The 72,089-nt window shown below is 39.5% G+C and overlaps 1 protein-coding gene, 1 long non-coding RNA gene and 1 pseudogene across 2 annotated transcripts; all 3 read right to left on the bottom strand.

Annotated features, from left to right (window-relative positions):
* Nucleotides 1–45,334: 45,334 nt before the first annotated feature.
* LOC148160001 (uncharacterized) lies at nt 45,335–48,845 on the bottom strand. Its single transcript, XM_088005303.1, has 11 exons — nt 48,608–48,845; nt 48,084–48,195; nt 47,794–47,891; nt 47,541–47,594; nt 47,310–47,390; nt 47,082–47,171; nt 46,936–46,989; nt 46,533–46,577; nt 46,211–46,443; nt 45,646–45,820; nt 45,335–45,491 (listed from the first exon to the last, which is right to left on the bottom strand). Exons 1-11 carry the CDS (start codon nt 48,843–48,845, stop codon nt 45,361–45,363), a joined length of 1,311 nt encoding a protein of 436 aa, XP_087861429.1. The 3' UTR covers nt 45,335–45,360.
* Nucleotides 48,846–49,024: 179 nt separating this feature from the next.
* LOC148160000 (uncharacterized) lies at nt 49,025–51,049 on the bottom strand (annotated as a pseudogene).
* A 3,028-nt stretch (nt 51,050–54,077) lies between these two features.
* Nucleotides 54,078–57,378, bottom strand: LOC148159999 (uncharacterized). The gene is made up of 2 exons (XR_015762711.1): nt 56,646–57,378; nt 54,078–56,124 (listed from the first exon to the last, which is right to left on the bottom strand). It is a non-coding gene; the product is annotated as an uncharacterized LOC148159999 (long non-coding RNA).
* Nucleotides 57,379–72,089: the final 14,711 nt, after the last annotated feature.

Below are 72,089 nucleotides of genomic sequence, written 5' to 3'. Positions count from 1 at the left end.
ACACCACAGCAGAGCGCACCTTCCTATTCACATAGATTCTTCATTTGTCCAAGTTCCCAGCTTTAATGAGCCACAGAGAGAGACCACATACAGGGGGCCGAAGCCCACTATCCCCAGATTTACATCACCCGATCCCAGAGAGTTTGCACGCATGAAGATTGCCTTAGAGAATCTATTACCAGGCGATGCTACGGAAAGATACAAGTACCAGATCCTCACTGATCATCTCCAGTGTGAAGAAGCTTCACTTGTAGCAGACTCCTACTGCAACTCAAGGCAACCTTACACTGATACAATGTTGGCTCTCACGAAGCTGTATGGACAGCCCCACAAGCTAGCAGTGCAACGGATTGCAGAGTTAATGGATGGTCCAAATATACGCTGTGGTGATGTGAAGAGCTTTCGTCTGTTCGCCCTCAACGTGCGGTCACTAGTAGGCATGTTGGAACAACTGGGGCAAAGAGGTCAAATCGAGTTAGTCTGTGGCTCTCATGTTTCAAGACTCTTACGTAAACTTCCCTATGACCTCAATGCCAGCTTCAAGAGATTTATCCATCCCCTGAGAGTAGCCATTCCTACCCTCATTGACTTTGCTGATTGGCTAGAATATGAGCTGGAAGTTCAGGAAGACAGCATGAATCCTCCGAGGAGAGAGGAGTCGTTTAACAAGAAGCCTGATACCAAGCGCACTTCCAAACTCTCAAGTAAGACTGCTACTATCCTCCTGGGCACTGAGAAGGTATCTGGATCAAATAGTGTAGCAGCACCACCTACACCTGGACATGTTGTCAACAAGTCAAAGGGAATAGAGAAGGTTACGGCCTACTGTCCCTATTGTGACAACGACAAGCACTTCCTGAACAACTGTTCTAACTTTAAGATTTTGAGCAAAGAACAGAAGGTGGCATGGATCAAAACGAATAATAAGTGTTGGCATTGTGGACGTAATCACCAAGCGGCGAAGTGTACACTCAAAGCTCCCTGCAAAACCTGTGGTAGGAGACATCTGCTAGTGCTGCATGAGGTGAATGAGAGAGCAGAGGAGGAACCAGCATCAGTTTCATCTTCAGCAGAAAATTGCCTTGTTAACACTGCCAATAAAGTCATGTACGGTGACCGACCAGTTTACAACTGCAAAGTGCTACTGAAGATCAGTAAGGTAGTCCTGAGAAATGGTGATAAGTCCCTTGAGACGTATGCCATCTTAGACGATGGCTCTGAGCGGACAATCCTGCTTCAGCCTGCTGCCAAACAGTTGGGCCTTAAAGGAAGCAAAGAGGTGTTAGCTCTTCGTACAGTCAGACAAGAAGTGGAGAAGCTCCACGGGGCGGCTGTGTCTTTCACAATTTCCCCGGCAGCCAACCCTGACAAAGTGTACAGCATTCAGAATGCCTTTACAGCCGAGCAACTGAGTTTAGCAGAGCATTCCCATCCAGTTGTCTCACTCCAAGAGAAGTATAAACATTTGTCAGGTTTGCCTCTCTCTCCTTTAAACAGAGTCCGCCCCATGTTGCTGATTGGCGCTGATTACACACACCTCATAACACCTGTGGAGCCAGTCAGACTAGGACCACCTGGTGGGCCAGCAGCAGTGAAGACTCTCCTCGGTTGGACACTACAGGGACCAGCACAAGCCATGGACTCCATCACGAATGTGAGTCACTGTCTCTTCGCATCCACATCATCACCCACAGAGCTGTTCTCCTGTGTAGAGAAGTTATGGCAGATGGATGTGCTCCCTTACCGCAGTGAGAAGTTAGCAGTTAGGTCACGACAAGATCACGAAGCAGTCGGGCTCCTGCAAGAACAGACGGTGAGAGTTAATGTCAGTGGTGTTGAACGTTACGCCACACCCCTTCTTCGAATCAAGAACATGCCTCTACTGAACTCCACACCAGAAGCAGTGTTGCCTCTCCTGAGAAGCACAGAGAAGCGCCTAGCTAAGTCCCCAGAACAAGCTGCTGCTTACCAGATGGAGATTGAGAAGCTTGTAGAATCTGGCTATGTAGTGAAGTTGGTGGACCATCAATCTGAGACCATTGGTGAAGCTTGGTATATACCCCATCACATGGTTCAACATAATGGGAAGAACCGGGTGGTGTTCAACTGTTCATTCCAACACCAAGGCTACAACCTAAATCAACTCCTCTTACCAGGTCCCACTCTCGGCCCTGCCTTGCTAGCGGTGCTCCTACGTTTCAGGGAACATGCTGTGGCCTTCAGCAGTGATATTCGTGGCATGTTCCACCAAGTAAGGCTCCTACCGGCGGATCGACCCCTGCTTTGGTTTCTGTGGAGGGACATGAACCGAGACAAGCCCCCTGATGTCTACGAGTGGCAAGTACTTCCATTTGGAACTACTTGCAGCCCTTGTTGCGCAACGTTCGCGTTGCAGAAACACGTCACCGACCACAGCCAACCAGAAGAAGATGTTCGTGTTGCCATAAACAAGTCCTTCTATGTGGACAACTGTTTACAGAGTCTCCCATGTCCAATAGCTGCCAAGACTCTCGTTAACAGACTGCGCCACCTTCTGGCCGATGGGGGATTCGAGTTGAGGCAGTGGGCCAGTAACAATCCAGATGTCATCTGCCATCTTCCTCCAGACATCAGGTCATCCAGTTGTGAGCTGTGGCTCAGTCAAGGTCAGTCCGACATTCAAGAGCCAGCCCTTGGACTACACTGGAACTGTAAGTCTGACACCCTCACTTACAAACACAGACGAATTGATTGCTCAGTGGCTACTATGAGGAACATCTATAGAGTTTTAGCTAGCCAGTATGATCCTCTTGGCTACATAGTGCCTTATACCACCTGAGCCAAAGTTATTGTACGCCACCTGTGGGAGAAAAAGAGAGGTTGGGATGACCCACAACTCCCTGAGGAGCTGCTACAGAAGTGGCATGCATGGGAAGCAGAGCTGGAACAGTTACACAAGATCACACTGCCTCGGTGCTACACCAGCCACAAACTAGACCAGCCCAACTGTATGAGAGATATCCATGTTTTCTGTGATGCCTCCGAACAGGCATATGGATCAGTGGCTTATCTCAGAACAGAGAGTCCAGAAGGAGAAGTTGAGGTTGCCTTCCTTGCAGCCCGATCTCGTGTTGCTCCAAAGAAGCAACAATCTGTTCCTCGGTTAGAGTTGTGTGCCGCTCTAACAGGTGCTCAGCTCTGCAAAGTCATCAGCTCTGAGTTAACTCTTCCCATACTCAGCTGCACCTTGTGGTCTGACTCAGCCACAGTCCTAACCTGGTTGGGTTCAAACTCCTGCTGATACAAGGTTTTTGTGGGCACTCGTGTGGCAGAAATACAAGATATGACCGAAGCTTCCACATGGAGATATGTGCCCTCAAGAGACAACCCTGCAGATGATATTACTCGTGGCCTCACTATCCAAGACATCTGCAAAGGCAGTAGATGGAAAGATGGACCTGAATTCCTGAAACTAGCTCCAGATTACTGGCCTGACCTCTCACCTCCACCCCAGAGTAATCCTGAAGGTGAGCTGAAACGACAAGCTGTTTGTCTAACTGTGTCCAGCTCTAGTGTTCCAGATCCACGCCAGCACCAAACTTGGGACAGCTACTTGGAGGCCATCGTACATCACCTTCACGGGGCGGCTGACCCCAACCACCCTATCACTGCTGATTCCTATACTGCTGCTGAAATGGCAGCTCTACAACAAGCCCAAAGGGAATCATTCTTGGAGGATATCACCCTGTTAACGGCTGGTAAACCTATTGCCAAATGTAGTCGTCTTCTTTTACTGGCACCTGAGTTTGATGAAAAAACAGGGCTCATCAGAGTAGGAGGCCGTCTACGCCGGAATCCTGACCTGGCTGTGGATGAAGTTCACCCCATTGTTCTGGACCCCCGACACGCTCTGACCCAACTTATCATACAAGATTATGATAGGAAGCTACAACATCCTGGGCCAGAAAGGGTGTTCGCTGAGATCAGAAGGAGATATTGGGTGCTACGTGGACGTGAAGCAGTACGCCGCCATCAGAGATCTTGCGCTGAGTGCAAGAGGTGGAAAGGTCAACCTAACCTACCCCGGATGGCGGATCTCCCTCCAGCCAGACTGCGTCTATTCAAACCGGCATTTTATTCCACGGGAGTGGATTGTTTTGGGCCATACACCATCAAGATCCGACGCAGTCATGAGAAAAGGTGGGGAATCCTGTTTAAATGTCTGACTACAAGAGCAGTGCATCTTGATTTGATCCCCAGTATGGACACAGATGCCTTTTTAATGGTTCTGAGACGCTTTGTGGCCAGGCGTGGGGAAACCCAAGGAGATCCTCTGTGACCAGGGGACAAACTTTAGAGGAGGAGAACGGGAGCTGCAGGAAGCATTTCAAGCTCTTCACCCTGACCTCAAAGAGCAACTAGCCTGCCAGCAAATGAAGTTCATTTTCAATCCTCCTGGTTCCCCACACTTTGGAGGTTGCTGGGAGCGTGAAATTCACTCGCTAAAGACTGCTCTTCAGGTCATCATTGGAGCCCAAATCGTCACTGAAGAGGTGCTGCACACCATTCTGATTGAAATTGAGGGGATGCTTAATTCAAAACCCCTAGGTTACATCTCATCTGAAGTAGCAGATCCTGACCCGGTGACCCCTAACTATCTCCACATGGGACGGCGAGATGCTTCGCTGCCGCAAGTCATTTACGACAGCCCGGAGATTCTTGGGCGGAGAAGATGGAGGCACAGCCAGATTCTAGCTGACCATTTCTGGCAGAACTTTCGGAAGTACTACCTGCCAGGACTCCAAGCCCGCCAGAAGTGGCGGACTGAATCAGCAAATCTACAAATAGGAGATGTGGTCATGATTGTGGACAATCAGCTTCCGCGAGCCCTCTGGCCTGTGGGTAAAGTCTCTCAAGTTTTTCCTGGACCAGACACCCGGATCAGATCTGCTGAAGTGACTGTAAAGGGACGAACCTATATTCGACCCGTGGCAAGGCTTGTCAGCCTACCTGCCCTGCCTAATGATGATTAATCACCTCTTTTTATTCAGTCTTTTCTTGATATTCGTATTCACAGGTGAATACGGGGGCGGCTGTGGAAAAGACTGTATAACAAACTGCCATGCTGAGCCTTTAAGGGGTGGGGCTTAGAGCAGCTGCAGCATGCAGACGAAGAAAGAGAGAAAAAAAGGGTAGAGTGTAAAGGAGTATAGTTTATGTTCGCATTTGTTAATTTAACTTGCCGTTTGCCGTTTATTGTTACCTTCCTTGATGTGTGTGCGTGGAAATACAAGTAGGTGATGGTAAATATTAATAATATTGTTTATTTAGCAGAGTATTTTAGTTTTACCCTTAATTAAGAGCATGCTCTGTTCACGTGCACACTTAAGAGTCATACACGGTGGATATTGCGTCGTGTATATGTAGAAATTTGATGTTTATAATCATTGATTGTGCAGTTATGCAATATGTCTGATGTTACTTCAGTCAGTTTATTCAGACACTGACTCTGTACTGTTGTTTATTTTCTAGAACCACACACGATTACCTAAATAAACGGCAAGTACGAGTTGAATCACCTAGCGTACGACTCTGCGTTCTTTGGAGTTCTGACCGACTCACCACAGTGTTCTGAATATTCACACCAGTAAATGCAACCTCTAAGTTTCAGCCACCAAAATGGTCCCCTCAACACCTCGGCTGTGCCTTGAAATTCTGTCCATGAAAGTAATGAACAGAATCGGTGACAAAGGGCAGCCTTGGCAGAGTCCAACTCTCACCGGAAACGAGCCCAACTTACTGCCGGTGTTACATCAATCCATGTTTCTCCATCAGATACGGTTCCCCCTTCGTCTTCTTGCCGCTCCGCCCCGCCCACGCGGCAAAATAGGCGCATGCTCGTGATGAGCACTGAGAAAGCATGCGCGTAGCAAGCACGAGCTTGTTCGGCGCGCTTGTCTGAGGAACTACGGACGCCGTGAAAGCTCAAACAACATGTTTCGGCAAAGTTGTCACACTTTCTTCACGTTTTTGCAGGAAACTAATAGTAATAATACTAATAATTATAATAAATATATATGTTATACATATTATAATTATAATAAATATATATTTTATATATATTATAATTATAATACATAATATTATGTTATATATATATTATAATTATAATACATAATATATGTTATATATATGTTATAATTATGATATATATATGTTGTATATATTATTATTATAATTATAATATGTTGTATATATTATAATTATAATATATATCTTGTATATATTATAATTATAATAGATAGATAGATAGATAGATAGATAGATAGATAGATAGATAGATAGATAGATAGATAGATAGATAGATAGATAGAATAGTGCTATATGAATTAAAAACAGGGCAATGCAATTTAATGCTCAATATTACCCCATTACCCACCGTTTTCCCCACTTTAAAATAGGGGAAATGGTATCTGATGGGTGAAAGATGGCCATCAGATAGCGTTCCCCCACTTTAAAACAGGGGAAACGGTATCTGATGGGAGATTTATGGCCATCAGATAGCGTTCCCCCACTTTAAACCAGAGGAAACAGTATCTGATGGGTGAACTGTGGCCATCAGATACCGTTTCCCCACTGTAAAACAAGGGGAATGCTATCTGATGGGTGATTTTAACATAGGGGGAACGCTATCTGATGGGTGAAATGTGGCCATCAGATACCGTTCCCCCACTGTAAAACAGGGGGAACGCTATCTGATGGGTGAAATGTCTCCATCAGATACCTTTTCCCCACTGTAAAACAAGGGGAACACTATCTGATGGGTGAAATATGTCCATCAGATACCGTTCCCCCACTGTAAAACAGGGGGAACGCTATCTGATGGGTGAAATGTCTCCATCAGATACCGTTTCCCCACTGTAAAACACGGGGGAACACTATCTGATGGGTGAAATATGTCCATCAGATACCGTTTCCCCACTGTAAAACAAGGGGAACACTATCTGATGGGTGAAATATGTCCATCAGATACCGTTTCCCCACTGTAAAACAAGGGGAACACTATCTGATGGGTGAAATATGTCCATCAGATACCGTTTCCCCACTGTAAAACAAGGGGAACACTATCTGATGGGTGAAATATGGCCATCAGATAGTCTTCCCCACTGTAAAACAAGGGGAACATTATCTGATGGGTAATATTGAGCATCAAAATGCATTGCCCTGTTTTTATTAATATATATATATATATATATATATATATATATATATATATATATATATATATATATATATATATATATATACACACACATGCTCAACATATATTTAAATTTAAAATAATTATAATATATACGTTTTGTATTATTATTACTCTTCTTCTTCTTATATTATTATTATTATTATTATTATTATTATTAGTTTCCCGCAAAACGTGAAGAAAGTGTGACAACTTTGCTGAAACATGTTGTTTGAGCTTTCACGGTGTCCGTAGTTCCTCAGACAAGCGCGCCGAACAAGCGCGTGCTTGCCACACGCATGCTTTCTCAGTGCTCGTATTTTGCCGCCTTGGCGGTGCGGAGCGGCAAGAAAACTCAGGGGGAACCGTATGTGATGGGGAAACGCGGATTGACGTAACACCGGCAATGCGGACCAGACTCCGGCACCGGTCGTACAGGGACCTGACAGCCCGTATCAAAGGGCCCGGTACTCCATACTCCACCTTGGCGACCTCATCCCCAGAGATCGGACAGCCCACCCACAGTCCCGAGGCTCAGCTTCCTCAAAGGAAGGCATGTCGGTGCGATTGAGGAGGTCTTCGAAGTATTCTGCCCACCGGGCCACAACGTTCCAAGTCGAGGTCAGCAGCACACCATCCCCACTATAAACAGTGTTGGTGCTGCACTGCTTCCTTCTCCTGAGATTCTGGTCCAGATGGTGGACCAGAATCGCCTCGAAGCCGTGCTTAAGTCTTTCTCCATTCCATAGCCTCTCCAAACTCCTCCCACTCCCCACAGCAACAATTCGAGCTGCATGCCGCTTCACCTGCCAGTACCCAACAGCTGCTTTTGGAGTCCCACAGGCCAAAAAGACCTGATAGGACTCCTTCTTCAGTTTGACAGCATCCCTCAACGAATGTGTCCACCAAACGGTTCAAGTGTTGTCGGTGCGACAGGCACCGACAACCTTACGGCCACAGCTCCGATAAACCACCTCAACAATGGAGGCACGGAACATGGTCCACTCAGACTCAATGCCTCCTAATTCCCCCGGAATGTGTTCAAAATTCTGCCAAAGATGGGAGTTAAAGCTCCGTCTCACAGGGACGTTCCCAGCAGACCCTCACAACACGTTGAACATGAAAATTATATCAAGAAAAACCCAACAAAACATCAATTGCTCAGAAAAATAGTGATTTTGATTTTTGTCATGAAGAAACCACTCCATGCTTTAAAGGGCAGATTAAGAGGTTTTGAAATGGTAAACTTTGTGTTTGAATTCAGATTGTTTAAAAAGTTAATCTGAGCCAGCAGGCATTTGAGTTTTCAGGGGTGGGGGGTGCAGCCGAATTACATACTGGCTTTGTTTGACTTTTCAAATGCTTTTATTATTAGTTTTGGCCAAAAAGCTACATGTTTGAAAGGAACGCATGACTAATTAAAGCTACCACAACATTTGAAGACAGATGGTGAAATGGGGAAGATCTGTAACTTTGACAATATATGCTATTAGAGAAAAATATTCTCTAATAGCATTTATTGTCTATTAGAGAAAACATTCTCTAACAGCGGCTAAAAAACTTTCTCCAGAGCATGTGTTGATGGAGTCTTTAAGAGAGTAGCAGATACATGAGTAGTTAGACATTTTGATGCTAACACTCTACATCCTTACTTGACAACATTCACTAGAAAGATATTAGTGAAAAGAAAACACACCAGGACACCCACATAATTGAATCCACTGAAGTCTGCGAAAATTCTTTTCAGTTCCTCATCTTTTTTAGAACACTATTACGATACATAGCATTAAATATTTTCTTTTTGTGAGATGTTTTGAAGACTTGCATCACTTGATGATATGCAGTAATATGAGCAATATGATGGATGGAGTAAAATTATTTATATCAAACTTTCTTTGGGTGAAAGAAAACATGGTCTAACATATTGTGTTTTGACATGGTTTTATTCTACTAAAGTTCAGGGTTCACAGACAACTCCATAAAAAGGCTAAGACAATAATAATAATAATAATAATAATAATAATAATAATAATAATAATAATAATAGTACATTAATATATTAATTAATAAAACCATAAGAGATCAAGTTATAAAATATGTACGTATGTACCTAATAGTGATGTCATTCAGTATGACTGAATGAAAATAAATAAATTATTAATATAACGAGCATAATATAACCATCCCCTGGATGGTAATAGAGGTCACCTATAACCTTGAGGTGATCACCAGTTTCTTGGTCTTTGTCACATTGAGCTGCAGGTGGTTCAGCCTACAACATGTAATAGTTTTATTGTCAATAACACATTAAATAATCTAAAAAGTATAACAAATTTTAAAAATTATAACAGCCAACAAAAGACAAATACATAATCTTTATCTCAGCGAAAGAAGTGAAAAAATGACTATCTGTGATTTTGCACTAGCATGAAGTTACCATGTAACTTCTTATCTTTACATGCTTTTGATGTGGTGACTTTGATGTGGTGAGTTCAATAGTACCTGGGATTTTTTTTTCTAAAGCAATTGGATGCTATAAGAGGAGCAAGTCATGTTTGAAAGATTTCTCTTCAGAGTCTTACTGTGTTTTTCAGGGTGGAAAGAAGAGATCATGGGGATAAAACACCAAATGGAGAAATGTTATATTGACTAGAGGATTAGGAGATGGATCTGCCTGGAAATTCCCATACAACATTTATCAGCTCACCAGCTGGAGCAAAGAGAAGAATGAAAGTAGGCTAGAGGAGAAGAGGCACTTTCTCTTCTTTAAAAACCCATGGTCAATATTTTCAAACTCCCGTTGTGTTGCAGTCTTTTTTTTTTCTTTTGATAAAAAAATCTGAAAAAGAAAGTGAAAAACTGAGCATCTGGCGGGAGAAACAATAGCCCTGAATTATGAATCGGGGCTGTTATTTGAATAGATTGAATTGGTGGGCAGTGGGGTATGCCTGACCTTTGTTCTGGTTCTGAGCCTTCAAATAATTTTAATAGGAGAAGTTTCACATAACTTATAAGTTGATGTAAAAATAGTTTGTTTTAGCCACATAAATAAATGATCATGGTTAGCAGCAAACAACATGTTGCCAAGTACAGCTTAGAGTAGCTCATTGATAAATCAACCATTCCTGTAGCCTGATGTAAAAACATTTTGCTAGACAATATCAAACATTGAGAAGTTTTAATTATTAAATGTTATCAAACATGCCATTTTACAAACCTCAGAAATATAAAGAGCCAAACACGAGAATAAATTCATTTAAAGTTAAAGCTCAGTTTTACACAAATACAAACATTCTAGCATGAATGTTTGGTTGTTGAACTGAGCCGTTCAAGATCGCTGTTAAGCTGAGTTTGTATTAGCAGCTCCACAAATCTTTCTGATAAACATTACGTTACCAAGACATATTGAAACATACCTTTATTTTGGCTTTTTTCTATTGTTCCTCTTTCTTTTTTCTCTCCCTGAAGGATAGATCCTTCTTTGAAACATGGTTTTGCTGATTTACCTGCCACAGGTGCTTTTTCTCTCATTCAGATGTCCACTGGTTATCATTGTGTAAAAGAGCTAATCTGACATACACTGTATGTTGACTACTTACACACAAATATACTCATCAGACTTTCCTATTTTACAGTACCTCCCACATGCTGTTAGTGCATTTAATTTCAGAGTGCAGATAATTTTAAGTCCAACATCCCCCTAGGACACATACTCCCACACACACATTACAGTCATGTCAAAGGAAATTAGATTGACTTATGTTAATTTGTTTTAAGATTTTTACTGCAACCCTAATTTGATGTTTGCAACCCGCAGAGCAACTGATGGCCACAAGCAACAAGCATTATATGAAAATCTTTGAGATAAACCTGTGGGATACAAAAGGCACTGAATTCAGAGAATCACCCTAGATGTAAATTAGCTGGAAGATCAAATTAACAAAGATGTAGAAAGAAAAGCTGACACTAACAGCTAAAACTTAAACCCATACTATGACTGTTTGCAGCAATTTTAACATCAGTAAAAACCAAAATGTATCTACATGTATCGCCACATTACTAAATAAAAACAATGGCTTTTCAATAAAGATTTTTAACCGATTAGTCTTATTTCATCCTTAGAGCCACACTTATCTTTAGGGTACTCAGTTCTCAGTGGGTTTTGGTAAAAGTCTACATCGCTCCAGGCCGACTGGAGCCTGTAGCCACTTTCAGATCTTTGAAGCTTCTCAGCAGTTTCATTACTCTTTATATACAGTTAGATTGTAGAAGAAAGTTCAAGATGAGTGCTGTGAAGCTTTTGGAATTAAAAAATGAAATAATTGAATAATGATTTTTTTAAAGTAATTTTTCCTATGAAGTTCCAATGCATGTGTAATTTCCTTAAAGTAATGTAGTTTATTCAGTTTAATATTAAAATAATTATCAGGTGCAATTATCATTGTGATGTCACTTGTTGTCTATAATGCTGTATTCCTGTTTCTTGGCCTCTCTTTAACCGCTGTGTTGATATTTATTGTCATTTTGGGTTGTGATTTGGTTTCCGATCTTTTCTGGTCTCTTGTTTCCCTAGATTCTGGTGTGTGCACTTCTGTCTTTACTTCTGACTTTCTCTCAGTCTCGTAGTCTGGCTTCACTCACAGCTGACATTCACTCATGAAGCATTTCAGTAATCAAAGCTCTTCAGTATTTAGGCATTTAACTTCCTCTCATTCCTCGCTGGTTCCTTTTTCTGTTCATGTCAGGTCCCCTAAGTTTTTTCTCTGTTCCAATTATTTTGTCTGGATGATCACTTTCTCGTAATTCCTGATTCTTTCATGTTTTTCCTTCCATTGTTCAGTTTTATTTTAAGTTTGTACGCTTTATTTGTAAAATACATTTTAGTTCAATCAACTTAATTTGTATAGCACATTTCAACAACAAGGCAGTTCAAAGGGCTTTACATCATAAATCACACAAATACAAAGTAATAAAAACTGTCAATAATTGAGAATTTCCCCCATGAATTGTGTTCTACTTGTAAAAAAAGGTGTTTATGGATTGAGAAGTAAACTATGTGGTGCTCTGAAATTACAAGTCCTTCTACTTTCTGACCCAACCTATAAGTAGAATAGAAACAGCTGTTTCTGTCCTGCAAAGGGGAAATTCAGGTGAAATTCAGAGAAGTTTACAGAAAAATGTCTTGGTGTTAATATATAAAAAACAAGATTAAAAATAACTATAACAGCTTTACTGTACAAGACTATAAAGGAACATACTGTGCAGTTATTTAAAATATATGAATGTTGGACTTGCAATCCAAGGGATGTACAACTGATGCGGTATATTTTTCCAAAACTGTACATGTGCATGTGTATTAAACATAGAAAAGATAGAATATTTACCATATACTATAGCAGTACAGAAAAACAGATGTCTGTTAAGAGTGGAAATATCATGTAAAAATAAGTACGAATAGAGAAGATTGTGCAAATGCCAGCATGGATCTAAACACATTGATTTTTGTTGGGAGAAATTGTCCACCAGTCACTAGCTGCAGCGTCTGATAGGCCATGTCAAAACCAGTAATGTATATCATGGAGAAATCCTACAACCTCTAAAATCTGATGCCACTTCATTTTTGTTTACATTTTATGAAGCAGGGAATTGCGCTCAGTGTCTTTTTCGGAGGTTTTGTGTAGATTCCTTCAGTAGTTCTTGGTGCAGCGCCACCACAGGCGAAGGGGGGAACAGGTTTTTCAGTCATTTTGGGTCCTTATGAAACTGAACAGCACTATCTGAAAATGCGACAAATGAGTTTGATTTGGTCCCCAATCAAACTGAGTCTACCAGACTATCAGATGTGAAAACACCTTTAGGTAACACTTTATTTGACGGGTATTGAATAAGACCGTCATGACACCCACATAAACATGACATAACACCTGTCATGAACATCAATAAGACTTCATGACTATTTATGACTGTTGTCATAAAGCGTTGTTCGGTAAATTATGACACTTTTAATACAAAGTTGACATTATTCACAATGTCTTCATTATGACAACTTGTCATTAACCTTGCCAAAAATGTCTTCGTTATGACAACTTGTCATTAACCTCGTCAAAAATGTCTTCGTTATGACAACTTGTCATTAACTTCGCCAAAAATGTCTTCGTTGTGACATGATCTGACATAATTTTTTTAAATAAAAGTATTACTTTAAAAATTAGCTTTATGTAGTAATATTATATAGCTCTGCCATGATAATTTTCTTGATTGAATTGATCCTAAAGTTTTACAGCAAGATGTCTACAAAGCACTTACGAACATAGCATTTGAAACATTATTTAAGGCTGTTTAACCCTTGTGCGTGCGAGGACTGAGGCAAACGTAGAGAACTGTGGCAAATGATAAAGTTTTACGTGTGTGGGGTTGGTTGGACCCCTTTTCTAAACACAATTAAGTAGTGCAATACACCATCTCCACCAGTGAGAGGCAGCAGTCCACGAACAGGCGTGCAGTTTTTTGGTGAAGAAGAAATCTTCCATATTGTGGGGCAAACCTAACACAAGTTATAACGGCCAGACATCCTGTTTAAAAAGAAGCTGAAGTTTGATACCTAATACATATGAGGTATGTGTCTTATTAACTTTACTTTTTGTTTTTTTTAGAAAATAACATCTATTTCTCTTTAATGTTAGCTATGAGCAATTCAAGCAAATCCTACCTTAGTTAATGTCAGCTAAAGTTATTAAACTCCATTACCGTAACGTTAGCCCTTAATATTAAACATATTTTAAAGACAGGCAAATTGTTTTTCCCTCCAATTTTAATCTAGCAAATGAAAAGCTAATATATTAGTCAAAGTTATCCTTTATGTGCGTTATTTAGCAACTTGGCTGATGTGACACAGTGCTTGTGTTCTTTGCTTTGGCAACTTTAGCCACGTGAAGACCCAGGCTAGCCTAAGGACACATGGTGGGGAGGACAAAGTTAGCTATTGAAGACATGCTACGAGTGTGGAGGATGTAATAAGGACCAGCCTCCAGAGAAAGAAGTTCCTGTTTGACCAAAGAGAAAGAAGCAGATGAAATATTCCCCAAGAAAATTAGGTAAGTTGTTTTTGTGTTAATATTTTCACTATGTGAAGTGGGGTGGGACAGCCGGTGGGGAATGGGGAGCAGGAATCAACATTCACCAGCTGAGTTAATAAGTTATGTTTTAGACAACTAAAAACTGGTGTTAAATCTATTTATTTATTTATCTATAAGCTTCTTGCAAAAAACCCTAAGTTAGAGTATCTGGTTAGAATTAATTTAGAATGCTCATTAAGTAAAAAGATACAGTCATTTGCCTAAAACTATACATTAAATGATGCTTTCTAAATAACAGTGGCAGTCTGTCTGAACTTCTGCCAGACAAATCAGAATAATTTTGTTCAGCTCCAGTTATTATGCTACTTGTATTAAGAAATAGTTGTATTGCACTTTATAACAACCAGTCATGTTAACTAGGCATTTGTCTGCCAGTCTACCATTCTGACAATGTGCAGCAAGGGACATTTTGGAATGGTATTTAAATAAATGCTGGAATACGATGACATTGTTTTTTGTTTTTGTTCTTTTTTTAAGTGACCACAATGAATTGAGTCATCACTGAAGAGATTCACCAAGTTTGAATTCATGAAAAGGCTTTCGCCATGATTAACTATTGCAAGAACAGCTGTAATTTCTGAGCATTTCTGGACACCTTCAAAGAGCTGCTTCCTGGAAATGAAGACAAGAAGAAGATCTCCTATTTTCAGAGCATTACAGGAAGGATATAACGGAGATGGCTGAAGCAAAAAATGTTACTGTTGAAAGAACCTATTTTCTTAAGTTTAAGAATAAGTAATTCTGTTTTAATTTGTCAATCAGTATTTCAGAGTAACAATATACTGACCAGACGTTAAACCCTCTGTTATCTTAGAACAAGTTATCTTTTGTTTTATTCCAATGTACAATGGGTTTGTTCTACAGTTATGATGGTAGTTATAAGTAGTCCAGTATGTTTCACTTCATTTGAGTTAAAACTTAATATCAATGACTCTGTTAGCATAACATTTAACACTGTAATACTAAATTACAGCTTTATAATTGTTGCTACTAGTTTCCATTTACTTGAGGTAAAAGTTAATATTAATGACACTTAATGACTTTGTCATAATTGTTAATTGTTTCACTTGCAGAAACATTTAATATTAATGACACTGTAATGACACTTAATGACTTTGTCATAACTGTTGTTACTTATGTCACTTTACTTGGGGGTAAAGTTAATATTAATGACACTGTAATGACACTTAATGTCATTTTCATAACTGTTGTTACTTATGTCACTTTACTTGGGGGTAAAGTTAATATTAATGACACTGTAATGACACTTAATGTCTTTGTCATAACTGTTGTTACTTATATCACTTTACTTGGGCTAAAAGTTAATATTAATGACACTTAATGTCTTTGTCATAACTGTTGTTACTTATGTCACTTTACTTGGGGGTAAAGTTAATATTAATGACACTGTAATGACACTTAATGTCATTTTCATAACTGTCGTTATTTGTTCCACTTTACTTGAGATAAGAGAAATTGTTAATGAGTCTGTTATTAAATCATTTGACAGTGTAATAAAGCTTATTGAAATCTTTACTGGTTCTCCTACTTGTTTTGCTTTATTCCAGGGAGTGGAAATATTAATCATTGTTTTGTTAAAGCTTTTGCTAGTGTCATAATTAAATCATTATGCCTACTATTATGACAAAATTATGTTAGATCATGATTTCTTGGTTAATGACAAGTTGTCATAACGACGACATTTTTGACGAGCTTAATGACAAGTTGTCATAACGACGACATTTTTGACGAGGTTAATGACAAGTTGTCATAACGACGACATTTTTGACGAGCTTAATGACAAGTTGTCATAACGACGACATTTTTGACGAGGTTAATGACAAGTTGTCATAACGACGACATTTTTGACGAGGTTAATGACAAGTTGTCATAACGACGACATTTTTGACGAGGTTAATGACAAGTTGTCATAACGAAGACATTTTTGGCGAGGTTAATGACAAGTTGTCATAACGAAGACAATTTTGGCGAGCTTAATGACAAGTTGTCATAACGACGACATTTTTGACGAGCTTAATGACAAGTTGTCATAACGACGACATTTTTGACGAGGTTAATGACAAGTTGTCATAACGAAGACATTTTTGGCGAGGTTAATGACAAGTTGTCATAATGAAGACATTTTGACTAATGTCAACTTTGTATTAAAAGTGTCATAATTTACCGAACGACGCATTATGACAACAGTCATAAATATTCATGAAGACTTATTGATGTTCATGACAGGTGTTATGTCATGTTTATGTGGGTGTCATGGCGGTCTTATTCAATACCCGTCAAATAAAGTGTTACCCACCTTTAAATAAATGTAACCCATTATGTTATTAATTGTAATTGTCTTTTTTCCCTTTTTGAGGAGCAGATCAGCAGCTTAATCTGTTGAGGGAATCAGCAGTCGGACTCAATAAGCTGTTTTCCAAACCTCATTGGGGTTCAGGACAGGAGGATTGAATGCACATTTGCTAAACATTTCCTCATTGCATAGAAGCTAAATTGTCTCTAAACAGGCCATGTTTGCTGTGTATTATCATATGGAAAATGCTAAGTCATCATAGGGTACCAAAGACATAGTAAATCACTTAGAGTGGAAGGTGATGTTCACTGAGATTATCTTAGAGGATCTCTTTCATCTCAGCATATTTGCGTGACAGAAATTTGTTAAACAACTCCTATTGCTTTCATTCCAGCATTTCAACTAAAGCTCATTACCAATTTTATTAGGCCTGTAATGAATTTTTAAATAAATATGTTGCAGTTGAGCATGCTGAAAAGAAGTTCTTGAGCTTTTCTTTGCTCTCAGAATGTGTCTGGAGGGCGGCTAGTCTCTGATTACATAATGAGTCGCTGGGTTATGAATCAGACATTAATTACACACAGACTGCAAGTGCACACTTATTAACATTTGTTGTGCAAATTCCTGGTACACTATACTGTAGTGTACCAGCTCAATAGTGTACCAGCTCAGGTTAATTTCTTGGTGTAGAATCAAAACTTTTATAGAGTCCTTGAGTATATAAAGGAATATTTAGCAGATTGATTGAACAACACCAGCTGAAAACTGCTTGCAAGTGTTAAGAGTCACACACTCACAGCCCCAACTCATTACCATGCAACCTTTCTTTTTGGTAATGTGCAGGACAGAAACACAAAATCTCAAGTAATCAAGCCTCTCTTTTGGAGCACAGACAACATTCTCCAAGCAGTTTTGTGCCAATTCTTGCTTGATCTATTTTTGGAATAGCCAATCATTTCTTTGTTGAAAAACGAAGAGAAATAAATACAAGGGAATAACGTAAAACTAGAACATTTCTGAAGAAATTTCTCGGTTGGAATCCAGCGTTCTGATGCTAAAAGAATACTAAAGTAAGCTGCTATGAACTTACTCCATTGAGCATGTTAAAATTAGTGTATAAGCTCAAATTTGCCAAAATGCTAATGTTAGCCTAAATGCTACCGGAGTAGCATATTAACAACTTAATCCTCATTACAGTCCATCGTGGTTGTTGTTTTACATCCCGCTTGCGCATATCAGGATGCAGAATAGTGAAATTTGTCCAGTATCAGTGACATTGAGTTCAGATGAATGCAACCTGAACATTAGGTCGCATTTGAATCGGATACGTATCGGATATGCAAGTGCCCTGGGTCGCATTAGAAAAGAATCTGACCTGTCCTGTCCAGACTGTCATGAAAAGATCAGATACAGGTCACATTACAAAAAAAAATCAGAATTGGGTCACTTCAGCCTGCAGTGTGAACGCAGCCTAACACCAAAGTTTTGCTAGCATAGCACATCATCAGCAATCTGCGCTGCTCATATTAACATGTGTGAATTTATTTTTATTTAACATGCAATGGCTGACAGAGGTAGGGAAATTGATTTGATCTCAGAAACAATTAAAAATACATTTTCACGATGGGCTTTTTCTAAAGGACTGGAAATCGTGAAGACCAGGGGTCTCAGCTGTGAGTGGTAACACTTAAGGCTTCTGGGGAGCATTGCAGACTAGATGGCTGGGATTAGCCAAGAATAAAACAAAGAACAGGCCATACAGAGAACTTGTTGCTGTAACTGAAACAAAAAGATTCGCTCCATGACTTCATTGAAGTTTTCCTGTGTAAATAATAATATAAACAATAATATTCAGTAATTGAATATTCAATAAGTTTCAGTTACTAAATATTCAGTAATGTTGAATATTCAGTAATATTGAATATTTCTTTTGTACATAAAGAAATATTCAGTAACTGAATGAATATTATACATTCTCTTTTTTTTTCTTTTTGCCACAGTTGGCTGTAGTATAGAAGCTTGGAGTTGTCCTAGCTGGATTTCTTTCTTATTTCATAACAACAGTATTCACTCTCAATACACCAAAACAACTTAATTATTAGTAGGCTAACTGATTAATAAAGAGCACTGCGTAAAGTACACTCATTCCCCACCTTCCTCTGTTTATTTGTGCTCCTCTTAAACATCCTTTTGAAGTATAATGGTGATCATATTAAAAACTATGTATTAGAAGGAAATCTCCATAATAAAGTCTTATCTGTCTTCTGTGTTTATTTGGATACAGAACAGTTAGTTAGGACCCATGTGATCACTGAGAACACATTTCAATACCTGGTCTGAATGGTGCATTTAGAGCAGGTTGCTTGAAATCCCATAGCTGATACTGATATCAGGGCTGACATTAATGTGCATTTTGTCTGTTAGTATGTTCATCCAGCATAATGGAAACAGTGTAAAATGACATGTGATTTACACTCATGTGTTTCAGTCCTTTGGTGGCAATGATATATGAATTTAAATGCTACAATAAATGAAATGTGCTTTTGAAGGAATTTAATCTCATCAAAGTGTTAGTAAATCTTCATCCTTGTTTGGAGCAGCATGCTGTATAAAGACAGGTTAAACCAAAATGATTCACTATGCAAAACATTAATATTTGCTAAGTTAAGGTAAAATATGATGCTACAAATGATAATAAATAAATTATCTGCCAAGCAATCCAGAGCTTGCTTGATGAAGCTGAAGGAACTGGCTCTTCTTTAGGAGCCGGCTCTTTGAAAAGAGCTGAAATTCCCATCACTAATTAGAAACATATGCTTGATTATAAGTGTCTATGGTACATAAAAACATTTTTGAATTTTTGTTAAATTATACCAGTTCTCACTAATTCTAGCTTCATCTCCCCTGCATGAAATGTGATCTATTGCTTCAGATCTGTAGCGCTCATGTATTACACATATCTTTCCCAAGAGAAGATGTCATGAATGAATTTTGTGTGTTTAGAGCCTTTGATGAACACATTGTGTCCCTCTGCTGATAAAAAAATAAATAAAAAAAAAAAAACATGCAGGCAGACTTTTCTCAGAAGGGTGATCTCTGTCAACGTGTTTCCTTTTCATCTACCAGGAAAGCCAAGCCAAGAGTAAAAAAACAACCTCTACAGCCACTTGTGCCAAATGTCTGAGAGGATATGCATTGATATATGCCTGAGAACAATTTTCATCAGCTAATCTGATCAACACTATACAAGAGGGATTAAAATCCAATTATGGCTTTTTCTCAGGCCTTGAATGTGCGATTTGCACAGACAAATTGAGAAGATGACATCCTGTGGAAAAAAATTCAAAGGTGTTAAAAGCCCATATTTAGGGCAAGATCAGAGAAATCTGACACTGACAGAGGAGCAGATAACAGGCATTTCCAGACAAAGATCAAAGATGAAGGCCATTTTGGAGAGGATAAATGAGAGCAGGTTATACTTTTACTGGAAAAAATCTTAAATATTTGGATTTGATGATCTTGATTTCAAAATTACACAGTGTCTCTATCAGACTTTTTCTTTTTAAGATGCATCTGTAGGCAAGGTGCTGTAAACTAAGTACAAAGCTTGAGAAGTTGGGTACTTAAATTTGTTTTTATGATTAGCTTTGATATAATATCAACAGTTTTCACCTGCATGTTTGGTGCAAATAGGCAGATCATAAATATGGTGTGGAGAGGAGGTTTGTTCTGATAACCTGTTCCCAGTTTCTTAAAGTCTCTCTCTGACTTTAAGAAAGTCAGAGAGGTGTTTGTTTTCTCCAGTCTGTGTTAGATAAGCTCTTGTGTGTGCTGTAAAGCAGGTTATTTTCTTGAATTCTAAAGCTCAAAGCACTTCAGGGTTATAATAATATATTTACTCTTCTTATCCTTGATGGGCTAGTAAAAGTAGTTCCTTTATCAAAGTGAAAATTAATATGGCAGAAACATGTTAAACTACACTGCATGATTCTTATGGTCTAAGTTTGGGCACATTAGTTATTTTTTACCAAAGAACCATGGTGAAGGGATAACATCCTTCCTGCTTCCTGCTTAAGGACACTTTTGAATACTGTTTCTGATGTCATCATGTTATTTTGCTTTATTATTTTAAACCAGAGGCATGCTTGATATGGTGAAAGCCTGTTCACTGTATCTAGCAAGACAGGGTGCTTTTGTACCAGACTGTAGCTGACCACAGAATACTGTTCCAACACGTTCTGTGTTTAACTGGTAGAGTACTTCTCAAGAGTCATATCCAAAATGTACAATTTCTTTTGTCTTTAATTTTGCTAATCTCAGCAATGCACCTAGTCTCTGAGTATAACAAAATACGAAAAGTAAGATAATCTCTTAAATTTAGTTAAGCACCGTTTGTGATCTACCACTGTGATCTACTTATCATCTCCATAATGGATAAATGTCCGATCTTCTAATTTGCTTTGCTGCATAATGTACATCGCATTTATTCTGCCGTTAAGTAAATGTATCTTGAAGGAGAGTAGCACTTAAATAAAAGTCCAACAAGGATATTCATTTAGAATTAAAAATAACTCACCCTGAATTACCATGATAGATATAATGTATGTCATTAATGAAGGGGAAAAAACTCAACCCAGACTTTAAGTTTAGGGTCTGGTTCGCAGAGTTTGTAGTTAAATTTTTTCCCCCATTATTCAATGGGAAAAAATAAACTAACCTCAGTTAAGTAAAATAAAATTGTAATCAAAACTTTTGGAATTGTAATGATTTCTTTTTTTAAAACAAATTCTTTTGTTTAAAAAACTTTTTTTAAATTAAATAACTAATTTTTGTCTTGTGAACTTAAAAGGTTATTTGCCAAACATAAACTTTTATTTGCACACATCAGAAATCTTTTGTTGTGATTTTGGCTCCTGTCCATGATGTCATGTGAGAATCACAAGCAAAACTTTGAGTCAAACAAAAACTTAGAATATCAAGAAAAGATTTCTGACATGCACAAATAAGTTTGTTTTGCAAAAAAATTCACTTCATGAGACAAATGTGTGATTTAAGTGTTTAAAAAAGTTGTAAGCAAAACTCAGCAGGCTTTTCCCATAGTGACATGCATTAACAATTCAATTTTTGCTTTTGTTTTTTTCTTTTTTTCTGCAGTTCCACCTTAAAGTTTGATGCAGCTCTGCTTTCCTGAATGGACCATCTTCATCTCCACTGCAGCAAACGGGCAGCTCTTTTTTTTATAGATTACAGTCACTAAAAGGTTGCATTGTGCCCTTGTTTATATTTTTAATAGTGTAATTCTGTAAAGATAAAATATGTAAATCAGAGCTAAACCACCAGCTCTGATTTACATATCTTGCTGAATTGTGGGTTTGAATATTGCAATACTTTCCTATAACAAAATAGACCTGCAGAAAGAAATTACTAATAAAATATCTTACATATGCATAGTTGTATGCTCTGTATAGAGATTTCCTTAGCTTTGATTGTATATTTCACAATTTTGTAATTTATCATTGTTTATTAAACTCTGAAAGCTGAGAGGCTTTGTTAATATTCTGTCCTAGAATGCGGTAAGATATGCCCTTTTTTTTTTTGAGCACCTGCCCTTTTAGTGGTCTCTGCACGGCCCTGCTTCATTTGTTTGGGAGTGGAGATTAAATCAGGGTTGGGATTACAGACAGTAACCTCCGCCCTCACTGTAACTCCATCCAGATAACACTTTTAGATTGTGTATGAGATACTAATAGACACAAAGATTGTACATTAGAAAGAATGTTTGATTTTGAAAAAAACAAAGTAAAAATGAACTGGATGCATGGAAACTTTTTTACGTTATGTTCCGTGGTCGTTTGCTTTTTGTTTTAGATGCATAATCCCAAAGCTGGAAGCAGGATGTATGTTGGCTCCTACTATCATTTTATTGGTTATCTGTGTCTTTTCAGCATTTCATATTTATAGTTTGTTGTTCTCATTATTCCTTTAATTTCATTTCACTTTTTAGTTTGTAGTTTAGTGATTAGGTGGACTAAAGTATTTTTAACTGGAGCTTGAGGTATTTTATTAGTAAGTTCTTACATTTGGAGTGAAGTTGCTTGTTTATTCTGTGCAGTTCACACCTTCATCTATACCAAACCTCTAAAGCTTTGTATTCCTAAAGAAATAATTGAGACTATATACCATTTGGCTATTGTTTCATGCTAATCAAGTGGTGCCCCGACTTGGCATTTTTGATCTGAATTACTAATTTTAATAATTTCTTATGTACTTAATATTTATTCATAGACACACTAAACCTATTGTTGCACAATTGTTTCTGTGCATCTTGTGATGAGACCCATTTTGCCACCTTATCTATTGAAACCTTAAATAGTTGTTGAATGTGGCCCATATGTGCAACTTTACATGCACCTATATGTGAGTTTATATACACTGCCTATTTCCTTAATGAAACTGTTTTTTTTGTATGTGTTCCATATTGTGGTTCACTGCACTGCCTTTCCATGTTAAATAATTAAAGAAAAACTTTTTTAATCTTTCACTCTTTGGTAGTTAAGAAAAAAAAATATTTTTTTGGTTGCAGTTTGTATTACTTGCACTGACATTTCAGCAAGATAAGCAAATAAGAAAATAAAGAAAAACAATGTGTATTCAGCAATGTAGCTCTAGCAATTAATTGAAACTCTTATTTTTTTATATATTACTGAATTTTGGGTGAAGAATGTCAGCATTTATACAAGTTTGATGTAGCTCTGCTTTCCTGAATGGACCATCTTCATCTCCACTGCAAGTGTAGCAAACAGGCAGCTCTTTTTTATAGATTACAGTCCACTAAAAGGTTGCATTGTGCCCTTGTTTATATTTTTAATTGTGTAATTCTGTAAAGACAAAATATGTCTGGTGGTCTAGCTCTGATTTACATATCTTGCTAAATTGTGGGTTTGAATATTGCAATACTTTCCTATAACAAAATAGACCTGCAGAATTAAATTACTAATAAATAGCATAGTTGTATGCTCTATATAGAGATTTTCCTTAGCTTTGATTGTATATCACACAATTTTGTAATTTATCACTGTTTATTAAACTCTGAAAGCTGTGTGGCTTTAATATTCTGTCTGAGAATGCGGTTAGATGTGCCCCTTTTTTTTATGAGAACCTTTAGTGGTCTCTGCACGGCCCTGACACCATTCATGTGGGGGATGGAGGGTGACTCAATCCGCACAGAGACATGCCATCAGTTTGGCAGTGCATCCTAATCCCAGATCTTTCTGAGGACATTGTGGTTTTAAGTAATGAATAGATTAACTTTGATTTGCACCAAACATGAATTTGTAAACTTGTCAGTGGATCTGCCAGAGCCCAGCCTTCTGAGAAAGTGAGCAAGTAAGTGTGTGGAGGTAATGCTCTCTAGAATTACTGATGAGTATGAGAAAGATTCTTACTGGATGAAGTGGAGGTTGAACACCAGGGGGAGGCCATCAGGACCAGAGTCAGTGCTCCATGTAGCAGTTAGGAGACAGACAGAGACACAGTGTTGGAGGGGGACAGGTTGCTCAGAGGAGATTGCCAGTCATGGAAATTTAATTCAGGAATTATTAAAAACTTGGAGTCTGCTCGAGGGTATCCTTTAGGAAAAAGAAAACACAAAATTATTTTTGAATGAGAGCACAGAGAAAAATCACAAATGAACACAGACGTTTCAAGTTATCACTATGCTGAACACTCAAGAGTCAAAGGACTGACAACCAGCTCCCCATGTCTCCAGCTGATGGCGGAACACACCTTCTGCACTTTACCCTCAAGCTCAGACTACAAGCTCCAACTACGTCCTCTAGTGGACACCTAAGATAAGAAAGCAACAAACACCCCCAGGACACTGACAATAATTTTATACTAGGGGAAGGATAATTGGTGACTTAACCAAGTTGTTAGTGAAATACTTACTTCAGAGAGCAGCAAATAAAATAGGTTTCCTTTTTAGAATAGCATTTTTTGGTGGCAAATGGTATTGAGATGAGAGACATATATATCACATTCTGGACCCCTTTTTTACTTTCCAGAGAATTGCTCAAGCATCAACCACTTGATCATAAAAGAGAATAGTAACTTATGTTGTTTTAAAACACAAGATAACAAAAAATAGAGAGTTGTGTTCATAGTAAAGTTATAGTGAACAAGTCCTCTGAAGTCAACTTTTAAGCAACAAGTCACAAAGGCAGCTAATGCATTGCATATGTTAGTTTTAATATTGTTTAGATTTTGATTACGTAAGAGCACTGTATCACTGTTTCAAATGTGCTGTGGCTACCATGCCAGGCCACTATATGGTGCTGTGATAATCGCATGTTGTCACTATTCTTCTTCAGGCGAAGAAGAATAGTGACAACTTCAATCAATATCTGCAATAAATTCAAAGTGTTGTCTCCAATGAAGCGACTGCTCATGTAACGCATATTTTTTCCATATCAAAAGTTGTACTAAACTGACCAGACTTATCACTCACAGCACAATGGTCATTTTTAGCTGTTATATCAGTGAATGCATTAAACAAATCTGAAAGCTTTGCGTTCTTTCACACCTGCAGAGACCTGCACACCTCAGCGGGGAGTGTTCCAGAAAAGTTCCATTCTGAGACCTGGTTTCAAAAGAACCAGTGTCAGATAATGTTCATTGTTCAAGTGAACAATGAACAGATTTAATATGATGTGTTAAGTTAGCAGTTAGAAGTAACAGGATATCTGGATCACACAGAAAGACATAAAGTTTTAAGCAACTGGCCATTTCCTCTAAGCATAACTAAAAATATAAGTGTTTTTTTGAAAGCACAGCTGTGAAATGTGACAAATTGAGTGCCTCATCAACCTATAGAGTTTTGTTTTCCCAACTGGAGCTCTGAAATCCTGTACAGTACATAATTCTCTCTGCCAGCAGTGGTATATTATCTATAACTTCTTCAGACTCAGGTTCAGTTTCAGTACAAGTGCTTCTAGACTTTATCAGAGCTTTCAATAAGATTGATGACCACATTCTCTTAGGCCATCTAGGAATGTAAGCTGGTCCCACTGCACATTTAGTGGTTTAGATAGCATGAGTCTGATAGGTCTTTCTTGGTTTTTCACAGCAATCAATCAGACCAAGCAAGGTGAATTATAGTTCGCTACCAGAATCCCATTAGTATCCCTCTAACATCCACTAGTCAATAGAAAATTCAATCCCTTTGCTGATGGATAAATTTTAAAAATACATATTCCCTTCAAATTTTCTGAATTTCTTCTAAGATTTACACAACATACTTATTTTGTAGCATTCAACACCAACAGGGCTGATGGCCCATGACACTTTGACAAAACATAGCAGATGCGGAAGTTCTCCCATCTGTCAAAGAGTCAGAGGATAATTTGTTCTGCTTTACAAATGTGAAGTCAAAAGTCAAACAGTATTGGATGATGTAGTCCAGGTCTCTGGTTTATGGCATCCTTGTCTCTTTTTTGCTTTTTCTATAAATATGAAAATTAGTGTTTGTACTTTTTGTGTTTCTAAGCATTTTTGAAATATTACACAAAGTTTTGACAATTGAGCTATTTTCCACTTAATGCTTCTATAATGACCAAAGAGTAGAGAGTGAGGGTGGAAGATCAAACCATCTCTTCCACTGATCATAAAGACAAGAATCATCCTGACTCCAACATCTCTCTGTCCCACAATATATATCCCACAATATATATATTGTGGGAGGAGTCCCACAACAGCAATGCACAGTGGCTAACCTCTCTACGAGAGTACCACAGCAACCTCCCTGAGCAAGCCCTGGTAACAATCACTGTGGCAGATATCCAAGAAAGAGTCTCAGGTATGAAAAACTGGACAGCACCAGGACCTGACATGATCCATGCCTACTGGCTGAAGAACTCACTGCCCTCCATGAGCAACTGGCAGCTCAATTGAACCAGCTGCTACAAAATGGGACTCACCCTGAATAGTTAACTGAAGGGCACACAATAATAATCCAGAAGGATCCATCAAAGGGTTCAGTCCCATCCAACTATCGGCCAATAACCTGTCTCTCTACAACATGGAAGCTCATGTCAGGCATCATAGTGGCTAAGATAAGCGGACACATGGATAAATACATGAGCACGGCACAGAAGGGCATAGGCATAAATGGCAGAAGAGCCAAACACCAACTCCTTGTAGACCACACAGTCGCCCGACACTGCCAAACCCGACACACCAATCTGTGCATGGCTTGGATTGATTACAAGAAAGCCTATGACTCAGTGCCACACCCTTGGATCATTGAATGCTTAGAGATGTACAACATCAATTGGACTCTAAGAGCCTTCATTGCAAACTCGATGGGGCTGTGGAAAACCACCCTTGAAGCCAATTGCAAACCACTTGCACAAGTGTCCATCAAATGTGGCATATACCAAGGAGATGCTCTGTCCCCACTGCTGTTCTGCATAGGCCTGAACCCCCTCAGCCAAATCATCAACAAGACTGGCTACGGATACTGACTCAAGAATGGGCCACAATCACTCACCTCCTCTACATGGATGACATCAAGCTGTACGCCAAGAGCGAGCAAGACATCGACTCACTGATCCACACCACCAGGATCTACAGCACTGACATTGGGATGTCATTCGGACTAGAGAAATGTGGTCGGATGGTTACAAAGAGAGGGAAGGTCATCCACACAGAAGGGGTCTCACTCCCAGAAGGAACAATAGCAGACATTGAGGACAGTTACAAGTACCTGGGAATACCACAAGCAAATGGCAACCTCGATGAGGTCACAAGGAAAGGAGCCACAGCCAAATACCTCCAACGAATAAGGCAAGTCCTGAGAAGCCAGCTCAATGGCTAGAACAAGATCAGATACCCTGCCGGAATAATTAGCTGGTCAATGGAAGAGATAAAGGCCACGGATGTTAAGACTCGGAAGCTACTAACCATTCATGGAGGGTTCCACCCCAAATCCAGCACCCTGAGACTGTACATAAGTTGCAAGGAAGAAGGCAGAGGACTAGCGAGTGTGAGAGCCACTGTCCAGGATGAAACATCTAAGATCCATAAATACATCAAGGACAAAGCCTCAACAGACGATGTGCTCAGCGAATGTCTCAGACAATGGGGAACAGAGGATGAGGTGCTAGAGGAACCATCATGGGAGGACAAGCCCCTACATGGGATGTACCATCGACAAATAACTGAAGTGGCTGATATCAGGAAATCCTACCAATGGCTAGAAAAAGCTGGACTCAATGACAGCACAGAGGCACTTATCCTGGGTGCACAGGAACAGGCCCTAAACACCAGAGCAATAGAGGCTCAGATCTACCACACCAGACAAGACCCAAGGTGTAGGTTGTGCAAGGAGGCCCCTGAGAGAGTCCATCACATAAGAGCAGGGTGCAAGATGCTAGCAGGGGAAGCGTACATGGAACGACATAACCAAATGGCGGGCATAGTGTACAGAAACATCTGTGCAGAATATGGACTGGAAGCCCCGAGATCAAAGTGGGGGAACATCCCCAAAGGTGGTGGAGAATGACCAAGCTAAGATCCGACAGAGAAAATGGTAAACCAACCGGACATTGTGGTGGTGGATAAACAACAGAGGGAAACAGTTGTGGTGGATATAGCAATACCAAGTGATTACAACATCAGGAAAAAGGAGCAGGAGAAACTGGAGAAATACCAGGGCCTCAGAGAGGAACTGGAAAAGACCTGGAAGGTGAAGACCACAGTGGTGCCTGTGGTCATCGGGGCCCTCGGGGCAGTCACCCCCAAACTGGAGCAGTGGCTAAAACAGATCCCAGGAACATCAGACATCTCAGTCCAAAAATGTGCAGTTGTAGGCACAGCCAAGATACTGCACAGAACTCTCTAGCTCCCAGGCCTCTGGTAGAGGACCCGAGCTCAGAGGATGAACGAGACCACCCGCGCAGGGTGAGTTTATGTGATGACACTTGCTTAACAATGACTATTAATCTGTGATTAATAGCCATAGTCCATGATTACTAGTCGTTATTAATAGTTGACTACTAGATTTCAGGCGTTTCAAAATAAATAAACTAATAAAATGAGAGAGCACACCATAGCCCTTTCTATGCTGTGCCCTTTCTATGTGATCCTCTCTGTGGATCACAACATTTATACGCCATCAAACATAGTGACATGCTGACACATACCAACATTGCTTTCACAGAGACAGGACCTCTCTGACTTAATGCAGCACCTTCCCACATCCGTAAACAGAATTTATTACAGTATTAAACTTCTGTGATGTTTGGCAAATCTCAGCAGGCTGAGAGCAGGGATGACTCACATAGTCACTGACTGTTCTGTCACTATAGAAATGCAGATTTCTTGATTGTGTAATGAAGAAAAAATCCAGGTTGTTGATCTAGAACAGGTGTGGGCAACTCCAGGCCTCGAGGACCGGTCTCCTACAACTTTTAGATTTGTCTCTACTTCAACACACCTGAGTCAAATAATGAGCTCATTAGGAAGACTCTGGAGAACCTGACTGCACTTAGGAGGTGATTCAGCTGTTGGATTCAAGTGTGTTGGACCAGGGAGACATCTAAGAGTTGCAGGACACTGGCCCTCGAGGAGCAAGATTGCCCACCCCTGATCTAAAACATCTTCCATAAGTTCCACTTGTGAAATAGAAAAGAAATTATGAAAATCTTAGTGTGCAGGTGTCCATTGCTGATTGGCTCCTGAAGACCAGAGACAACAAATTGGTGGCTTGCCAGAGGCAACGACTATAAAAGATGCTGACGCAGAATTCTGGTCATCCATCCTCTGCTCATTCAACCAGCCATACTATTTGTTGTCTCTGTTAAGTGAGACAACAAATATTAAGGAGTTTGTAGGAGTGAGCTGCACTTTATTTTTATATAAAAGCTAGTGCACCTTTATATGCAACCCCGCAACCCCCTCAGGTTGATGGTAGTTGTAAATCTTTGTACAAAAGAACATGCTTGGACAATATAAATCCATCCATCTTTAAGCCAGGTCTCCTTCTCCACAGATAACTCTTCTACACTAGGTAGCAGATTATGAAACAGATAAAGTGATAAAAAAACAGACAGGGTCTGATAAAGAGATACATCTTCCCACCACTGCCATGCCACCTTTTCTTTCCTGCTCCATTGTGTTTGAAGTGCAGTTTCTCTGAATCTGTGTTGTCTCTTTTCTCTTTACCACCTCCACACTTTCTCACACTCTCCATCATTCTTTTCACTTGGCTCTTGTCTGGCATGAGGGGTTCTTGTAATTTATGCTGCTAAATACAGCTTTTACACAGTAACTCACATGTGAACAAATGTATGCCTGTCCTCTTTCCAAACTTCTTCACAAATTGGCTCCATTGGGTGTAGTCTAGGAATTATTGTTTCAATAATTCCATCTTTAAAAAAAATAAAAAATTACTTGCCATCTGATATAAATTCAGACTCAAAAACCAGATCGGTTCACATACAGTACTGTGTCAAAGATTCTGGACGTCTTGAATGCATGACCCTGGACTGCTTTCTGACTAATCGGCTTTGGACTGAGGGCATAGTAATCCTCTCTCCACAGAATCAATCAGGTCCTTATCATTAGATACTGCAGACCTTGTGTCACATTGTGTGATGCTTCCCAATTCTGTGCAACCTGTCCCTCTGGCTTTCCCTTGTCATGTGGGCTAAAACTGCCTTACAATCCTCTGACTACAGAGGAGAGAGACGAGTCCCTACTTTTCCAGATCATCCCTTCTACCTACTTTCTTTATTATCAGTTCAAACTCTGATGTCACCCACCTGTTGTATCTGTTGCAGAGAGACTTAGAACCTCAGACAACAGATTATGTGTGCAGTATTCTTTTTGTTTTTGTAAATACATTTTTCAACCTTCCCTTCGGTTGTTGGATGTGTTTTGGGTTCAGATTGTACAGAAATCTGACTATATTGTGAAAAAGTTTTTTAACCCATATGTTTTAGAGGTGTTAAGAGTCTTGTTAATGGAAAAATAATAATCTAACATGAATTTGAATCTTGCTGTTGGCATTTTCAGTGCCCTTGTATGTTTATGGCCATTGAAAGTTTTGACTCCTGCAGTACAATCCAGAAACAATACCTTGAACAGCTAAAGAAAACTACCTTCTGAAAACTCACCAACATCGGAATACTTGATCCAAACACAGTCAGAACATGAGTTAATTAACCTGAACTGTTTCTGTCTAAGGCTGAAGGTATTTAAATAAGCAAGACAAATCCCTTCTCCCAGCCAAGTCCCCTTGCTATCGGAGATACTGGAACTCAAATTCTAACATCTTGAAGCAACCTCTTACAAAGTTGCTTCAATATTTACACATGATGTTCTTTCCTCAAAGTCAATTTTTATGAAGTACACCAGTAGCAAAACACTCACAGTAGAACATACTCCACAGTCAGGATAGTGCTGTCAAACCAACAAGCTTCCTTCTTTTTCCTTCAAATGTAACAATGGCCAAATCCTTAACTTTTAGGTTAATCAAACTACAGGAAGGGTCTTCAAAATCTTTTGTCCTTATCCCAACCGAAGCCAACTGAATCTTGTTCTTACCAGCTTAAGATGGCATCTTCATGAGGTCTTTTGTTTCAGTTTTGGGGTTAAATTTACAGATTTTGCACCAGAACATGCTCATCTCTGGGGGATAGTGCTTGTCTCTCTCCTGAATGCTTTAGACATTCAGAGGCTGTGCATACACAAGGATTAAGTAGATTGTGAAGGTCCTAAATTCTCTTCCAAGCTAGTTTGTGGTAATTTCTTATTTCACACAAGGAAGAAGTGTCTCAGTTGTTGCTTTAAAATACATTCACAAATGTGACTTTGGTTAAACTTGTGAAGCTCACAAAGCTTCACAAGTGTACCTGGTGAAGTTTTGTGACATAAAATCAAAGTGCCAGACTCTGGAGGAAGACTGGGGAGAAGGAAATGCCAAAATGCCAGAAGTCCAGTGTCAAGTACCCACAGTCAGTGATGGTCTGGGTGCCATGTCAGCTGCTGGTGTTGGTCCACTGGGTTTTATCAAGGGCAGGATCAATGCAGCAGCTATCATAAGATTTTGGAGCACTTCATGCTTCCATCTGCTGAAAAGTTTTATGGAGATGAAAATTTAATTTGGGCCCTTCTCCACAATCTTCCTCAGGGTCCGGTCACCTCTTCTCGTTGTGTAGCGTTTTCTGCCACACTTTTTCCTTCCTACTGACTTCCCACTGAGGTGCCTTGATATAACACTCTGCAAACAGCCGATTCGTTCAGAAATTTCTTTCTGTTTCTCACCCTCTTGCTTGAGGATGTCAGTGATGGCCTTCTGGACAACAGTCAGGTCTGCAGTCTGACCCATGATTGCGGTTTTGAGTAATGAACCAGGCTGGGAGTTTTTAAAGGCCTCAGGAATCTTTTTCAGGTGTTTAGAGTTACTTTGTTGATTCAGATGATTATTTTTATTGCTCGTTCAGAGAACCTTTTCATAATATTCTAATTTTTTGAGACAGGGATTTTGGGTTTTCATGAGCTGTTTGCCAAAATCATCAAAATTAAAACAATAAAAGACCTGAAATATTTCAGTTGGTGTGCAATGAATCTAAAATATATGACAATTTAATTTTTATCATGACATTATGGAAAATAATGAACTTTATCACAATATTCTAATTTTATGACCAGCACCTGTATATCTTGGAGATCCACACAAGCATCAAACATGCATACAAAGTTACCTAAAAGCAATCCCAGTGAGATCTGAAGTTTCTTGACTGTGTCTCCTACTATAGCCCCCCATTGGGGGTGGGGCTGCAGAGCACAGTCATTGGACTGTGCTCTGCAGCCCAACCCCCACCCTACTGAGAGCAGGGTCAACCTTTTGTTTTAAGGCCAGTAGTCATAACAAGTTTTATTGAAATTACAGAGGAAAGATGACCGCTTTGAAGCAAACAGCTTTGGACAAAGATATAAAATTAACAACCATTTGCTTCTTCTCCTCTTTAATCCACATTTTGGTTCCTGTCTTCTAGCTTGGTTAGGTTAGGGCTTGCAGGATGTCGTTATCACTTCCTTATGCACTTCCTACAAGCTATCAAAAGGCAGACTCACACTGGGGGAGGGAACGCAGAACAAAGCAAGGCTCCACTTGTAGTTTCCTTGTAACTCATCAAGGTAAATTCATAATTATACAACAATGTAACATTCAACAAAAATCACTTCATAATATTTCCACAGTAGACAATCCACAGTATTTAGACAATTTCTCATATATAAAATGACAACAGACAGATGTGGAAAGAAGACACTTCCAACCACAAAGAATATTGTATTCAACCTGGACCATTCTAAAATGTTATATTTTTATGTTTTTATAACTTAAAAGAAAAACTAAACATTACAAAAAAAATTGCAAGTGAATTTTTATCAAAAGTTATAAGGCAGCTTTTATAAAAAGATGTAACCTTTTAATTCTGTAAACTAGCATTACTTCACTGGACTGAGGGTAATAATTGACCTCTTGATTTTAAAGGTTGTAGACCCCTGCTCCAGGGGAAAACAACAGTAACTGCAGAATTGGACTGGAGTAGATAGCCCTGAAGCGAATGTATGTTAAACTGCATAATGGGCCCAGATGCTGTCTATCAGATGTTCATATTAACCCTCTTAAGACCATAATTGTAACTGGGCCGCCAGGTATTTTTTTGATTTTATGGCTGTAAAATTCTCAAAAAATGTGCAATGAGTCTGAATTTTTGCTCTTTTTTCCAGAACAACCTCAGCTTTCAGTATTTGATAGTTATTTAATATTTCTGTCTATTAAAAATTGTGAACAAATAGTTTAAAGAGGAAAAAAAACAAAAATCAAAATTGAAATGTTCATGTTTATTACTGAACAAAAACTTTCAACTTTCAACTATATTACATAAATGCGGAGAAAACTGTGAAGCCCGGCCTCCAATTTACAAGTTTTTATGCCTGTTTTTTATTAAATTATTTTAGGCGTTTTCATTTTTTTGTGGTAGGCCCTAAAGCAGTTCCTAAGCTGCAGACAGAATCCCACTCTGGATCCATCCAAACTTTATCTATCACACTCATAGGCGTAGGAAGCGGGGGGGACGCGGGGGACATGTCCCCCCCAATATTGGAGAGAGCCACATTCGTCCCCCCAATAATTTCACTGCAGTTGCGAAGAATTTTAAAATCTTCCACTCGCGTGCATAACAGCGCATTCAGCAGAGCGCTTTCTCCCCCTCCCCCCTCTGAACGGCTCAGAGTAAAGGCAGCAGCAGACGGAGTCAGAGAAACTCCTTAGAAGGAGGTAAACGATCTGTCAGGAATGTTGCCATGAATGTCGCTCGTTTATAACATCTTGTTGTCAGTTTACTTTCATATATAGAACTAAATCTTTTTGGTTTAGCTGTTTAAATTCTGGAATAGTCACATGTCCAAAATTTTACCACTAACTTTAACAGTTAGCTAGTCTAGTCACAATGATTTAGACTGAAACAGCAGCAAAATGAGCCTTTTTATTATTTAAACTGAGCAACACCTGATCATACTCAACCACTTAACATGTGTTTATATATTATATTATATTATATTATATTATATTATATTATATTATATTATATTATATATTTAGGAGAACAGCAGTGCTAGAATGATGCTGAAGAAAGGTGAAGAAGCTCTGGTGAAGTCTTCATTTAGTTTATTGAAATATGTATTAACTGTTTTTAATTTTTAAATAAACTAAACTATTTTATTATGAGAGGAGCAGGTCAGGGAAGACATAGGAGAGCCAGTTGGCATTTCAGGGTGTGAAGATATAAAAATTATATTAATTATAATAGAACCAGAAAGGAGAACAGGGGGAGACTGATGTCAGGTTGATTTCTTTCAACGTTTCAATATTTTTTCATTATTTCCACACCATAAGGTTAATGGTTAGAAGACAATAAGAAAAGTTCTTGAGGAGAGGTTTAAAAATAAATTGGTGAAAATTTTTGCTACACAGTAAATAGAGTTGAGATGTATAATAATGTATACATCTGAAAATTAAGTTGTTTAAATTCTCATTCTGTATGATAAAAACATTTTTTATATATTTAGTTCACATTCTGACACTGTACATTACTGTAGTGTCTGTTGTAAATCCATGAGTCCATGCAGGAACATCAGACTGCAGAGAGTCAGAGGGAGGCAGAGACAGAAACACATATCCGTAGATATTTTAGTTAAATGTTTGCAGCTGAAATGACAGGAGAAAAAAAACATTTAGTCTTTTTGCCTCAGTGTTTTTCATGGATCTTTGGTAAGTTACTGAATGCAGGGCTTGAAAGTGAGACTGAGTTAACAGTGAGGAGCTAAGGTGTCTGTTAGATGTGAAAAGTATAATTTTTGTTTATTTTGTAGACCAAACTGTTGCACTGATGTAGAGAGATGTTCAAGAAGAACAAAACTTGTTTTTTTAGATTTTATTTTGTTGGTCAAATTGCTGTATTGAGTTTAAAACTGTTGTGTCTTATTTTATGAGCTGTTTTCTACTTTGGTTTTAGAAATAAGCAGAACCTGTTCAATTGCCAGTCAATTTATATCAATGCATTTTGACCAATAAGATACATCAGAATCTGGTCGGCTCTGTGCTACCAGAGTATGTAGCTTGCTAGTTGTGAGGCAAATGCTAAAGTGAGTGTTCATCCTGGAATGACGGTCATTATACTGCATAACTTTAATCTGATTATTGGATTGTAAATAGTAACGTGTTAGAATACTTGTTACTGAAACAAGGGTCAGATTAGAGTAACGCGTTACTGATGTGTTGATGGCATAATTGTTTGACATTTCTGCTCAAGCTATTTACTGATCTGTCAGGTTTCCGATATGCGTCCCCCCCAATGACAGACTCGTTCCTACACCCTTGATCACACTTCAGGTTGAGAGGGTGCTACCCATCTCCTGCAAAAGGCAGGGGACACACCGGACAGGTCACCAATCCCTCACTTGGCTGATTTGTTGTTGTTGTTTTTTTCTTACAATTAATGTTTTGGCAGAAACAAAGTGTTGGTGATTTTTTTTTTCTCCCAAAATCACCTTAGGTAAAAATATTACTTAGGACATTATTTTTGGAAGACCACGATTTTATTTTCAGCATAATAAATATTAATTGCACAAATTATGCAGGAATCAAGATGGAGCTAACAGTTAGCCAATAGTTGTGCAGCGTTCATACGTCTCTCATGTTCACTGGCTTCAGATATCAGTCTTCTGGGACCCTTCATCAGTCTGTTGGATTTTCTTTTAGACATTTGCAATGCGCGATTTCGTCCTCTGCCGTCTTCTCTCTCTCTCTCTCTCTCTCTCTCTCTCACCGCTACACCGTTGATACAATACGAAGCTCCGCAGGGAAATTCCGTAACGAAAATATTTACTCTAATATCTGCTGCAACATGTGATACACCGTTGAAAAGCTTATTTTATGCACTTTCTAATACTTTTTTAATTTTTTAAATGCGGCCAACCGTTCAGGAGTTACGATACAGAGTAGGTTGGGTGACAAATATGACACAACGGAGAATCTTTCTTGTGATTGGTCAAGCTCATATCATACCGAGTGACTACCGTAATGTATAATATATGCCCTGAAAGCGCAATGTCTCAGCTTTTGGATTTGTTTTGATATGTTGAACTGTTCAGAAATTACGGTAATGGGAAGCGCACAAGCTGAATCCTGTCGGCGCTGACAGGTTGGTCGTAAGAGACAGCCCAAGACCTTCTTAATAGCAACAAGCTGCTAGCAGAGCTGCTAAATCTCAATCATCCAGCTGCAAAACTTACCACGTGTTCCTGGTGCTGATCGTGATTGAACTCTGTGCATACTGAGCAGCTCTCTGATAACAGACGGTATGTCCGCAGTCCACAGCTAAACTTTAAGATTGTTTTGGAGTTTACGGTGACTTAAGTCACGAGCCAATCAATTAATGTGGTCAGCTGTCAATCAAATGGCTTCACTGTTGTGTCTCGATTGGTCCTGCTAGTACTAGCAACCAGGCTGAGACGTGCTGGATTTGCTAATGGAAAACAAATCTGGCCAAGGCAGACTGAGATTGTACCGGTTAGAGGCAGTTTAGTGGAAAAGTGCATTTAGTTCCAGTGAAAGGAACTCTGAATCCTTCAGCATACTAAGACATTTTAGACAATTCCATGCTCCCAACTTTGTGGGAACAGTTTGGATCTGGTCCCTTCCTCTTCCCACATGACTATGCACCAGAGCACAAAGCAAGGTCCATGAAGGCATGGATGGAGAATCTGGTATGGATGAACTTGACTGGCTAAACAGTAAATCTATTTGCAAATATCAATAAAACAGGGCAAACAACAATATGAAGCCTGATCACATTTAAAATTTATTTGAATAATGGCCAGGCTAAAAGGAGTTTTTCCATCTGTTGGTTCGTTGATTATTGATTTGAACTGCCTGAATCTCTTCCCAAATGAAGAGATGAAGAGATTAATCTTCTCTTTTTGGAGCTTCATGTTTTTGAGCTCAAAAACACCATGAAGTGGGTGAATTGGAGAGTGGTCTTTGTAGGACTCTTTAAAAAAGTTCCTTGTAATTCAGGAACTTTTGTCAACTACTTGATCCTGTTCTTGTCTCCTACTGATAGACTACCAAACCAGGTAATAAAAGCCAATGTGAGTACAGATTCAAATTATCATCAACTTTTAGAAACTACAAACTTATAAAATATAAAGTATAAAACAGTGAAAATTATTTTTATATTGCTTGCTGAAAAGCTCAGTTCTTTCCAGTGCATCACTGTTCTTTATATGTTAAAAATGTTTAGTTTTGTGGCTGAAAAACAATAATTATACTTTTTGTTTGTTGATCTGCATTAAGATGCATCTCATAATCCAAAAACTGTAAGAAAGAGCATCCTACTAATAAACCTACAACTGTATATAAACCTACAACTCGATGCACCACTCAAATTGGATTACCACCACAGTTACCCAATTATGCCAAGTAGATGGTGTGATAGGAAATTTTAGGACATAATAGCTGATTTCATTCCTCAGGAGAGGGGAGGGGCAATACTGAAGACAACTCAACAATCTAAATGAAATCTGGCTGCACAAGTTAAAATTTCCCCCTAGACCACAGTGGTGCCTGTGGTCATCGGGGCCCTCGGGGCAGTCACCCCCAAACTGGAGCAGTGGCTAAAACAGATCCCAGGAACAACATCAGACATCTCAGTCCAGAAATGTGCAGTTCTAGGCACAGCCAAGATACTGGAGGAGAACCCTCAAGCTCCCAGGCCTCTGGTAGAGGACCCGAGCATGAAAGAGAGAGAGAGAGAGATCACCCGCGGAGGGTGAGAAGGGAATTTTTACATTCCCTTCTCACCCTTTCAGCAATAGTGCATATCTTTATCTTTATCTATCTTGTGTGAGTCTATGTATTGTTATTGCCTGTCACTTTGCTCCTGTTGCACAGAAGTCTTCCCATTGTGGGAAAATACACTACATTATTATTCTGTTTTCCTGTATTCCTGAACATTTCCGGTCACATCAAAGAGTGGCTTCAGATACTGGGTGTGAAGTGGAGCAGAATTCAGCCACTTCTCTACAAACATGTTCTTTTTGCTCATTTTTGGCAGACAGCTTTGGGTTAGGGTTACGTTAAGCTCTCTGCTTAAAGTAGTAAGAACATCAACCCACTAGTCCAGCTTACTTGTAATGATGCTGAATTATTTGCAGGATGTATTAAAGCAGTCCAAAGTCTGATTACACATTTAGTGTTTAATACTTATGTTCATTAACAGGATAATGTAACTACATTATCCTATTCCTGTAGAATCCATCTAAGGTCTAACCTGAATGCTAAAGTGGGCCATCTGGCTTTCTGCAGGCTGAGCCACCATTCTTTTGTATTCTTCCTTGTTAGCTAGATTAAGACTTTTGGTGTCAGTTTATCATTATGAGAACTGAAAGTAATTAAACTCTATAGAAAGAAGTCAATTTGCTGAAAAAAGTTTTATCTTGGAGCCTTCACTGATGTGTGTGCCAAAGTACAGAGACAAAAGAAAAGACAAGAGACATGACTGAAACAGTATCAACCCCAATAATCATTTGGCCCCAGTCATTCACTATTAAAAAAACCCAGAAACAATGAAGACTGAACTACGAGTGCTGAATTATGACAAAGTATGATTTTAAAAACTAACGGCATTTTTTCTGTTTTAAGGAATCAATTTTGAATCAGTTCAGTTCGTCCATATTTTATTATTAGAACTACATTTGGGATCCTCTTTAAAATCTTTTGCCAGGAGAATCTGTCCTAACGTTGTCTGTAGTAAGGAATATTTAGTAGGGACATTGCAACAGGCACGGAAACTGTGCTGACTGACATGTTCCACAGGCTGAGCTGGGGACAGACACTGTTAGTCTTTGAATTTAGTAAACTAGTTTCAGCAAAATGTATTTTTCAGAACTGAAACGCTGAGGATCACAAAGTTTACAACAGAAGAGTAGAGGATTGGTTAAATCAATTAAAGCTGAGGAAACACATCAGCCTGCGACAGACTGGCGACCTGTCCAGGGTGACCCCGCCTCTCGCCTGGAACGTTGGCTGGAGATAGGCACCAGCAACCCTCCCGATCCGACTAAGGGACAAGGGTGTACAGAAAATGGATGGATGGATGGATGGATGGATGGATGGATGGAAACACATCAGCCTCTCGTGGTCCTTCAGTTTTCCTCTATACCGGGGAAAACCTTTAAGCAGAGTTGTATGTGATTGTGTCATTCATTTTTCACTTGACTGCATGAATCATTGCTGGTATGTTTGTTTTTTAAGGTCAAAAATTCTGTCATGTTATGTTTGCAATTAACCTTCTAGCTGACCTGGGTCCTCATGCATAAAGCGTGCGTGCACACAAAAAATGTGTGGTCCTATATTTTACGCAAAAGTCCGCATGTATAAAAATTAACTTTGCATCAAGATTTGCGTAAATATACGCACACTTTTTCGCTGGCGTGAAAATGTGTGGTAACCACGCAAACTTTTTCTGTGGACAATATCAAACCACAAAGTGTTAAAACTCACCTAAATACACTGAAATCTGACTACATTCAATGTTATTTAGACCAAGAAGCATCAAACTTGATGTTTTTTATGATTTTAATATTTTATTGCTTAAAGGTAAACCATGAAACTGAACCGCATTTATCCCCAGACATTAAGCTAGCACACACACAAAATAAAGAAAATAAAAAGAGAAGTATGTGAAGACCTCACTCTGTAAAATAGTACTTTTCCTCAGTTTTTGTCTCAAAGATGTAATGCATTGGTCTGCGAGCCGAAGCGCATGGAATGCATCTGCGGGGTAATTTCATTCTCACTAAAAAAAAGAAAACAGGGTTGGATCAGCAGATTAACTCAAACCTGCTGATTAAAAATAATCAACAGGTTTGACTTTTTTTAAGGTGATCAAGGTGTGTATGCAATCACATGTATATAAGTAGCTGCGCAAAGGTGAGCCGCGTAATTATGGAGCCCTTTGGACTTTGATGGAGAACATCGCCAACGGAAGGATTCAGAGGGAGCATTTCTTCAGAGATCATACTGATCTGCTGGGAAATGTTGATGGTTTATTAGCGTTTAGATTGTTCAGACTGATCATCCTGAAGCTCTGAGCAAAACTTAAAGAAGGAGTTGTGCGGTACCGGTACTGGTCCAGCTGCAGCCATCCTTCAGTCGAGCCATGCCCACTTTGTGAATGTGCACCAAGCGGACATAAAGCATCTTTATTCTGTAAATGTGCAACTTATACACACGATTCTACTATTTAGAATAAATATCCACTTTCCCCAAGGACCCTCTGACTGTCTTTAAATCCCGGCTGAACATGCTGCTGTTCAGACAGGCATTTGCACGATCTCTATATTTTTTATTTTTTTAATTGGGATTTTTTTGTCTTTTTTTGTCTTTTTTGTCTTTTGTTTTTGTGAGGTGACATTATGTGCCCTCAAAGCACCTTTTAAATAAAATATGTAATTATTATTGTTATTAATACTGCTTCAAACAAGGATGTTGCCATGGTTATTACTTCTTGTGGTGGCAGACTTCCGGGTATTTATACTAATTTATTATGTGGGTATTTGTGGGTGGCAACAGGGCAAACCAGCAGCTGTGCTCTATTTCCCACAAATTAGAATTTATAAAGGAAAGGTGCGCGACCACATGCGTGTGCATGGCTTTATGCATCCCTTTTTTTTTGTGCACTTTTCTAAATTTTTCTGTACTCCAAGTTTTGGTGTCAAAACTGTGCAGTCTTTTGTGCATGCAGCCCCTGATCACCACACTCCAACCCAACCACCTTTTTTAAATTGGTGTGTAACTGCATTGCAAAAGTTTATTTAAGGAACACTGGTAAATATCATTTTGTGAAGCACTTACAAGAAGTTAAAGTGTGGAATCTTTATAAATCCATTTCTTTAGTCCTTCATGTAAAAGTTCTATTCCCAGTTATTTGCCTTGCAAACCTAGGTAGCTTACATTTTTGAGAACTTTGAACTGAAGAAAGCTGTTTTGAAGTGTAGAAAGCAAAGAGAATGGAGCTCATATTGATATAATTTCATGATACTGTGAAGTTAGACAAATGTTTTATGAAAACCATTTTTAATGGGCAAACCTTAAATATTTCACTGAAAAGAGTCACAGTATTTTCAGCTTTTTTGGGTTGGCTGCTATGGCATATTTTTATAAATATTGTCACACGGACGTCGCCACATTGTTCATGCTACAATGCATTCTGGGTAAATGACGTCTAAAGGTTCAACTGCACTGAAACAGCAATGAGTAACGTCATTAAGCCTTTTTAATTTGAAGCAGATCACACTGAAATTGATGGGAAATCAATAGAGGCAATGAAGATGGAGGACCAAACAGGAAGAGGACAGAGTTGGTCATAGGAGCAGGGGCCTTGTGCATAAAAGACTGCACAGTATTGACACCAATGGAGTATGGAAAATTTTAGAAAAGTGTGGCGCACAAAAAGAAAAAAAAAATCGAATGCATAAAGCTGTGCGGACACACGTGGCCGCGCACCTTTCCTTTATTGTCATGTTTGAGTTCAGTTTCCTGACCCACATACAGAACACCACAGGACAGTAAATAAAATGATTCTGTTTATTTGTTACAATCAAACAATGTGTGGGATCAGTAGCGGTTCGTGTGATTATTTCTTTCTGAATCAGAGGAGCTTCGCTGAGGGGAGAGGATCTGGTGAGTTCTAGTGGGGTTTGGATTCTTCACAGAGGGAGGAGAGTTCCGATCTTTGGTTCCAGTGGAGTGGTAGACTGAGGTTTCCTGGAGGAGGCACCAGAGGCTGTTTTGGAGGGCAGACAGGTGGGTTCTGACTCGGCAGAGAAGACAGACGGCCAACAGTAACTCGGGAACTTAGACTGACATCTTGACAGGAGTAGGAGAAGATGAATTCGGGCATCCGATGGTTAACAACCACAGCGTCATGAGGAAGGTTGCAGGCGAGTAGCTTCTCCCAGACTGCTCAGGGGGGAAGACTCAGAACATGCAGGAGTGTTTCTGGAAAAGGAACAAGCGACAAAGCAAGATTACTCGAGGGTAACTCTCAGATAAACTGAAGAGGGGGCTCTGATTACCAATATAGGCAAACACTCAGGCGTCAGAGAGTTGGCTGTCTGTCCGTTATATACACCTGCAGAGTGAGAGATTAATCACAGATGTGTCTACGGGGTTGGCAGACAAACCCTCCAGGGAGCAGCCTCCGGTCGCCATCTAGTGGTGAGAACAGAGAAGCAGCAGGCAAAAAAAAAAAAAGCCCAGAACCCGACATTTATAAATCCTAATGGGGTATATGCCACGAGAGGTGGTGACGTATTTCCGTTTGAATTTATTCCACATAGATTGGTTCCGGGTCCTGCTTGTATAACAGGTGTAGAATGGATCACGACAGGAATCAGGATTTGCATTGATTTATTCCTGTTTAGAACAAAAACATATTCAGCAGCAGCTCCTGGTTCTGGCTCTCCCACACACACCTCTCCACAGCGCAGCTTGGCGCGAACTGACAGGAATGGGTTAAAATCATCTAAAGTTCACAAATAATAATAAAATAAAATCTGCATTCATACAAAACAATTAAAATAAAACTGAAACAGAAATAATCTGCCCAAAGGTTACAATTTTACACAGTAATATAAAAATATACCAAAATACATGCATTTAACAACCAGATAACATTTTGAAATAACTCACATACCTGTTTAGAACAAAAACATATTCAGCAGCAGCTCCTGGCTCTGGCTCTCCCACACACACCTTTACCATCCAAAAGAACAAAAATAAAATAACCATGTTGGCACAGTAAACTGAATAAATGCAAAAAACGTGGGAATTAAATACCCAGAACAGTGCTGTGCTAAACATCAAAAAGTTAACCAACTATTTACAAGTTATGAGTTGAACAACGTACTTTTTCTTTTTACATTTTTAATATTTTAATGTACAAGCAGAAGACAACTCTGTGCGCTTACCTCTCCACAGCGCAGCTTGGCGCGAACTGAGGAGGGCAGCGGGAACACACAGGATGTGACACGGGACAGGAAACAAGAAAATAAAAGCTTCTCCACCAAAATAAAATACAATTCAAAAACCAAGGAAAAACTAATATGGGGATGGATTTGGGGCCACATTAGGATCCAAAATAAAACAGTATAAAACAGAAATAAGTGCAAAGGTGACAGCAATCATGTAAATTCAACAAGGTGTTTTGAGAAGGTTCATCAAAAAACTAAAAAAATTAAAATTAACTCAGCTACACTTGCTCCTATTGTTTTTGGCCAAAGCTGCAAGATCTGTACCATGAAAAAGACGCAAAACTTAAAATATCTGAGAGCTACTGGTACAACAATCGAGTTTTGTTGTGTGCCGTTGTGTCCAGTAATTAGCCAGTACCATCTGGTGCTTAGTTTTTTAATTTTCCTGCTGATATCAAGGCGACAGCAGACTGTAGCCAAACCTTAGCCACTACAGCTAACACACGGTTTGTAGCTGCCTGCTATTTCAAAGCTTGAGGATATTGAAGATCCAGCGTCAGAAATTGGAAGACGGAGGTTAAAAGGAAGCTGTACGTGCTTCGTTCACTGGAATAATTTGTTGGAGGAAAATAATGTTGGAGGAAATCTACTGCTACGGAAACAGGCTGAGAACAGAGGCAGCGATTCGGCACAAGGTAAGTCAATATGTGTGTTGATGTGCGTTTGTGTTATACGGAGTATGAAATTATTCTTAGGCAGCTCCTTAGCTTTTGTTTATATGACATATATAAAATACATTTAACATGCAGTTGGAGCGACGAGCCCCTCCGATACTGAGCACGGTAATTTAAGAACAGCCGAGAGCAGCAACGCTTCAGCCCGATCCAAACCACACAGGTAGTCGGTCAGATTTTAAGGTCCAAAACCTTCCCAGATAGCACAGAATGATTGAAACAACATTGAATCAATGTCAGCCAGAAACACTGAATCAACGTTGAACGCTGACATTGAAACAACATTGAAAGTGGTCGGTGACTTGTATGTTGAATCAACGTTAGGGTTTCAACCATAACTGACATTATATCAATGTTGATTCAACCATCATCTGTATGTCAACTTGTATGCATATTTGTGTTGATAGTACATTGAATCAGTTATGAATCAATGTTGATTCTACATTATATCAATGTTGAGTCAACCATCATCTGAACGTGGATCTGCATCCGGATTTCTGTTGATTCTACATTGAATCAATGTTGATTCAACACTCATTTGACTGTGGTTCTGCACACATATTTCCGTTGATTCTACATTGAATCAATGTTGATTAAATACTCATTTGACTGTGGTTCTGCACACATATTTCCGTTGATTCTACATTGAATCAATGTTGATTAAACACTCATTTGACTGTGGTTCTGCACACATATTTCCGTTGATTCTACATTGAATCAATGTTGATTAAACACTCATTTGACTGTGGTTCTGCACACATATTTCCGTTGATTCTACATTGAATCAATGTTGATTCAACACTCATCTGAACGTGGATCTGCATCCGGAATTGTCTTGATTCTACATTGAATCAATGTTGCTTCGACAGTCATCTGACTGTGGTTCTGCACACATATGTCGGTTGATTCTACGTTTAATCAATGTTGATTCAACACTCATCTGAACGTGGATCTGCATCCAGAATTGTCTTGATTCTACATTGAATCAATGTTGCTTCGACAGTCATCTGACTGTGGTTCTGCACACATATGTCGGTTGATTCTACGTTTAATCAATGTTGATTCAACACTCATCTGAATGTGGATCTGCATCCGGAATTGTCTTGATTCTACATTGAATCAATGTTGATTCAACAGTCATTCGACTGTGGTTCTGCACACATATTTCGGTTGATTCTACATTGAATATGTTAGGAATCAACGTTGATTCAACCTTCATCTGAACGTGGTTCTGCACGCACATTTGTGTTGATTCTGCATTCAATCAATGTTTATTCAACCATCATAACCATCATCCTGAAATAAACCACATAAAAATACCATGGCATTGCTTAAATATTTTATTTAATTTCAGTCTTCTGGCCGTCCCTTTGGTTGCCTTTCAATGCCTCCCTCCCGGTCTGGTGCATAGCGAAACCATTTCTTTACTGTTTCGCTGTAATTTTGATCAGTTAGGCCTGGTTCGAATTGACGAGCAGCAACTGAAAGACACAAAAGAACATCATTACGATAGAGGGTATCTCACATAAAATTTCTTATTATCCCCTACCCTCACTTTGTTTAGATTCTGATTCACCAACAGTCTCATTTCCTACAATTAAAATTCAAAGCCCTTTTCCAGTAGAGGAAGCTCACCTAATATGCACTCTTGCAGGATTGTGTCCTTGAATGGCTTTTTACTCTGGGAATGCCTATGTTTCTTCCCAGCCCAGTTGAACTGACTTGCCAGGGCATTTCTCATACAAGTTGTCAACATTCTTCTTATCATGTTGGCTGAATTGGTGCCTCCTACTAGAGCCAGTCGAGCAATTTACATCAGAGACAAGTACATGAAGGCATAGCATTACACAGCAGCATTATATCATGTAAATTAAAAACACAGCAGAGACATAACCTTGTTTTGATACTGTATTTATGCTTATGCACTGATATTCCACTCCATAGTGTTCATTCATGGTCATGGATATTAGCGTTATTAACCATCCTGGTCCCAATTTGGGTTAGGTCAAAATTTAAATCATCTATGTGAATAATTGCAAAATGTTTCATAAATAGCACATCTACAAGCTCTGTGACATGTTCAGAACTTGTAGATTACAATTTGTGTTCAAGTAGCTAAAGAGCTAACATTTTGCCCTTAGAAAAAGATTCACACTGACATAATCTACATTGATGCTGATCAGTCTTTCAAATGAATTACCATCTTTTGACGCACTGTCTCTTCAATCAGTAATGACTCTGCTTTACTGAAATCTTCTTCACTTTCAATTGGCAGCTGGAAGGGGAGTACAAGGTTTGCTGGTCCTTGTGTGCTACCTGGTGTAATGTTACTCTGAGCCAAATTGTTCTTAATGAATTGGACATCTCTGGATAGATCCTTCACAATCACAAGAGCTTCAGCAAGCATCGATGTCATCTTATGGATAGCGAGGTCTTCAGGAGAACATTAAAAATCTTTAAGTGCAACATCAAAATAACCTGAAAATGACACATTACAAATACATTATGTCCAATAGACTTGCCTCTCAAAAGCTGCCCATTATTGCTGGCCCTTTGTGTGGTTGCATCTGCAAAACACAAATATTCATGCACAGAAGTTTAAAGGTTAGGTGCCAAAATGACACCGACTTTCTTTAGGTGTGAAATGTTTCCTACAGATCTTTTATAGATAAGGACATTTCTGCATCTAATCAGGAGAGAACTCTGATGAGTGGAATACACAAGATCACAATGGCAAAAAGAAAATACTGTCAGGGCTTTGTGTTATGTTTGCCTTTAAAAAATAATGCATAAGTGTCAAAGCATTTAAAGAGTTGGTGTCATTGCTCACACAGATGTGAGCAATGACCACAGTTCAAATATAGACACAACCTCACACATTCAGATCACAAAATGTCTACAAATGTTGGATGACTGTCTTGATACCTTCGAAACCTTGATTAGGCGCTGAATCCAATACATCATTCTGGTCGGAGTTTGCTTTTAAGTGAATAAGAAATGCAAAAACTTAGCTAAAGTGAATTCATTAGTCAACACAGATCACTGTATATGTATGTAGTAAAGTGGGTTACTCTGTGATATATCCAATGGCAGCCTATTTTGTGCACATTGTGAGAGACCAGGGCGATGGTTATACTGCCTTGAGCTGCATCCAGACAACCCTGTAGATATAGTTACATTTCGCAATAGTTTACAAGTGTAAACACAAGATACATAATCTAAATGTTTGATCAAACTAACTAATTAGCCAGAATCACTAAGATACCCATCACTATTACTGAAAGAGTACAGTATCATACCAATACTTGTACTTTGTCGCTGTGGATTCTGCAACTTGTGGTACTGGACACAGTGGGCTGTAGCAAAACCTGGCATCTCAGCTTGAACACAAAGTAGGAAATACACAAAGCAGTGAGGTTATTACTGTAACCTTCCATATGAGAAAATGTGAGACTTACATTCAGCTGACTGCTCTATATTTAAAGCATTGCTTTGACATCACAGTCTTATGAGACTGCTTGACGACTCACCATTAAGAACTTCATCAGCTAGTGATTGTTGGTAGTTGCTAGCAACAAGATCTACTAAGAAAAATAGGAAATAATTAAGAGCTAAAACTATACACAATTAGTTTTAGCTCTAAGTGCTAAAACTATACACAATTTCAGCAAGAAACACAATTTCAATCAAATTAAAATGTCCTTTTATTGGTACACTGTTATATGTAATTTCTTTTTTGACTGTGTAGAAGTGAGCATAGTGTCAATATAAAGGAAACAATACCTGGACATCCAACATCAGGTGGTTTGGCAAAACGCTTTCTTTTTGCACTGCTACTCTGATGGTCTTCAGAATCAGAATGCATAAACTGCTGATTTGGCCTACAAAACATTATGATAATACACTATATGAATATTACAACTGTAGTTAAGATACTACACTTATTAGTCAAGGCTACCGTCTGAATACATGGACACTCTGGCCACTTTGAGCCATCCTTTTAGCAGTGGTTGTTATTTTCTAGTTGCAACGCCCTAGGGAAAGTTATCACTGTGATAAAGTTAGTAATGTACCTGGATATTCTTTTTTGGCGGATAGCTCCTTCATCATGAGATTCAATTTCAGATGTTGGACACATTGTGGTGTTATATTTTGTCTCTCGTTTTTTCGCCTCATCAAGGGTCTCTGTAAAGAGCAGAGGGTAAATGCCAATTTGCATGTCTGCAGTCCAGTGCAGAACTACCCTAACAGCTCCTTCCCAACTCCCAAAAAACAGAACAATCACACCTGTGTGAAGCGCTACTATCATACATCATCTCATTCTGGCCAATCACTATTTGCCTCCTCACATTTGTCTTATATGATTTTACATAAACAAAACATCTCAGCTGGACCTCTGAGGTACCAGCGCTTTATTATAATTATATATATTGTTTACTTGGTTTAATGTAGCCTCCTAAACAAACTTTTGCATCTGTAATGTCATGTCCCAATAGATAAACATACTTGAAAAGAAGAAAATATTGAGCTGATTTATCTATAACATGACAGCACGACTGTGTAGAACAGCTGTGCATGTGTTGCACCAGTTACTCACCACACGTAATGAGGACTCGTACATCCGTATAGGTGATCCATTTGTCGTCTGGTTGCATTCCGTCTCGAAGGGCTTTCTTGAGTGTTATGTGTTTTGGGGGCCATAACAGCGTCTGTTCCTCAGCTTTAAACCAGCTCTCTAGGACTACTGCTGTCCCACCATTTGGGAACTGTACAACTGACCACAGTGCCTCTCTACTCATCTTCGAAGGGCTAGGGATGAAATGAGAACTACTCATGATATCTCCTTACAGGTCATCCCCATTTCACTCTTCAAAGCCAAAGTGCACTACAGACATTGTAGTTTTTGGCCAGTCAAACATGTTATTTGCACAGGTAAGAATTAGATAAATGTTATTTTTAGGTAATTTATGCCATGATATACATCTCAGTTACAGATACTGCACTTTGGCAGGGCAGCATGACTATGCTAAATGAAGTAGTGGTATTACAATGGCACCATCCATGTCTGGACAGAGAAGGCATTTGCGCTTGATAGAGGCCAGTCCAACTACCCCTATATTTTCTTTCAAGCCACTGACTTTGTATGTGCCAATGATGATTCACAGGGATACATGTAATATGGCTGTTTGTGTCCGTACATTCTGACGATTATATATGTATCCTCTTCTGATTTAATAATATTCTCTATTAATGCAAATCCATCTCCAACTTCAACACAATTGTCTCCTTTCTTTGTGGACAAAGTAAACCGATGAGTGGAGACCTTCCTGTACTGTTGTGAAGAAATAAACTGTGTGGGGACTGGACCATCAATGTGGATGTTAAGCAACTTTGGATAATCTCTAGAACATGTGGGTCCAACATGTGAGGTTTCAGACAACCTTTTAACTACCTGTTGTAGTGTCTGATGTGGCTTGCGTAGAAGATGCTTAATTTGACCAAGACAATTCTCAAAAGGAAATCCTGATATATTATCTAGATTGCCGAACCTCCTGTATTCTTCAGCCAAATGAGTAAGCTGGTGTATATTGTACACAATTTCATCTTTTCCATATAATTCCCCAAAGTGTTCAACAAAAGCAACCATCAACTTTTGTGCAAAGGCTAACATTTCCTCAGATATACTAGGGGACAGCAACATGTACATTCCAACGGAAAACAACATAAAATTGTCATACAGCTCACTGGGGAGTGAATCCTTCAAAACAACAGGACCCCAATATAACATGAAGGATCGGAACTCAGTAGCTTTCCACCGATCTATCTCCGACAGTCCCCTTGGTTTACGGTTAAACTCAGAAGGCGTGTAGAAACGTAGCTTTAGGAGTTTATCTGAAATGCCTGCTGCAGTTTGGGAAGGAAACTTTGTTGCTAAATGTTTCCCCTTTAACCATATATGAAGCATTTTCCTTGTAACTCCGAGACAACAGACATGCATGTAATCTGGTGGAAACATAGAAACCATCTTAACTAAACCAGATAAAGGGCTCTTTCCAATGTGATGTTCCTCATCAACCATGTCAGAGAAACTGGAGTCTGTCCTAAGTTTATGCTTTGTTTCAGGAAATGTCATTTTATTCATCCATACACCCTCCTGAAAGCATTTGTCACAACCTGAATAGCCATTGAATCCTTTGACCTGCTTAATATAAGCTCTTGCCGGCGCATCACAAATAAAGGCAGAAATTTCTACATTAAATTGCTTACCATTATAAATAATGCCATTACACAATACATTCTGAAGATCTTTGACAAACTGAGCCAGGTACTCAAAAACACTCACTGGCTTGCTTAGACCACAAAAAATGCCTACAACAAATGGGGACTTTGTGTAGTCACATGTCAGACATCCAAGTATGGGCCAAAACTGAAGTTTGGAACTTTTAAATAAAGGTAAGCCATCTATATTAAACTGGATATTAATAGTAGTCATAGTTGATGGTACACACAAACATGCCAACCGTGAAAGCACCCCTTTGACTATTCCAAAATGATAATAATCTCCCCCTTGAATTGTAGTGATGGGCACATTTCTGGGTGTTCCAAGCAATGTTCTCCCATCTTTTGGTAGGGTAGGGTGAAACATTGTCAAAATAGACAGCAAAGATGACAGTGCAACCAGAGAGATTGAATAGGATGTTGCCCAATACTTTAAACTTATCCTGAGCAAATCATTATTGTCATCACTGTCAAGCTCATCCTCCACTATACTTTCAAAATGTGCTTCTGACTCACCTGGCAAGTCAGTATTTTCATTCACAGCACTGATAGTTAGTCGTCTGTTTAGTGGCAAGTCTGAAATATCTTGAAAAGGTAGTACATCCAACCTGCACTGACAAGAGGCTGCAACATGATATTTCTTCTGTTTCTTCCTTGGATTAGCATTAACTATTAACTTATACTCGGTGAGGATTTGCTGCTCTGTCTCTTTCAATAATTTGTTAACTCTACGTCTTTTAGCCCGAGAAGAAGCCGACATCTTAAAGAGTGTGGTGGTGCTTTACTCTAATGTAGACAAACTGCACCTGTTTACCTACAATTGTCTTCTTTCTTTAAAGCTGTTATATTTAAATATAGCTGGAAAAATAAAAAAAGGAGATGAAGAGATTCAGAATAAAATGCTGCATTTTAATATGCAAGATGAAACAAGCCGAAACATATTTGTACAATTAGATCCATATCAAGAAAGGCAATTATTATAATGCGAAAGTTACTGTTCATTTTAAAATACCAGCATAAGTAAATGCCTCACTATAGCAGGACCAAGCATCCTGAGACCTCACAAAGTGTACAACCCAACTTTAGTGTTATCAAAATCTGATTTAAAGTTAGTTTTTCAACATAATTATGCCATCACTGCTTATTTCCCTACCAAGCTGCAACTTAAGCGCAACACAATGCAGTTGGTTTATAATAAATAGGTTAAGATCAAGGTAGATTGGCCACACTTACCACAAAAGTGCTGGGGGTTGAATAATTAAATTCAGAAACAGGTTGCACCAATCCTGCTGCAAAGGGGCTATGTGGTTGGGACATACCAGTCATGAAATGGGGGAGGTGGACCACCTAACTCCTTTTAGTGACTTCTATGTGTTTTTGTGTCAACATATCACACATACATAGTCAGTCATAACATTTACAGACAAGTAAGAAGATGTACAGGACAGAATTACAACCCAATGTTACCAACACATACTACTTAAATTATAATGTGAGTAACCCTCACAAAAAATAAAAGTAGTTTCACCCGGAGTCAAAGGAGGAGAGGAGGAGAGTAGAAAGGGGGAGGGAGGTTGAGGGGTAGACAAGCCAGGTGAGAGGTGAAGGGTGGAGGGAGAGGGGTTGGGGGTTAGAATGTGAGAGTGAAGTGGAGGGGTGTAATAAACACCCCTCCACTTTTAGAACATTTAGATTACTAGTTCTTCCCCAAATCTTGTCCTCAATCAAACTGACCTGCGTGTTTTCAGTTCAGCAAAACCCTGTTAATCAGATGTCAATTAATATCATGTGTGCTGAATTAGGGAAATGCCTAAAACTTGTAGTGCCTGGAGGACCAGTGCTGAAACACACTGGACTCGACGTTGGCGGCATTTCATTTATTTGATGTTAACCACAAAACATCATTGATTTAATGACACAGTTTCAACATTAGTTAATTGGCTAGAATTGAATGGTTGTTTTATAGTTGATCCACCATCAATTGTCGACCTCAAACATACATGAAACCTTTGTGATAATAATTCAACATTGAATTAACATCGTGTGCTATCTGGGTAGTTCTTTCCCAAACCTTGTCCTCAATCAAACTGACCTGCGTGTTTTCAGTTCAGCAAAACCCTGTTAATTAGATGTCAATTAAAATCATGTGTGCTGAATTAGGGAAATGCCTAAAACTTGCAGGGCAGTGTGCCTGGTGCCGGTGCTGAAAAACACTGGATTCAATTTTGGCATTTCAATCAATGGATGTTAATTGGCTAGAATTGAATGGTTGTTTTATAGTTGATCCACCATCAGTTGTCGAGCTCAACCAAACATGCAACCTTTGTGATGATAATTAAACATTGAATTAATATCTTTTCCAACAACCCAACAGTGAAGCAGCTGTGTGTTTGGGCTATCCCACTCATGTAAACGTTGGGGGTGGACCGCTCCACTCATTTTAAAAGTTGTAGATGTTTTTGTGTCAATATATCACACACACACAGTCAGTGAGAATTGTTATGAACAAGTAAGAAAATGTACAGAAAGGAATCAGCACCCACTATCCTCTACAGTGCTTAATTTAAATGTGATAACCCCCGCTCAGTAATAAAATACTCTGACCCAGAACGCTGATGAGGAGGAGAGGAGGGGAAGGGGTGCGGCAATACATCTGACATTGATTCAATATTGATCAGATGTTGATCAGGCATCGGCACTTCAGTGATTAGATTTCAACCACCAAACATTGATTCAGTGACACAGTTTCAACATTAGTTAATTGACTAGAATTGAATGGTTGTTTTATAGTTGATCCACCATCAGTTGTCGACCTCAACCAAACATGCAACCTTTGTGATGGTAATTCAACATTGAATTAACATATATTCCAACAAGCCAACAGCGAAGCAGCTGTGTGGTTGGGCTATCCCACTCATGTAAACGGTGGGGGTGGACCGCTCCACTCCTTTTAGTAAGTTGTAGATGTTTTTGTGTCAATATATCACACACACACAGTCAGTGAGAATTGTTATGAACAAGTAAGAAAATGTACAGAAAGGAATCAGCACCCACTATCCTCTACAGTGCTTAATTTAAATGTGATAACCCCCGCTCAGTAATAAAATGCTCTGACCCAGAGCTCTGATGAGGAGGAGAGGAGGGGAAGGGGTGAGGCAAAACAGCTGACATTGATTCAATATTGATCAGATGTTGATCAGACATCGGCATTTCAGTCATTAGATTTCAACCACAAAACAACATTGATTCAATGACACAGTTTCAACACTGGTTACTTGGCTAGAGGTGGATGGTTGTTTGATGGTTGATCCACCGTCATTTGTCGTCTTCAACCAAAAATCAACCATTAATCAGACTTCGGCATTTCAGTGATCAGATTTCAACCACAAAACAACGTTGATTCAATGTCACAGTTTCAACGGTTTGATTGGATGGTTGTTTGATGGTTGATCCACCGTCATTTGTCGACTTCAACCAAAAATCAACGATTCTAACTATTTTTCAACGTTGATTTAACATCATGTGCTATCTGGGTTCGCTTTACAGCCGTTTAACTTTCACCGATCCACATGAAAAACCCACAGAACAAATAGTACAAATCACGTATTTCCCGAATCCCGAAAATATGACGTCTACCTTTGCTGTTTCATAATTATAATCCACGTTAGAGTGAATTTTTCCACTTGGCTGCTATAATCTGTTCTTGCTTTACCCAACGTAATTTCTCTTTTTTTTTCTCTGAGATTCTGCTTAGAAAATGAAGTTATGAAGTTGCATCCTCCCGCTGCTTTTTGTTTTTAAAATGGTAAATTTAGGTTTGCCTCGACTTTTATAAACTAATGCCTCTATGCATCATTTTTTGTATTACTGTTGGTACAGATATCAGGTGAACACTGTGCTTTGCCTGCTAGTAGTTTAAATTAATTTCAGCTGCACACTTTCAAGAGTATTCAAATTTTAACATGCATTTATAAGTAGTATTTTAGTTCACTCTTACTCAGTGACTTCAGTGTTGTTACACCTCTGAAACATTTTTTGCAGTTTCTTTGTGATACCAGAACTATTTCACTTAAACATTTAATTTCCTGAGATATTGTCAATTTATTTTCAAGCAAAACTCTCAAAAAGAGCTGAGGATTTATTAGTTTTGATTATGCTGTTCAGCTAAATATGGACGCTTATTGTTTTTCTTTGTGTGTGTTTTTTAATTTTTCAGGTTTGCATCGCAACACCTCGTGTTTCTGAGCCATGATCACAGTGCAGATTACCTTTCCATTGGATCCAAGCACCTGGACCTGCTGAAGGCATCCATCAGTCCACGGATCATCACAACGTGGACTAACTTTTTTTTTTACAGTACTTGGTTAAACTATGATCTTGAAACTGGAGCACCAGATATGCAAAAATCTTCCTGCAGACTTTGTTGGCTACCCTGACACTGCAGTCATCCTGGACAGGGCTGAGCCGGTCTTCCTGTCCTCCAGAGTGACAAGTTTTCATCACCAGTAAAGGCAAACAAGTCTGCTTAGCTGCTAGAAAGTATATTATATATTCACTGTTCATTTTGTTATCCTGTTTGTACCTACAATAAAATTTAATATCATTTGTAATACTCTACATTTTACAAACCTTTTTTCCCCATTTCTCAGTTTTTACGTTATATCAAGTATTTACATGTAGATCAGGAGTGAGATGTTAAAATGCAACACTTTTAGGTAATACCAGCAAAGAAATGTGAATATTAAGCAATATGTTGACACGTTCAGGAACTGATGGACGCAGGGACTGAACAGTAAATACAAAAACTGGTGTTTAATGGGAAATAAACAAACAGTTTCTTGGTCAGGCAGGCCAGGGTCAGAACCAGGGAATCCAAATCAGGGTCAGGCAATTCCAGATCTCAGGGTCAGACAGACAGGGGGTCAGAGCCAGCAGGTCCAAATCCAGATCAAAACGGGTTCCAGATCTCCGGGTCAGACAGACAGGGGGTCGAAGCCAGAAGGTCCAAAGCCAGTGCTGGGGGTCAGGATCGGGGACAGGAGAGGCAACTAGGCAGAAGGAAGAGACAGACAGGTTAGTTACTGGGCAGTTAGCTCAAGTCACTACAGCAGGCCTGAAAGTGTTACCGCTGAGGGTTTCACAACAATCTGACGCCGTGATCCGTCCTTATATAGCAGCAGCTGGGGATCAAGGTGATGATCATCAGGTGTGAGTGGTCACAGCTCAGCAGCAGCTGTGACATATGTAGTTAGTCATATAATTTAATATACTGAATAAAGCTGGATGATATGACTTACAAGATTTTTTTTCATACCAAATTTGATTTTAATCTATTCCTCCCGTCCTCAATTCCTATAATAAAATCACAGAAAATACTTTCAAAAAGTGCCTTTATTTCAATCATCTGTTCTGTGAGTTGTATGAGGGAGCATAACGGTCAGGATACAAGATTTTTTAATTGCAAAAATGCAGTCATCGTTACAGCAGAATAAAGATGCAATTTTATATCAATGTCTTAAAATTACAAGAAGTCGTTTTAATGAGAAATAAAGATTCAGATTGATCTGATATAACTAGCTCAGTCCATGTGGTTCTGACATTTGTCAGTAATCAAGAAGATGTACATTTCCACCTCAACTGACCAGGTAAGCATTAAGGTAAAAATAAAAAATAGAGCAAATACTGTAAACAAAATGGAAAAAGCAACTGATAGAAATACTTTCTATATAAAGAAAAACAAAAACGTTAATAGCAGGAGAAAAGTTGTTGGCAACATTAGCTGAGCCAAGCTCTCCCTCCAGGAAGCCATCAAACAGAACTCCTGTCCAACTCCAACTATAATAAAGATTAAAAAAAAAGAAAGAAAACGGGAAGTTAAAATAACAATGCCACTTTAATAATTCAGAACTAATGTGTTCTGGAATCTATTATTGATATTTTACAAATTTCACAAATCAATTAGAAGGTTTCACAAATGTTTTATTTATTCTGTTAGTACAGAATAATCTAGTTAGGTTTGAAATGACTAGGTGTTATAGTTTTTAAAGTACAACATATTAAAAAAGCTCAAGATAGTGAAAAATGAAGTGTAATCGCCCTTTAGCTATTTTCCGAATTAGATGCTACATTCGGAAGCTAACTTCAGCTTCGACTGATAGCTTGGACACAATATAGACAGATCTATATGTTTATATAGATATATATCTATATCTATCTATAAAGCATAGATATGTAGATTCCACACTGCACAGATAATCAAAACACTTAACGTTTACATAGCACCTTTGTAAGCTTGTCCCTGTTGGCTATGTCAGACATGAGGCATTATGGTGAATACAAACGATTTATTAACTTACCTTTGAAGTTATTGTGAAGTTTTGACACATCCAGCTTAAATCCTTTGTTGTTGTTGGAGCGTTTCAGGACGTCTGAATAATTTTATAGGCATCATTAATAGTCCTGCAGCGACTGAGGAGCCACTGTTAACATACTGCTGCCTGCGCACCGGAAGCATTCTATGTGGCTAAAAAATGCGGAAGTGCTAAAACGGAAGTCCGTGGCATATACCCCATTTGCAGGAAATAGAGTGCAGCTGCTGGTCCGCCCTGTCGCCACCCACAAATACATATGTAGTATGTAGTACTAGTATTAGTATAAATACCCGGAAGTCTGCCACCACGTGAAGCAATAACCATGGCAACGTCCTTGTTTGAACCAGTATAAGTATTTACAAAATAATTATATATTTTATTTAAAAGGTGCTTTGAGGCCACATAATGTCACCTCACAAAAATAAAAATACATTTTAAAGAAAAAAAATCCAAATTAAAAAAATAAAAAATAAAGAGATCGCGCAAATGTCTGTCTGAACAGGCATTTTCAGCAAGGATTTAAAGGCAGACAGAGTCAGAGGGTCCTTTGAGTGGGGAAAGTGGACGTTTATTCTAAATAGTAGAATCGTGTGTATAAGTTACACATTTACAAAATAAAGATGCTTTGAGTCCATAAGGCGCATTCACAAAGTGGGCATGGCCAGTGGCGGAGCTAGACTTTTAAAGTTGGGAGGGCCAAGGGGGGGCCAGGACTACCTCTGGGGGGGCAAAATTTAAAATGTGTGTGCGCACATCTATATATATATATATATATATATATATAAATATATATATATATATGTATAAAATCCCCTTCTCACCCTCCGCGGGTGGTCTCTTTCATCCTCTGAGCTCGGGTCCTCTACCAGAGGCCTGGGAGCCTATATATATATAAAAAAATTCCCTTCTCACCCTTCGCGGGTGGTCTCTTTCATCCTCTGAGCTCGGGTCCTCTACCAGAGGCCTGGGAGCTTGAGGGTTCTGCGCAGTATCTTGGCTGTGCCTAGAACTGCACATTTCTGGACTGAGATGTCTGATGTTGTTCCTGGGATCTGTTTGAGCCACTGCTCCAGTTTGGGGGTGACTGCCCCGAGGGCCCCGATGACCACAGGCACCACTGTGGTCTTCACCTTCCAGGCCTTCTCCAGTTCCTCTCTGAGGCCCTGGTATTTCTCCAGTTTCTCATGTTCCTTTTTCCTGATGTTGTGGTCACTTGGTATTGCTACATCCACCACAACAGCTTTCCTCTGTTCTTTATCCACCACCACAATGTCCGGTTGGTTCGCCATTACCATCTTGTCTGTCTGGATCTGGAAGTCCCACAGGATCTTAGCTCGGTCATTCTCCACCACCTTTGGGGGTGTTCCCCACTTTGACCTCGGGGCTTCCAGTCCATATTCGGCACAGATGTTCCTGTACACTATGCCCGCCACTTGGTTATGTCGTTCCATGTACGCTTTCCCTGCCAGCATCTTGCACCCTGCTGTTATGTGCTGGACTGTCTCAGAGGCCTCCTTGCACAACCTACACCTTGGGTCTTGTCTGGTGTGGTAGATCTGAGCCTCTATTGCTCTGGTGTTTAGGGCCTGTTCCTGGGCGGCCAGGATGAGGGCCTCTGTGCTGTCCTTGAGTCCAGCTTTCTCTAGCCATTGGTAGGATTTCCTGATATCAGCCACTTCAGTTATTTGTCGGTGGTACATCCCATGCAGGGGCTTGTCTTCCCATGATGGTTCCTCCAGCACCTCTTCCTCTGTTCCCCATTGTTTGAGACATTCGCTGAGCACATCGTCCATTGAGGCTTTGTCCTTGATGTATTTATGGATCTTGGATGTTTCATCCTGGACAGTGGCTCTCACACTCGCTAGTCCTCTGCCTCCTTCCTTACGGCTTGTGTACAGTCTCAGGGTGCTGGATTTGGGGTGGAACCCTCCATGCATGGTTAGTAGCTTCCGAGTCTTAACGTCCGTGGCCTTTATCTCTTCCATTGGCCAGCTAATTATTCCGGCAGGGTATCTGATTACTGGTAAGGCATAGCTGTTTATTGCACGGATCTTGTTCTTGCCATTGAGCTGGCTTCTCAGGACTTGCCTTATTCGTTGGAGGTATTTGGCTGTGGCTCCTTTCCTTGTGACCTCATCGAGGTTCCCATTTGCTTGTGGTATTCCCAGGTACTTGTAGCTGTGCTCTATGTCTGCTATTGTTCCCTCTGGGAGTGAGACCCCTTCTGTGCGGACGACCTTCCCTCTCTTTGTAACCATCCGGCCACACTTCTCTAGTCCGAATGACATCCCAATGTCAGTGCTGTAGATCCTGGTGGTGTGGATCAGTGAGTCGATGTCTCGCTCGCTCTTGGCGTACAGCTTGATGTCATCCATGTAGAGGAGGTGACTGATTGTGGCCCCATTCTTGAGTCGGTATCCGTAGCCAGTCTTGTTGATGATTTGGCTGAGGGGGTTCAGGCCTATGCAGAACAGCAGTGGGGACAGTCAGCTATTGACTATACAGTCAGCTATTGGTGTTTCTGTCTGGTTATATATATATATATATATACACACACACGTATATATATATATATACACACACGTATATATATATATATATATATATATATATATATATATATATATATATATATATATATATATATATATATATATATAGGCTCCTCACCCTCGTCTTGATAAGAACAGAGAGCAGTCCGCTGGTTTCTGTCCAGACTGTGATTAAGCACAGCTGACACTTGGTGCGCAGGCAGTTTCAACTTTACGCACAGAGAACATCGCGGAGCTCATTATCAATCATACTAAGAACAATATCTGTCAGAGAATCATCTCTGATCTGGACGCTTTAATGGACCATTAAAGCGTCCAGATTTGCTGGTGCACTGATCCACTTCTGCGAAGTGAGTGCAGGATCAGGAAACGATGAGAGTTCTGCCATCTTCTAATCACGTCATTTCGTGAAATGTTACCTGATTTCAAATACGGTCTCGCAGAGAAATACTACATGTTTCGTTTGATGACTACAAATTGGAAATAAAATGATTTTTTTCTTTGACAGCCAACGAAAAAACTCTAGCGCAACCTCTGCTCCAAACTACGAACATTGTCGGCCCCTCTTCATTTTTTTTTTTTTTTTGTGGAAACTTATTGGTCTTTTACAACCACCAGGTATGAAGTGTTTTAGCCTTTGAGTTGCACCACAGTGCAGCACATTTGAAACATCCAGGAGATCAATGTCAGCTCGTTTTTATGAGTACAAGTATAAAGGAGGCTGGTATCGCGCCTGATATAAATCTATTTATTTATGTAATCATATGGACTTATATAAAGTTTTATACATTTTCTTTTCATATATTTATTATTGTTTTTCTTCTTTAGATATTAAGCTGGCTTAGAATGATTCCAAATAATGTACAGGAATGACCTGGTGCTGTTACATGTCAGTCATCAGGGGGGGCACTGGGGGGGCCAATCAGATGACAGGGGGGGCACTGCCCCCCACCCCCGGACCCCACCTGGCTCCGCCTCTGCCAACAGTAATATAAAAAAACGATGCATATAAGAGGCATTAGTTTATAAAAGTCGAGGCACACCTAAATTTACCATTTTAAAAACAAAAAGCAGTGGGAGAATGTAACTTGGGTTATGATCATAACCTCATTTTCTAAGCAGAATCTCAGAGGGAAAAAAAGAGAGAAATTACGTTGTGTAAAGCAAGAACAAATTATAGCAGCCAAGGGAAAAATTCACTCTAATGTGGATTATAATTATGAGACAGCAAAGGTAGATGTCATATTTTCGGGATTCGGGAAATACGTGATTTAAATACAAATACCATTTGTTCTGTGGGTTTTTTTTATGTGGATCGGTGCCACTTAAACGGCTGTAAAGCGAAGGTTTTGCACATTAATCTGACTGACTACTTGTGTGGTTTGGATCGGGCTGAAGCGTTGCTGCTCTCGGCTGTTCTTACATTACCGTGCTCGGTATCGCTCCGACTGCATGTTAAATGTATTTTATACAATTGTCATATAAACAAAAGCTAAGGAGTTACCTAAAAATAATTTCATACTCTTACAAACGCATACATCAACACACACATATTGACTTACCTTGTGCCAAATCGCTGCCTCTGTTCTCAGCCTGTTCCCGTAGCAGTGGATTTCCTCTGGCATTATTTTCCTCCAACAAATTATTCCAGTGAACGAAGCACGTACAGCTTCCTTTTAACCTCCGTCTTCCCATTTCTGACGCTGGATCCTCAATATCCTCAAGCTTTGAAATAGCAGGCAGCTACAAACCGTGTGTTTGCTGTAGTGGCTAAGTTTTGGCTACAGTCCGCTGTCGCCTTGATATCAGCAGGAAAATTAAAAAAACTAAGTACTGGATGGTTCCGGCTAATTACTGGACACAACGGTACACCAAAAACTCGATTGTTGTACCAGTTGCTCACAGATATTTTAAGTTTTGCGTCTTTTTCATGGTACAGATCTTGCAGCTTTGGCTAAAAACAATAGGAGCAAGCAAGACCCGGAACCAATCTATGTGGCATAAATTCAAACGGAAATCACCTCTCATGGCATATGCTCCATTGTTGTATTCCTACAGTGCGTTTACTACCTGTAAGGCAAGCAGCAGCTCTGCTAGCCCGGTGTACCCAGTTAAGTACAAATTATATTTGTTTTGGTGGCGTTTGATCATTTTGTAAAAAGAAAACGGTTGAATGCCGACAGTGCGTTTACTGTCCAATCTGTCACCCTGAGCAAGCTCAGGAACGCTGGGGCAGGAAGGGGGGGAGAGAACTCATATTTATAGTTTTCTAGACAATAATGGAACACACACACAAAAAACACAATTAAATAATCTCCCATGCAGCTCAACCTTATAAGTGGAGATACATTGATGTTACCATTATAAAATAACTTGCAAGTATTGACAAAGCTCCATGTAAGGTGGCAGAGTGTTGGCAAATGCCAGAAAAAAAGTTACTTGTAATGTAACTTAGTTACTTTCCAAATCAAGTAAATTAAGTTACTTTTTCAAGGAGGAATCAGTAATCCAATTACTTTTTCAAACTATGTCATCACTGGGTTTATCATATAAAGGAAGAGAACATGTAACACTTAAGTAAAATCAGCCAGAACCCAATGTGCAGCCAAGACAAGTGATGGATTACCACTCATTTTATTAGAAATAATAAAACGTGTTAAATGGGTTCCATGGGGTGTGGGCAGGGGTGAAAGTAAGGGGGTACGGTAGGGTACTGCCTACCCCTAAAAGATTTAGCGGGGGTTCGCAGTACCTGCAAGAGAGGAGCGGCTGTCTGCTGTAAAGAATCATTGGGTTCACTGTGCAGCTGTGAGTTCACCCACTAATTAGCCGTGACTGATTAGTTTCTCAAGAACAATCTAAACCTCAACTTAATTTTTTTTTTCCCTATTTCATATTGTTTCTGAACTCTTAGTGTTTTGCTAGAGCAGCGGTGCAACACGTCGATCGCGGAAGGTTTTGAGTCGATCTCAGCATTAGGTGACAAACTGAACGCTGCCAGGAGGCTGAGACCAGCAGGTCCTCCTCTGATTGGCTTAAAACGTTCATAACTTTATTAAAGAACAACAAACAAATCAACAAAAACGTTTTCAAATTAATGACCCAACAACAATAATAATCTCAGTAATTATTGTTTCAACAAGGTGTTGCGCAATTCTGTGCGTTTCGGTTCCATTACCAAAATAACGAGCAGAGGAGGAGTTTAAAATTAACTAATTGTCATGATCGTGTTTCTTTGTACTTATTTTTAGAGTTTTTGTGTTCAGTTTGCTCCCTGTGTCTCCGTCTCTGCGTCTTCCCCGTTGATTGTCTCGTTCCCTTGATTACCCCGTGTGTATTTAGTCTCACCTGTTGTCTGTGTTCTTCGTCGGGTCCTTGTCTGTTGTTAAGCGTATGCTGTCTGCGTCTGTCTGTCCGTCGTCCCAGTAGTACTGGTTAAGTCCTGTGCCGCAGCTCCAGTTCTTCAGTCTTTGTTTTCAGTGCTTACCAGCGATTAGCTGTGTGCTTGTCTGTTCTGCCGTGCCGCCTATTCTTGGACTGTTTATGAGCAATTTCATCATTAAATCACCTTCATCTTCATCTTACCTGGGTCTCAGCGTCCAATCCTCACCACCAAAAAACCACACCTTATGACACTAATCAACCACCGCTGTGTTCATGAGAGGCTTATTAATGATCCAAAATAAATATCAAGCCTGAAAACCTGATATTGTAATGGACTGAATGTTTTTAACGTAATCTCTGGTCGGCTTGTGGAGCGCAGAAGATTGCCATGGCAACGGGTGTGCTTAAATGACAAAGAGAGAGACGGAGAATAAAAAGGTGCGAGTGGTTTAGAGTTGATCACCTGTTCAGGTTGTTTTACCTTTGTTTACCTTTGCTGTAGCTTTTTACAGCCGCTGTAGTTTCTGAACATTCAATAAACGACAAACTTGGACTAATTACCTCGTTCTTTGTGAGTGTACGTCATCTACACCAAACATCAAACACGGTAAATATGTTTCATTAAGTATTTAACAAACATGGCTTCCACCGCGATAATTATGTGAAATTAAATTAATTGTCTAATATAAAAAAATAGTTTGGTGCTGTCTGTCTCAGAGTCTGAGAGGCTTTTCCTCTCTCAAACTACTTTTTTTGCCTCTTATTTAGTGGAAATATTGATGTTGATGAAATTTTCTCCAAAATAATAACCTTTTTCAACCTTGATAGCTCCACTGTTGAAAATGAGGCTCTAACGTTCACAAATGACAGTGAAATAAAATCCAGTCCAACATCTGGTTTGAGGTGATTCCTCTGGAACCTTTAGGAGGAAAAACATCCCAACTTAAGAAGATGAGCTTTAATCTAACAGAGCTCTGTTGTTCCTCCTATCAGTATGAGAGTCAGGGTGAGGAGGCGCCATGTCAGGAAGAGAAGTGGAAGCTGCAGGATCTTCAGAACAAACAGGTCATGATGCTGGGCTACTGATTATCCCTCTGTCTGGACACAGGATCAATATAACCAGTTTAAAAGATAAAATGAATGGTTATATGCCAGACATGGAAAACTGGGATGCACTCCATGCCATGATGTTCAGAGTTTAGGTCTCATGGCATCTTAAGGTGTCGACATCTAGAGAAACTCATCCATGCATTTATCTTTAGCCGCATTGTTTACTGCAACAGCGTCTTCACAGGTCTGACTAATAAATCAATCAAACAGCTGCAGCTGATCCAGAACGCTGCTGCTCGCGTTCTCACTAAAACCAGGAAGATAGAACACATAACACCAGTTTTAAAGTCCCTACACTGGCTCCCTGTAGCTCAAAGAATATACTTTAAAATACTGTTGTTAGTTTATAAATCACTGAACGGTTTAGCACCACAATACATTAAAGATCTGTTGTTGCTGTACCAACCAACTAGACCCCTCAGATCTTCTGGTTCTGGTCTGCTCTGCATCCCCAGAACCAGAACCAAACGAGGAGAAGCAGCGTTCAGTTTCTATGCACCGCAAATTTGGAACAAACTTCCAGAAAACTGTAAAACAGCTGAAACACTGGGTGCCTTTAAATCTCAACTTAAAACCCACCTGTTTAGAGTTGCTTATGGCAATTGATGTCTCCAATGTATTTGATGTTTTTAATGTTTTTATCTTTTCTTTTTACTTTCTTTTAATTTCTCTTTCTCACTGTTTCCGAGAGGTTAAAGTCCTTGTCAAACGACCTTTGACAAGGCGACGGGGCCTGGATAATACCCGTGTTAAATGGACGGCAGAGTCCAGCGACGACAGGCGCTTAAATTCCGTAACAATTCCAAAATCTCTCTCTCTTTCTTACTGTTTATTCAATGTCACATGCTGTTTTTATTTTGTTTTTAATTATGTAAAGCACCTTGAAATGCCTTGATGCTGAAATGTGCTATACAAATAAAATTTGATTGATTGATTGACATTGCAGCCAGTGGGCTGAAGGAGGAAATACAGCTTTATTTTGTAGCAATTCAAGAGCTACCAGCTTTTATCACTTCGCAAAAAAAATATCAGCACAGAAACTCCAAAGCACACAAAGCAAAGAAGCATTTTATATACATACACATTTTTTTTGTCATAGAAACCCTTCCTAACCCAAGAAAAAACTACTTTCACCCCTGGGTGTGGGCACCCTGGCAGGTCTGGAACACAAAAACAGAGGCGAGATGAAAATCAGGGAACACTCAAAAAGATTTACCAGGAATGGGGAAGCCACAAGGGCTGAAAATCCAGGCTTGGGAGGGTTGAGTGAGTGGACAATGAAAGAGCGTTGGTTAGGGTCTCAGGGGATTCACAGATGACAGAGACAAATTACCCACCAGCCAGAGGCTCAGCAGTCAAAACCGTCCAGGGTCAGGCACAGGAGGGTCTCAGGCAAGGGAAATCCAATATTCAGTAGACTGAAGGCAGGCAAGGTTCAGCAACTGGAGGTCAGAAACTATTCTCAAAGCAGTAAGAACTAGGCAAAAGCAGTGGTCAAAAAGAGGCAGGATCAGAAAACCAGAAACTCCTCGGACATGAATCAGGGCTTGAAAACTGCGAAAGAGGCAACAGACAATCTCACACTGAGCTGGTGATGAGCAGCTGTTTAAATAGGGAGCAGCACAGTGCAGGTAAAGATAATGAGTAATCAGGATAGTAAGCAGCACAGTCAAGGTAGAGTTGAAATCATGACAGGACATTAAGTTATTAGCAGCAGTAGGTCAGCTCATCAGCTGACCTACTGCTGCTCTAGCTGGCAAGGTCTCACAGCTGAACAAACTGCCAGAATGTTTGGTACAGCAACAGTCTGCCGTCCTCTTCTTTGAGTTATTTCTCTTCTGACTTTTACATGGCTGCACTGGCAATAGTGCAGAAAGTTAATTGTCATACGGTTGGACTCAGCCATATGAAAATGTGGCATTATTTGTCTGCTATTTAAATTTTAAAATATTACAACCAACAACGCTACCTGGGATCTTGGCCCCAGGACTATTAAGCTTCTCATATCTACAAAAAGGCTACGCCAGGTCAGGAAAACAAAGAGAGCTGGATTATAATGTTTAAAAATTAATGATTTATTTTTCTCAAGTTTAAAATAGGCCTACAATAGAATATATGCATTAAAAAGACAGCTTACAAACTTCACAGAATACATAATATTGCACATCAGCTCTTCAGCAGCAAGTTCTGTTTTCAAACCCAAATAATAACTAAACAAAGAAATACATACAGAGCAAACAGCAAAAAGCAGGACAAGCAAAGCACACAAAGTAGCAAAACAAACCATGCAAGCAATTGACAAATTAAACCTACATGCATAAGAAAATCTACATCTGCACATAAACATGCTGAAAAATTATAAGGACTCGCCATGAAAGGTTGAACCCTGACCTGAATAAAAATAAAGTATTAATTGGGTAAACGACATCCAGCTGAAAAAGGCATAAAACAAAACAAGGACAAAACAACGGCGTTGACGTGGCTGCACTCCCCATGCGCCACAAACATTCAGCTTAGGTGCGCGCACCAGTAAGCAGCAGGAGGGGGGAGGGGGGAAGCCACAAACAATCCACCGCCAAGTCCTGAACAACTCAGGATCTTGGTTAATAACCCCATGCCCACGACGTGTGCCTGACCACACGCACTCCCAGAGAGCAGAACAAGACCACCAACCCAACAGCAATCCTGAAAACAATCACTCGATGCTTGAGAAACAACAGGAGCATAGAAGTCTGCACCATGCTGTCTCAGCAGCTCAATACAATTGTGTGTGAGCGCACACCCTACACACCAGGCTTTAAAGGCTACGTTGGTGCCACCCACCACTCATCTTAAAGGTGAACTTGCACCAACATATCACAAAAAGCAATACAATTCATGTGTTGCTTTTCTGGCCTCAAGCACATCCCAGGCCAGACCTATTCAGCCTCACTATGCATAGTTCCATGGCAATTAATGACACTCCATTGGTGCAAGGAGTGTGTCATTACTCCTTGCACCAAGAGGTTTCCATCTAAAAACAGACATCTCGTTTCTTTCTCCATAAAGTTCCCCCAGAATCATGTTAGGACTCTCTTCTAAAGTCTTTATGTGTGGAGAGAACAAATCTAGTTATTTACCAGTTGATTTACAGCAGTGTCTTCAAAGTAGCATGACTGACTGAGGTTGTTTTTTGGTGATCTAACACTAAACAACAGTCCAGTCGAGAAAAAATTATATATGGGGGTAATCCTTTAGGGTTACATGCAGTTTACAAGTTTTTTTTAATTGCTTTTGTTGTTTTATCTGTTCTGCTATTGGAGACAGAACTCGTAAAACCTAACTCTGAATATTAGAACAAGCTGAGTATAAGGAGATTCTTGTAGATCACATGTGTCAAACTCAAAGCCCACGGGCCACATGTGGCCCGCCATGTCATTTTATGTGGCCCGCCCCAGCATTTTATAGGCTGATGATTGACTTAAAATAGGTTTTGAGCACGAATTGACTACAAACTACATCTCCCACAATGCATTCCGATTGTTACCAGCCAACATTATGACTTCTCGCCACTAGAGAGCAGCAGAGTCAACTCAAGCTGCTTATTGATTTTCCCAGCGAATAAAACTGAGACATCGACAAGCTAACATCAAAACGTCCAAGAAAAGAAACATCGATTTACAAGTAAGACTGTGACTGAAGATGTGTGAGTTGGTGTCAGTGCGGCAGGTCGTGCTAGACTTTTTTTGTTATCCGTTATCTTGACCGACAACATAAAAAAAAAATCGGTCATGTGCTATTTTTATCCGTGAAATTACAATCATATTAACATCGGCTATTTAGTCGCATGTTATGCGGTTTTATTAATATTCACCGTGAATCCAGATCCCATCACAAACTAAGCATATAAATGTATCTACATTTTTCTCATAGTGACAAAAACCACCCCAATAACTTTTATTAAATTAAATTAAGCGACTTCACTTAAATAAGCTTCACTTCACCTGCTGGGGTCTGAACAACTTCCTCCTGGTTCCCATCTGCAGAAAAATCTGCGCTAATTCATCAGTCAGTTGGATCGATCCAACAGATCAACTGAACTCTGTGAGTGTTTTACCCTGCGCGGTCTGGTGTGCGTTTTTAACAGGATTTTTTTTTTTTTTTTTTTTTTTTTTTTTTTTTGCGTGGTTTCTCCCAAACGGACAGATGTTACGTCTGCAGCTCCTCCAGAGCGCCGCTCTCCTGGGTAACGTGCACCCAGAAGGCTCCATTTGTTAAATCCGCAGGATGAGTTACTTCCAGCGGTTTCTAATTCTTCGCAGCAGCGTAGCCGCGTCCGCAGTCGTTGAGCAGCGCACTGCGCATGTTACAGTCTAAATAACTTTTACATCTCATTTATTTCCTCAAGATAAACTACCGGCTCCTCAAATGGATTAACACAACGTTGCATTCTCTTTGGTTTTCTCTGGTCTGTAATGGAGACTTGAATTTAACGCGCCATTTCTACCAAAGGTTTTGAATGCGCTTCCTAACCAGATGCTCCGAAGCGTCCGGTCCATAACTCTTCAACACGCTGTCAGCTCCCGGTCAGAAAGACGCATTTAGTTCAGAGTCCATGAGATGATATTCAGAAAGGATTTTTTAATTAATTAATTTCAGTTGCCTCTGAGACTAAATCTTTGCGTAAAGTCTATAATGTCTGCCCATGTGACTTGTTTTTATTATTTGTTTGCTTACCTTTAAACACTGATTTAAATATTGTATTTTTTAAACTGAGCAGTAATTTTACATCCATGGAAACTCAAATGTAATATTTAAAACTTCAATACATAAAATCAGTTATTTAACATATGAGGTGGTGTTTAATTTATATTTAACATTGTATTTTCATACATTTATGCTATGGGTGCCCAAGTCTAGTTTTCCAGAGCTACCATCTGCAACTTTAGATGTGTTCCTTCTCTAACACACCTGGACCATTGACTCATTATAAGCCTCTACAGAACTGAATGAGGGAAGTCAGCCTTTTGTCTGGGGTGTGTTTTAGTAGGGATGCACTCCTGATTTGTACCGTCAATGTGGCCCTCGGTGAAATTGAGTTTGGCAGCCCTGCTCTAAAGGTATATGTTTTGTGCTTAGGCAATGCAAAACATATGTTCTGAACCATTCGGAATATACTGCTACTGCTTATCTAAATAAGCAGTAGAACATGCAATTCTGTTTGTTCGAGAAGCTGTTCACTCATATTTTGCTATCTGGGTAGTGTATGTCAGCATTTGGTTTCAGATGTATGCCGTTGATCACTTTTTGTCCTTTCACATAACTGTCCTTGATGATGGAGAGTGAAGAGTTATGAAAGAAAAAGGAAACAAAGAAGCTCCAGTTAACCTGATGAGGAACCCAGGCTGTGAGCACAATATGTGCACACACAGAGTATACAAAAAGAAGCCAAAACATCACTCTGTTTTTCTTTTTACATTTTGGATTAATTCATATTTTTATTTCTTTATAGTGTGATTATGGTGCTAAACCTAAACAATTTTTCCTGCAGGTGTCACTATGCTATCTCATAGTAAATTGTAGATTTTGCCTTTTAAAAAATACTTTTACAGGAGAGAAACCATGCCTATGTAGGTGGTTTATTCACATCAAAGGCTTTTATTTGAAACATAGAGTGTGGCTTGGGTTGATGCATCAAAACAGAGAACTATAAAACAAAGTTTTCCATACATTTAAAAAATTTACCAAAAAGGATTGAAGCAGACATCATTGAAATCTTTGTTGTGAGTGGGAGTGAGTGTGGGAGAGATAAAACATAGAGGTGCTAATGGCTTATTGATGATGTAATGCTGCAGGGGCCCATTGAAGATTTTGTACCACATCACAAGGAGATGAATAAAGAGAGACAAAGAATGAGGAATGCAGATTTCAACCTTGAAGTGGTAATTGGTTTGGACCAAAGCAGAGACGGTGTTCTCCTCCTGGATAACATCAACATCTGACCTTAGAAATGTTTGTCCAACAACTTGTTCCACCATCTTGATGGAAAGTTAAAAAGTTCTTTCTAGCAGGAAAACCTGCCCTTTTCCCCAATTTTGGCATTTGATAATGATATATTGTAAATGCTATGGATTATATTTTAAATATTTACTATGGAAAGTACAAAAGAGAAGGAAAGAGCCTGGATTACCCTTTAATTTGAAGGTGGGTTTCAAATTAAAGTCAGACAGAGGTGATGATGGAACTTCTTGAGACAGAAGCCTGTGTGTTTTTTTAATAAGATCTAACCAAGTGTCATAGTCACTGCTCAGTCATCATATCCTCAAAAAAGCAAAGCAAGTTTTAAACAATCTGGGAATAGAGAGTTGATGCTTATCATGGCCTGATCCAGCTCCAGGGAGTTTGAACCTTATCTAACATTTGATTATAATTTGTGCTCAATGGTCATTACCTAAAGCTGTTTTCAGCCACCAAGAACTGGACAATGAAGGTCCTCCAGCTTCTTCTTTTGACCCTTCCTGAACAACCCACTACAGGTGGGTTGTTGGACCCACCTGTAGTGAAACCTGACTACATTTGGTGCTATGTAGCACCAAACCGATGTTTTTCATGATTTTAATATTGTATTGCTTAAAAGTAAACAATAAAACTGAACCACATTTATTCCCAGACAATAAATTAACACGAACACAAAATAAAGAAAATAAAAATAAAAGGATGTGAAAACCTCACTCGAATGTAAATAGTACTTTTCCTCAGTTTTTGCCTCATAAAGATGTAACACGTCGGTCTGTGCGCCGAAGCGCATGAAATGCATCTATGGGGTAATTCATTCTCATTAAAAAAACAAACAAAACACAGGGTTGGATCAGCAGATTAACTCCAAGTAGGTTTGATTATTTTTAAGGTTATTATGGTGTGGAGACAATCCCGTATGACTGCGCAAAAATGTGCCGCATTGTGGAGCATTTTGGCTCTCACAGAGAACATCGCCAATGGAAGGATTCAGAGGGAGCGTGTGTTCAGAGGTCATATATATCTTCTGTTGATGATGGTTTATTAGTGTTTAGATTAATCCAGACTGATGTTCCTGGAGCTATGAGCAAAACTTAAAGAAGGAGCCGTGTGTACCGGTACTGGTGCAACTGCAGTCATCGAGCCACCTGCTTTGTGGCTCGATGACAAAGCATCCCCTCAGAATGCGCCTTTCTGGACAGAAAGCATCTTTGTTCTGCAAATGTACAACTTATGCAGATGATTCTACTATTTAGAATAAATGTCAACAATCCCCACTCAAAGATTTTCTGACACGCTGTATGTCATTAAATCCCGGCTGAACCCTCTATTGTTCAAACGGGCATTTTCACGACCTCTTTATTTATTTATTTATTTATTTATTTATTTATTTGGATTTTATTTTATTTCTGTAAAATGTATTATTATTAATTATTATTACAAATACTCATCCTGCTACAAACAAGGACGTCGCCATGGTTACTGCTTCACGTGGTGGCAGACTTCACGTGGTGGCAGATTTACACATGTAAATTAGTATAAATACGCAGACCTGCAGCTGCGCTCTATATCCTTGCAAATTAGGATTTATGAAGGAAAGGTGCGCGGCCACACGCCACACCTTTCTAAATTTTTCTGTAAGCCAAATTTTAGTGTGAAAACTGCACATTCTTTTATGCATGAGGCCCCAGGGGCGGACTGGCTGTTTGGCATATAAACTGACACTGATTATGACTGAGGCTGTCATAATTTAACATAAAAAGTAGCACTGGGGTGCTGTGGTGGCGCAGGGGCACAGCACCACCCACATATTGAGGCCTTAGTCCTCGTGGCAGTGGTCACAGGCTCAATTCCCGGCCTATTAAGTAGAAAGGTTTTTTTTTTTTTTTAATGAAAGTTACAAACTGCCACAGGTCTTAAAGGACAACCATCCACTGTGACACCCATGGCATGTCCCTTTTTCTTTACATGGAGCGATCCATCTATTGTTGGTAATAATTCTGTTATTTCTAGGCACACTGGAAGTAGCATCACCCAGGATCTTCTAGAGCTCCACGTCTTCCCGGTATAAATACAGCTGTGCTCCACGTGTCGTAGCAGGTGGTGCTGACTTGAATCTCCACCCGGTTTGAGGCTGAGCTGACTTCTCTGCCCAGCTGTGCTTTTGATCCGTTCCCGCCAGCTTTCTTTTGGGGGAGCAGTCCTGGCTTGGTCCACCTCCTTTAACTGTAGGAGCTATCTGACTGGCTACCTGAATGTCTGCCTGCCTGCTTGTTTTCTTTTGTTTTTGTTTTATTTTACTAAATAAAGAGCTTAATTATTTTTGAAGTACCCCTGCCTTGTTACCCATACAAAATAACCTTCCACTCTGACCTCTAAATTTCTTGCT

This window comes from Poecilia mexicana, unplaced genomic scaffold (assembly GCF_051168715.1).
Source record: "Poecilia mexicana isolate PSO_F unplaced genomic scaffold, ASM5116871v1 scaffold_4, whole genome shotgun sequence".
Taxonomy (NCBI): Eukaryota; Metazoa; Chordata; class Actinopteri; order Cyprinodontiformes; family Poeciliidae; genus Poecilia; species Poecilia mexicana.
The sequence above is the reverse complement of the archived record's forward strand: the minus strand, read 5'-3'. Positions and strand labels throughout refer to the sequence as shown.

Coding starts and splice junctions, on each gene's coding strand:
- LOC148160001 (XM_088005303.1), bottom strand. CDS start 48,845: ATGAGTAGTTCTCATTTCATCCCTAGCCCTTCGAAGATGAGTAGAGAG. Junction 48,196..48,607: donor ACGAGTCCTCATTACGTGTG/GTGAGTAACTGG, acceptor TGCTCTTTACAG/AGACCCTTGATGAGGCGAAA. Junction 47,172..47,309: donor GCGACAAAGTACAAGTATTG/GTATGATACTGT, acceptor CTATATCTACAG/GGTTGTCTGGATGCAGCTCA.